A 72,089-nucleotide genomic window follows, 5' to 3' on the forward strand; every position below is an offset into this window, starting at 1 on the left:
CCCATAGGGCTTGACTGAGGAGGGAAAATTATTGTTCAGCTTTGTACTGACTGCTATTGGTAGGAGTCTGTTAAGTGTTCGGTGATGAGCTTGACTTGGGATTTTAAATCTTACGTACCATAGTATAGTGCTTTATTTCTTTTAGACTTGTTTATATTGTATTACATGTATTGTATTATAATGATGTACCTAAATGGCACTTTGCCGAATACATGTTGTACTATGATAAAGTACAACTAGTTTTCGGAACTGCATGCAACACCAGACTGTTCTATTGCCATGCCCTCTGTGGGGACATGCCCCTACCTTTCAGTAAAAACCTTCATAGGGTGGTGAATGCTGCTGCCCGTCTCATCTTAGGCCTATGCTGCCATGCTTTCATAATATTGCTTTTAGGTTCCTAATACAATCACTTGTTTAGCCTATTACTGTATCCTGGGGGCAAATTAACTTCTTCTGTGCTTTCTAACCGTTTGTCTTATTTAGATGGTAGGCCGATGGTTAGCAGTCCAAGCTGCCAAGATTTGGAACAAGCTTCCCCTTTCTCTCTGCTTAGTTAACTCCCTCCCTTTCTTCACATCGACATAAATAAAAACGATTCACCTAGGCAGTTTGTAGTTGAGTGCCTAGAGACCCCTGAGTATTAGTGCACTATACTCTAAACTAAGATGAACTTTGAAGAGCAGCAGAGTGAGATTTGAATAGAAAAACATGGCAAAAATGATGTGCATTTTAGTCTTAAAATGTACCTGTGGTTTGTATGTGTCAGTGGCCTGTGAAATGTACTGACAGAAGCAATATTTTATTTAAATATGTTTGTGACAATGGGTATAGGCTTCTTACATTCCGAATAATATATTTGAGAAAGAGTCCTTCTTTCCATCTCACTATTCCCACTTGTTCCTGACCCAAATGCCAACACGGTTATGTGAAATGCCATGAAGCACATTGATTACAGAGAACTAGCCTGTGCCAATGGAGGGACTAGAACAATGTCTCCCAATCTCTTGACTCCATATCTCTTGACTCCCTATCTTTGGACTCTCAATCTCTTGACTCCCTATCTTTGGACTCCCAATCTCTTCACTTTCAATCACTTGACTCCCTATCTCTTGACTCCCAATCACTTGTCTCCTGATCCCATTTCCATCGAGCAAAGAAGACAGAACTTAATCAGCTCCTATGTACTCGAAAATGCATTTCTCAATCCTCCCCAGGCAGCTTCTTGTTGCTTTGTCAGTGAAGGAATCCTTTTCAGGTGTCCACAGTGTAAGCCTAGGTCAGAGATTGCCCTCCTGTAAAACATACTGTGAACTAGTGACTTGGCTCTCTTTGCCAATTTTACACACAGGGAATGAAAACTAGTAGCATTAATTACTGAACATACCAGAAGTGGCTTGTCCTCCCTTGTGACTGAGTACCATTTATAGTCCCCAACATCGACCTCCAGTAGGCTCATTCTCTTCCTCAGTAACCCAACTAGACCTCTGACAAGTGCTTCACTGATCGACTTTCTGTACCAAACACAATGAAACCTAATTACCATGTTTTACTCTCACAGGAAAACATGTAGGTCATTGTTGGCATGCTATGTCATGTTCCTGGGTCTTGTTACAGACAACCTTTTCCCCTTTGCATGTTGTTTTGTGTTTTGAAAGTATGAAAGTGGCATTTTTGATGGGTTAAAGAGAGCTGAGGCATCATAACAGAGATTAGTAATGTACCAGCTGTGTGAGGCAATGTGGAAATAACCTCTACATGCGGGGAAAGTGTGAGGGGGATTTATGTGCAATAACCTTTAGAGATGTTGCTAGGTATTTGTGCTTGAGAGGCAGAACCTGTCACCGACATACGTGTTAGTGTAGCATATGTGCTTATGTCACCTGTCTGTCTTAGTGCAGGGTTATGGTGAGGTGGCAAGAGTTGATGATAGATGTAAGGGTATGTAGTCTGTGTTTGATTTGTGTGATGCGTGTTGACTGAATACAGGAAGACAGGTGGAGGTTGATAGTGTAGAGTTGTGTGGGTATCGGTTAGAGTAGGAGGTTGAAAGTTAGAAGTTTGTCACAAATCAATGTACCATATTTTCGACGTACAAGACGTAGGTCCCTGACAATGCACCAAGCAAGATCCTTTGGTCAGTGCTTTCACCATACCTCATAGCGTGCACGTGATATGCCAACTTCTATTAACATTGGATATGAATCACAATGTGGCAAAGATTGCATTATCAGAATTATTGTTATGAATTGAATAACCGGGGTTTATGGAAGACCTTGAAGCAGCATCACACAGGAGGAAGCAAAACAGTGTAGTAGATCAAAAAACACCTTATTATATTCTGATACAAATCCAGAAACGGCAGACTGGCTTTAGGAAATTCTTGGGCACTTTGCTCAATGGGTTTAAGTTGAAATCTATCTTGAGTCAGGTATGGTCTGGTAAATATGAGTCAGTGTTTGTGTCTACCATTGATCTTTCTGTTGCTTTCAATGCGGTAGATCGAGAGTTACAATGGACCCAATTGGGAAAATGGGGTATCCCCTAAGTTTTGTTACTTCTGCTAATGGGCTTGCATGAGGGTTTCAATGTTCAGATTAGATTGAATCAGGGAGGATTCCTTTTGTGTACTGTGCCTACATGTAGGGATATAAGGCAGGGGTGTGTGTTGGCTCCCTGCCTGTTTAATATCTATTTATCAGACATCAGTGATTGTCTCGAAGCTGCTGCATTTGCCATGCCAGCAATCCATAAGCTTAGACCAATATGGCTGGCTTATGCAGATAACCTGCTCCTGTTTGATTGCACACATATTGGCCTGCAACACCTGCTCACAGCCTTCACTGAGAATGCAGACGCCCACTCTCTCATGTTAAATCCTTCTAAAACAAAGGTCATGCAGTGCACACAAAAAAAGAAAATCACCTCTTTTACCTGGCAAATGGATACTGAATGATTAGAAAGAGTAGATAGCTTGATTTACCTCAGATTCCCAATTACATTGAAAGTGCAAAAGTAACCATTCTTTAATCTTATGAGGGTAAAATAGCCTCTAACATTTTATATGGAATAGAGAGCCATACAATTTGGATCCTAGATCTATTTCCCTACCTGGAGGGAATGATTTGGAGACACTCTCTTAGAATACCCAGTTTGTGTCCAGAAGCAGCAATAAGATATGAGATTGGATTATATTCATTCATATGTAGGGCTCAGTGGAACTTTCTTTCCCTCCTTTATAATATTTTAGTACTGGTGAAGAACACCATTTTTAGTGATTTAAAGAATATTTTAAATGTGAATGGGGATGCTTTTGTCTCTGAATTTTCCAGCCAATGTTCCACCGTACTCCAGAAAATAGGACTAACGCTTGATGACTTAATGAGAATCTGTTGCGAGTGGAGCGGGTTCTCTGTGAGATTGATTGGGCAACCACCAGGGATGAAATGCTTGCCTAGGAATCCTTGGAACATCTCACCTTTGCCTATAAAAAACCTGGGGGTTCTGGCCCCTTACCTGGCAATGTATCCCGACAAAAGAGTCAGGTGGAGTTTTCTAAGGTTCAAGTGGAATCTGTTGTTAACGAAGGAGGTTCAGGTGTGATACAGTCTTCTGCTTCAAGAACAAGATAACTATAGATTTTTTATGGAGAAAGGACAGCTAGAATCACTAAAACATCTTTTTACCTCCTGTCCGGCAATCCATGGTAAGAGAATAACCCACCGTAAAAAGGTGTACATTCACAAGATATGGATGAGAAAGAAATGGCCCGATCTTATTGCCTGGCAGGAAGGACTACGTCGACTGTTTTATCTGTAATCAGGTTTTTAGAATCATTACAGATAGAGCATACCATCATCGACGATGTACTCAAGGACTTATGTAATTTTATGTCTGTAATGAATTTCCTGGTAATTTTTAGGACTGTTATACATTTCTTGGTATAAATTGTGAGGTGGCTACAAAGTTAGGGGATGATATAATTACTGAGTAACAACTTTCATAGTGTTATATTGATTGCTTTAAAATGATCTATTTTCTCTCCTTTTTTGCCTTCCTTGCGCATATATGCGAGTAAGTCTATTTTTGCTCTGTGTGCTTGATAAAATGAAAAATGTTAAAGGTTATTTTATAACTGTATAACATAAAATAGAAAAACATAAAAAAGATATATAGTTCCTCTTTTCAAGACTGACACTGAAAAAAATAAATGTAAAGGGAGTAGTATAGGATGTTGTTTGGTCTGGAGGTATTGGCATGTCAGAGGATACTGTTGCCTGTGAGCGGAGCAGTGTGGTTTGTGACAGTAGTATGTTTGATGATATGTTGTGCTTAGGAGGTTTAGAGTGGTTGCTTGATTGAGGGTATCACTATGCTCATCATAAGGTGTGCATTTTTAGAGCCCATTGCCTTTGTGTGTGATAATTTAATCATTATAGTGAGGCAGACAGCATCGCTTGTTGGTGACGGGTGCTGCAATTGGTTGATTTTTGGGATGCATATGAGTGTGAGAGGGAAGGTGGAGTGCGCTGGTCTTCACTTATCTCTCCTTTAGTAAGATATAGCTCTGCCCCATTATTTGCCTTTCAAAGCACATACATCCAAGCTTCTGAATCTCCTAACAATTTTACTGGTACAGCACAAACAACCATTGATTGGATCTGAAGTACACTGATAACATATTGTTAGTATTTACTTATCGTAAAGTTCATGCTGAACAAATGAATGTAAATAAAGATGTAATAAATCAGTAAAACACCCTGGTGCTCATTTGTAGAAGGTGTAAATGCTATTAAAAAAACATTGTGTAAACACATTACGCATGTTTCGTCCACACATAAAATACGTACAGACGATGTGTGAGTGATTTAAGTTTAAAATGACTGTCAACACACAGATGGTACTATTGCACAGTTTACAGCCTCTAAACAGGCAGTCATGACATTTGCATTTTACCTGGGAAACAGCGACACAATGCAAGAACAATAGCCATTTTCTCGTGTTTTACCACAATAAACTGTTGGGGACTGCTCTACAGAGGGGCACATATGGGAGAGGAGTCAAATAGCAGGTACCTACCAGGTGTAGAAGGTATTTCTGGTGATATTTTTGGTTGGTGGTATTTTGGGTATTTTATCATATAGTAGTGAGCCTAACTTTACAGTACCGCCTGATAATTGTCCTTATACCGGGATCACTAATAGTAAGCACATCCTGGACTTAGTACACTCTAAACAATAAACGTATCTAATTTGCAGTATTTTATGTACAATACCAAATTATGCCCTTCTGGCTTACATCTCAGAATACATTTACCATATAAATGAAAAATGAACATTCATTTAGAGCCTCCCAGAAGAACACAATTTACAGTGACTAACTTTGCTTTGCAATTTTCCAAACGTTCTGCATCTATCTGTATGTCAACTCAAGAAAGCTGAGCACAGAATAGGTACACTAAGGCTAATTCACCTTTTTCCTTGGGTTCTTTACCAGAAGTTAAAACATATGCAAAATATTGACATGTGCAAAACCTAATATCTAGCTTACATTTCAAACTGAAACACAACTCATTTGCAGATATTTTCCCTGTGATGAATGATAGGCTTCAAAACGCTATGCTGCATAAAACTAAGCTTTTCCTGCAATGGTTTTCAAAACATTCTATTTGTGATAATGCCCATAGTTCTCTGCCAACATTGACCTTGAGCATCTCAACAAAACTTGGCAGAGCATGGGGTTCTGTCAAATGTGAGTTTTATTGCATTAATGGAGAAACATGAACAGAGTTAGGCACTTTTAAAATGTCACTGTGCAGCACCTAAAAATGAACCATCCAAATTTGATACGTTTATAATGATATACGCCATTCAACACTATCTAATATTAAGCATTCACTCATTAGCACACTCCTAAAATTAACTGAACTCTCCAAGGATAATTTTTAAGTGTCTGTGTGTTTCCCAAACTGTTCGCAACCCCAGTCTGGTTGTCGGACAGAAGAACTCTTTATCTGGTCTACACCTTTTGAGCCTGGAATAAACTACTGGATTCCTCTACCAGCCTTTCTGCCACACGCTTCTCCCGAATTCAGCCAAAGGATAAGAGTGCCTGAAACTGCAACCTCTTCTGAGACAGTTGCCAGCTCCCAGTGATTGAGAGAATATAGGCCCCCGCCCTTTTAAGCCTTTTTCTGAGACCTACCCACAATATTGTAATTGTAATAGGTTATTTATAGCGCACTTAAGATTTCTATGTGCGGACCCGGGGATCGAACCTGTGTTGCTATGCATCGTCTTGCTTCCAAGGTGAGCACGTTGCCCCATGAGCTACCCTCCCTCACAACTGTCCTACCTACATAAACTGTAGAAATGCTTACCCCTTTCTGTGACCTCATGTGCCATTCAAAACCACCTACCCTTTTGCCAATCAGCCAACACACTCGAAAGCCCTGACCGTGTTCATCCTGATTGCTTATAATGGTAGTAAAGAAAGTGAATAGCTACATCTCAGCACTGTTTTCCCACTCTGAAAGTCTTTTAAACAATACACAGTCTTTAGCAGAACGTATTTCACATTCAACACTTCTGACTTGTCGCATCTTTATTCAAACACAGCGCAGCCTTAATTTTGCACGTATTATTTATTGCATTTCCTGCACAGCCCTAATGTCTTGCACCCTGAATTTATCAATCTGCTTATAAAAGGCATGAACTGATTTGCATTGAGAGTTAGTATGGAATACGTTATAATGTTATATGTTAGATGGAGAGGTAAATTAGTATATGCTAGTCTCCTGGTTTTATTTTGGTGCAACTCAGCCCACAACTGATGTGTTGTGGTGCAAAGTGAAAACACCCTGTTAACACCGTTGTTATCCAATGCCCAATTCAAAATCTTTATATTTTAGCATGTTTTCTGTGCATTCCCAATATTGACATCTACTAGATTCAGCCTGAGTCTCATGAATGAGTCTGACCCGAACTGGGACCAATCTTTTACCCTTGATGAAATGCAGAGACCTAGTTGGAATTCAGACTACAATTCCATACACAGCCAAACAAGCCAACTCTTCAGCACATTGTAGCATTAAATGACTTTGCTCTAATACGCCCACCCTCCAACCCCACCCATATAGCAAGCTGCAGTGTGATCAGAAACGGAGCTATTACATGCGCGGTGCAACAACACTGTATATCTGCACACCAGGATGCTGTTCACTTCACCTGCCCCAACCTTACTATCCAAGCAAAAGTTTCTAATGGTGAAGCCCAAAATTAAAACTAAACCGAATCTGCTTGACAATCCTGACGTTCCTCCTGTACCGACGGGGAAGGTGACTACTATGATTAGGGAAATAAATCAGTTCATTGGATCAAATCCAGATCCAGACTCACAAGGTTTGATAAGGGGACCGATACAATAACTCATATATGTTCCTTTTTGCCTACACGAAGTATACCAAAACATAGGGTGGCTGCATCCCCCCCAGAAGTCCACTATGCTGGTAGGTTGTGTACCACACAGTAATCCTGGGGTAGGCAAGTTAGCTATGAAGGATGATCAGGTAAACCTCAATTGTTACCCCTTGGGACCCATTAGAGTAGCAGGACCACTGGCAGAGCATGGGCATTCTAGAAGAACCAGCAATAAGTCCAAGAGGCATACAGGGGTACCCTATTCTGACCATGGTTCCCAAACTGCTACCAAATTGCCTTGAATTTAGTGACACATTCACAAATAAATGCATTCATTTTTTCACAGTGCAAGGCCGTGGAACTGCAGTCTGTGAGGATATCATGAGGTGTACTAGAACTCACTGCCAGGGAGAAAGTGGTGTTGACATAATACAAATTGAAGGATTAGGCATTTAGGACCAGAACATCTACTTCTACAAACATGTGTTCTTTTCTTTCCAGGGAACATTAAAACACCCCTCTCAAATTATGCTCATTCCCACAGTGACAGTTATCTCTTTTGACAATGGAAGCAAGATTTGTGTTCACAGTATTCATTAACTAGAATGACAAATCTCATACATTTTATTTATTTATTTATTCATTAGAGATCTGTAAGGCTCCTATTCACGTGTTGTTTCAAGGTGCCACAAGACAAAAAAGCGGGGAAGGAAAAAGGGAGAAATATACAATAATGGTCCTACTAGGCCTTTTGACATTCGGATCTTACAAGTGCAAAATAAGAAGTGCGTGGGAGGAGGGGGAGAGTTCAGGTCTGCACAAAAGCAAAGTGCTAAGGTGGGAAGGGAAGGGTGAAGGGGTGAAGTGCAAGTGCTAAGGGGAGCCCAGAGGGCAAGTGCTATGGAATGCAGGTAAGCCCAGGGAGGGTGGGGGTTGGACTGGGCAGGGAGGATGGGGCCCTGTAGTACTCAGAGGGAACCAGCCAGCCAGTCACTGAGGCAATAGAAAGTGTTAGCACCAGAGGGATAGAGTGAAGGAGGAAGACAAAAGGAGGGACTTGAGGAGCTTCCGAAACATAAGGAGATCTGAGTGAAGCCTGAGAGGGGCAGGGAGAACATTCCAGAGGGAGGCTCCTGCGGAGGAGAGATATCTACCCCCCGCACTTAGAGAAGTGTCTGATTCGCAGAGAGTTGGAGATTGCAGACCGATGGGCTCTAGCAGTGAGGTATTTAGGGAGAGAGAGTTGGATGTAGCTGAGTCCAAGGCCCCAGAAAGACTTGTGGATGATGCAGAGGGTCCTGAATTTGATCCTAGCAGCAATCGGGAGCCAGTGGAGAGAAATTAGGGCTGGAGAGATGCAGTACCTGGCTTGAGGCCAAGAATAAGTCTTGCAGTCCTATTCTGGACTAGTTGAAGGGGACAATGGGAGGATGAAGGAAGATTGAGGAAGAGGTTTTTACAGTAGTCAAGCCTAGAGAGGACCAGAGCTCTGGAGACAATGGGCCTCATTCTAAGTTTGCCAGTCTGGAAACAAGGGTGCTGGTAAGCTCACCGGCACCCTTTCTTCCGGACAGGCAAACTACACGTTTCCCTGCGGTGGTCGCAGTGCCCGACAGGTGTGACCCAGTCGGGCACAGCGGTCACGGTAGGCAAAACCTTCACAGAAGCACTGGCACCATTAGCAACGGTGCCAATGCTTCTGTGGCCCCACTCCCATAGGACTGGGACTTAACATTTACCGGCGCCTGACTTCCCGTACTGCCAGACTCATAATGAGCCGGTGGCACCGGGAACTCAAGCGCCGGTACATTTTTACAGGTCTGGTGGCATCCTGCCGGTTGCACTGGCAGGGTTACAGCTGAACCCGTAATGAGGCCCATTGAGTTTCTGAGGGAAGAAAAGGAAAGAGAGAATCTTGGTAAGGTCTGCGATGTGAGGTGAGAAGGAGAGAGAGAAATCAGAGATGAGACCAAGGTTTTTTTGCCTCATAAGAGGGTAATGGGAGGGGTGCCATAGAGGGCGGCCAGGGGGAGGGAGGCAAGGTGGGAGCTGGGGTACAAATGAAAAGGATCTCTGTCTTACTGGCATTAAGGCAGTGATAATTGGCAGTGCACCATGGCTGAATGGCAGCCAGATTTTTATAATTGGGTACTCCCAATTGTTTGTTTTCGGGGGGTCGACTCTGCACATTGGGAGATTAATAAAGCAAAATTAAAAAAGAACAGGTCGACTACCCCTCTCTATAAGTCCCTAACTGTCTAACTGTCAGTCAAACCGAGCATCTATTCATTTAATAGATGATTCAGTGCATTGCCCATATAAAATCTTTTTCAAAATAGAAGAACATACAATTTTATCAGATTATAACATTCTAAAAAAAACTTTAAAAACCACTATAAAATAGTGCTTGGTTAGGGACGTTGAGAAAAGTCCAAACGGAATCCTTGTACAACTTAGATCCAGATTTCAGGTGCTGCACACTACCTTATTGGTTCATGTCTGCCATCAGACGGATCTTCACAGATGTTAGCCTGTTCATAGCAATGACCATTTTTACAGATGTTCAGTCTTTCCTCAGTGTTTTTACGACTTCTTAATTTAACTCCTGACTCACGTCATGAGTGGTACTTTTCCAAACGGAGTAAAGAGAAACTTAAATTCTTCTTCTTTGTTATATCTGAATTGTCCTTCCAGTCCACCCGTGGTCACCAGATGAAATATTCACCTGGCGGCGGTAGCATCTTGAGCTCACTTTTCAGTGTCTCCTCCCAATTCAGTTTTCAAACACAAGACTCCTCAGGGACTTATACAGAGGGGTAGTCGACCTACTCTTCTGTAACTTTGAATGGCAGTCAGACAGTCAGGGATGAGAGAGGAAGAATAGGAGCAAGGGGAGGGAAGCTTGAAAGAGCGCTGCATGTCATCTGCAGAACACTTGAAGTGCGGGGAGAAGGAAGAGATCAAGTGGGCCATGTGGGCAAGTGAGATGTTGAAAATCCATGGCGAGAGGATAGAGCCTTGAGGGACGTTGAAGGTGGAGAGCGTGATAGGTGAGAGGAAAGGGGCCAGTTGAACCTGGGATGGTCAATTTGAGAGGAAGAAGGTCACTTAGTCCAGTGCCAGGCCCGTGATGCCATCATCATGAAGAGTTGAGTTCGAAAATCAACCTTATAGTGGAACCATGCATGACATAAACATGTCTGGGTTGGACATTTTGTAGGAGCCAAGGGAAGAAAAAGTGAACTACAAGATCAGTTTTAATTATTCACAAGGTTTTAACTTATGACTGCTTCAAAACTTGGGATAATCTTCCTAAATCAACCGCTCCAATGAATCGGAGGCAGAGGTAAAACTCAGAAAAAAAAATCGTTCAGGCAGGAAGACCATATCATTAATGGATCTGTTAGTTTCATGTTGCTTTTTCTATTCTTAGATACCATGCAAGTAGTGTCCTCTAAACCCATACATTCCTGACAGCAGATCCTCCAGAAAATAAACTGGCATGAATAACTGCGCTCTTCCTGCATTGTCTCTGTCAACAGGCAAGACTCTGTCTCCATCTCTGTTCACTCCAATAACGAAGCCACACGTTTGTTGTTGCCTTGACTTTGATTACTAGACGTATCACATGCTTTTACAGTATAAATGTATATCTGGTTCTGTCTATAATTATGAATCACTGTACTTGGAGGCTCCAGGTAGGCTACGCTAGTGCATGCCCCCTTTGTCCTCCTAGACCCGGTGGACCATCAGCTCCACTGATATTCCAGGTACAGCAGAATATGCCCCTGCAATGATCCTCTGAGGGAGCCACCCACCCTCCCACCGCCCCATCCTGCTCTGCCTCCCTCCTGCCAGGCCCAGATTGTATCACAGAGCAGATCACAGGACCCATAAGCATAAACCCAGTGAAGGAACGGACCAGGCAGCCCTTTCCAACTCTGCACTCGGAGGCGCCAGGTAGGCTCTCGTGCGGGACCCCCTTTGTCCTCCTAGGGCCGGCTGCCCACAAGCTCCACCTATAGTTTGTGCACAGCAGAATAATCCTCTGCAATGCTCCTCGGAGTGAGCCTCCCACTCTGCCACCGGCCCGTCCTGCTCCACCTCCCTCCCCGGGTTGGATCACAGAGTGCAGCACGGGACCCGGAATCATAGTCTTAAGCAGTTACTCTAGGGCAGCCTTGCCCTGGCAGCGGCCTAAGGGCTCTGGCAAAGCGCACCTATTTAGGCACCTCCATCTTCTGTTTGCCTGTGATACCCAGCTCCAGTCAGGCCTCAACCCCTATCTGCTGCAAACATCAGGTAGGGAATGGTGATTTTGTACATCTAGTACTGTTGTAGAGTTGTATCTCAAACCTAGCTGCTTGTTGAATCTAACTACTGTTTTGTGATGCTACCTTGCACCTTTTTCCACAGAGATTGATATTGATATTTTATTTGTATTGCGCTCATACACAAGTGTTTCACAGCGTGACAAGGCAAGGGAGGGGAACAGGGGAGAACAGAAAACGATCTTTCTAGGCCCAGCGACATTGAGAACACGCAAGTGCATGGGATAGTGCCATAGGCCTGTATTTCGATGTTAGCTACTGTTTTGTGCCACTACCTTGCTTCTTTTCCACAGGAATAGTGCCGTAGGCCTGCATTCGGATCTAGCTACTTTTTTGTGCCACTACTCATTATCTTTTTCAACAGGGACAGTGCCGTAGGCCTGTAATCAAATCTAGCTGCTTGTTGAAATTAGCTAATACTGGCATGTTAATTTCACACTGATCAACTCATAATGAGGGCCAAAGTGTCAGACAAGTATATGGCTGGGCCCATCTACACTTGTCCCCCATTCAGTGCGCTAAGAATCCCAAACCCCTGCTAAATACATCTCCTAGGAAAAACGCTCCTTAACCTCGAATTTAAGATTATGCAATAATAAAGTCTTGAAAACAAACCTCTCAGACTTCAATAATCAAAGCCTTCAAAAGGTCAGGAATGCAGCCAGGCTATTAAGCTATGGCAGATGAAAACACGATTAGTCCTTCCTCAACTGAGAACCATACACTTGCTACTGGTGGTGTCCAAAATCCATTAGTGGAAGGAAGGAAACTCAACTATGTCGCTTCAAACCTTCAAGCGGCAAAAAGATTGCAGTGTGTGCTTTATAATGGTGAACGGTGAACACAAACAAGCCCTACAATCTAAGCTGTAAAAGCTAAGCAGGGTGTTCAAAGGTAAAATGTGAGGATGCATTTTTGGGAGCTGCACCATCCCATGCCCCGTGGACAATTGATTATGACCAACATGTGGACCAACTGGCAGCAAGCCAGAGGATACGCAAAACAACTAGTTTCTCATTCATTGAAATTATTGAATTATTGAAAAGGGCTGGACATACACCCAGCGAGACTTTGCTCTAACCTGCGGTTGACACCCAACAACAGAAACTGGTGTGTGCACTAACCGACACCGTCAGGAAGGCGCCCACCGCTGCCACATTCCTATCAATTATAGAAGCCAGATGGATGTTTAGGCTCAATACTTTAGAGCAAGAACTCAATGACATAATGCCAAGCTCATGAACCCCTTTATATAAACTACCATTTGGAGCAAATGTGTGTGCCCTGGCTCCCTTAAAGTCGTGCCTTTTTGGGTATTTTCCATCCTTTTGGTCCCCGTCCAAGTCTGGCTTATTATACGACTGTCTTCTCGCAAGCTGTTTTTGCTTTCTTGGCTTTTTTACTTTTCAAATGTCAGCCCATCAGTTGCTGATTTCTTGAATCACACTTGCTGGTTGGCATTGCTCACGTCCCTCTCTAACAGGGCTCCGTATTTTTTTAGTCATGGCCTGAGACCTGGAGACTAGGGGAGCAATCTGTTTACTATTTCTACGCACAAGCTTATTATCTAATTTCCTCTACGTCACTCGGCATACTGGCCCACATCAGTGTAGCCCTGCAGCACACAGCGTACGGTTTGTTTGTCCAAGCAACCTCAGATGTATACATGTCTCTTGTTCGGGTGAGTATATGCTTTCACCTCCATTTGTACATACTTTAATGACCATAACATGTCTGCTGAGATGATTTGAGCTACCTTCATTTCAGTCTCGAGTCGCTCATTGATAAACGCCCATTATCGCTGAGTGAGCTTCTTGCCTTACTCGCGGGTAGTCTGCAATATTTTGTCATTATACTCATCTCCCACCATACAGTCTCTTTAAGAGCAGGATGGTGGCTTTCAGAGAGTTTTGTACGGCCGGGCTATTGAGGTGCAATTTATTTTGTTTTTCACATTTCAGTGCAGCAGTTAATATATCACTCGTTGGTTTCAGCGCAATCTTTGGCGGGTGGATATCACTATTATTTCTGCAAGGTTGAAACCCTCTCCCCCGTACATGGCAGGCGCTTTGGCTCACAGATTTCCCTTCGTTAAGCCCAATTGTACGTCTTTAGTATGGGCTCTACAGAGCCCGCCTTCATTGCTAATGTCATTCAATGGATCCTTTGCTGTTGCAGGTTGAGACCATTACTTTTATTGGCCCCCTCGTCTTCATGATGTTCAGCAACTTTGGAGCCCAGTGTACCCAGCCGTGCTGCTTCCATTTTCTCACTTTCTACAATTAATTCCTTCCCACATGTTGGTGGTGCATGGAGTGTGCAGTAGGCTTTTGGAGGTGGTGGGCAGCCCTCTCCCTTGGTGAATGTGTTTCACCCTTCGTTTTCTTCTTTTAGCATTTGTTGTGCATTCTTGCACTTGTTAATATATTTCATTGGTAGTAACCTTTGATTCAGTCTTAAGGTATAATAAACATTCAGGGTAATTCATGGAATAATTGTGCGCCGAAATTTGTGGTGCAAGCAGGCCCTTCATGTGTTTTTCCCAGGATGTGTGCAAAATCCGCGCTTACCTTACATGTCACTGCAACTTGCCAAACGTGTGCCGGACAGGAACGGGGAAAGCGCACAACTTCTCGTGCACACACCTAAAAAGGGGGCCGAACATGGGGAATGGGGAACAACGTGTGAAAATGTAGGCATAACGTGGGAAGTACAGCTGGGAAACACATGCAACGACCACACGCTAGTGACCAACACGTATTCATGAAATCAAATAGGGAAAATCAGTGCACGTCAAAACACATGCACACGAACAAATACGTCCGCCACACGAAAGCAGGTGGAAGCGCCCCCACGCAGCATAAAAGTGCTCACAAACAACAAACAAGCATATACAGCTACGGTGAATGTCCCATTCCTCACAGCAGTGATTGTGGGACACCGCAGGAGGAGGACAATAGCCAGGCCCCACATTTTCTTGCCCAGGAGCAGCCTTTTTGGGATGCCTGATGACCAGGTCTATGGCAGGTATAGGTTTCCACCTCATATCATCCTAGACCTGGTTAATGAGTGGGAGGATGAACTCACATCACCCACCCTGTGCTCCCAAACATTGATCCCCTTGGAGAAGGTTCTCATTGTACTGCATTTTTTGGCCACTGGGTCATTTCAGAAGACAACTGTCATAGTGGGGGGTGTCTCACAGCCCACACAGTCACGTTGCCTACACCAGGTGCTGGCAATCATCACTGTGCGCCCCTCAGTCTGCAGGCACATATACATGCCCAGAACACCCACAGAAAGCCAGGCGGTGGTCCAGGACTTCTACAGGGTGGCACACTTCCCCAAAGTGCTTGGTGTCATAGATTGCCCCCATGTGGCCCTACGTCCACCTAGGGCCACTGAAAACATCTACCGCAACTGCAAGCACTGGCATTCCATCAACGTGCAGGTTCTATGCGATGCCAAGGGAATCATCACCTCTGTCTATGCAAACTATCCAGGGTCCACCCATGACCGTTTCATATACAGAATGTCTGCCCTGCGCCGGGCCCTGGAAGCTGGGCAGCATGGCAACACATGGCTCATAGTTGAGTACAAATGCCTGTGCACATCCATGCATGTCACATACAGACAAATACACAAGCCTAACTAATGACAACCATTATCGCACTACCAGGGGCCAGTGCCTACCATCTGAGCACCTACATGATGACGCCAATACGGAACCCCACCACACCACCCCATGTAAGATACAACGCAGCCCATATTGCAATAAGGGCCATAGTGGAGCTCACATTCGGAGTGCTCAAGTCACGCTTTCGCTCCCTCGACCGCTCTGGCGGACAGCTACTATATGCACCCACAGTAGTGTGCAGGATCATTGTGGCAGGATCATTGTGGCAGCATGTGTCCTGCACAACGTTGCAACACGGTGGGGCATACTGGTGGACATGGTGGTGCCCCCACATCCCCAACCACATGCACAGGCACTGTGCATGGGAGGGGAAAGGGCACGTGGTGAGGCAGCCTGTACCCAGCTTGTGGCCACATTTTTCACCTAAACTCCAACCCCTGTGGAGTGCACACAGGCCTGGCACATACCAGGTGACAATCGATGATGAGAAAGGGACAGTTAACATTGTGTGCATCCCTAGCTACTTAAACACACCCAATTCCATGTGACCAAAACGAACTCATGCAAGGTGCACATCCCACCCACTCCACAGCAAAACAGGGCATGAAAGTACTGGTATGCCACCCAAACCCTCCCAACCCCCATGACCCCTGTCTGCCACACCATGCCATGGTATGCAACAGCAAAACATCAAACCAAATGCCCAACACATGACACAATCGTCATGAAGTGCCACGTGAGAAATGTAAATAGGCACCAGACAATCACACCTGACATGGAATCTGAAGAAATGACTGACCAAAACCTCACACCCTGAAAACTGTGGCACAAATGCATGCCGCCAGTGGTACAAGCAACAAAAGTCAGAATACCTGTTGCCATGCACATTGGACAATAGCAAATTGGCATTACAAACACTGTGTGCTGCGTGTGTGTCCCCTGCAACACACCGCTCACCGGACAACACAGTAAGTGTGCATTGCGTTGGGGAAACCCCTTGAGCATCATGAAAAATAAGTACAATCAACCAAAAGTACCCTGTGATGCATGTACACGATCAATGAATTGGAAGTGAACATGGATTGTAGGGACACAGCATGCCTGAGAAGGCAATCTGGGTGCACGTGTGTGCATGTTGTCGTCGTAGTTGATGTGGGGATGCGTTGACTAAGTGTTTGTGTCAGTGGGGACATGCATTGAATACATGCATGTGAAATGAAGTTAGCCTCAGTGTCCTGTACATATCACATGTGAACATTGCCCTCAATGACCCCCCGTGTGTTAAACCACACCAGTCCCCTGACACCTCAAAATCAAACTCAACATAGGATCAGCCATTGACTAGCAGAACATATCATGTACAGAGTACCCCACATCGACAATGGCAGACAGTGAGCAATCACTGATTGATTGATTGTAAATCCGTATACAGCCTACACACAAAGTGCATCAAAGAGCCTCAAGAAGGGATGGAACAAGGGAGAATAACAGTACATTCCTACAAGTCCTTCAAACAGTCCAGAATGTGAAAAATAACAATCAAATCAAAGTAGATAGTACAAGTGCTTGTAACAATAAGGGAGAGTCTAGGGATGGAATGTGGGAAAACAAAACTAGCATCAACTTTGCTATGCCTGACGACAATAGTTGCAGTGCAAGAGTCACATAAGGAGGGGGGGTGAGGGAAGAGGAGGGAAGAGGAGAGTAACAAAACAAGTGACAAACAATGGAAGGTCGCTGAATAATCAAGATAGTGCTGGGGAGGGGGAGAAGAAACACAGAAGGAAAGGGGGAACAGACGAGCTGTAATCTGTTCTGGAGGGACTGATGATAAAAGTAAGTGCCAAAATAAAACTCAAAAAGGTGGAGGTGGGGGGTGGATGGACAGAGGCAGAGGGGGAAATGTCTGCAAAGAACAAGCGGCTATGTATCACCATGCCTGACGGCAATTGGGGTAGTGCCGGAAAAAGACAGACAGAGGACAAGGAGGAGGGAAAAGGGTGGTGGAGAGGGAGGGGGAGGAGAGAAGGGGGCCAAGGTGTAAAGGCAGGAAGGTGTAGAGGGGGAAAGAAAGCACACACAGGGGGCAGAAGGAAAGAAGCGGGTGCAGAAGGGGAGGGCGTGTGACGGTGAGGGGGAGACAGAGGGAGAGTGGGGGGGCAGGTGGAGACTGGCGGGGCAAGGTAGACAGGGGGAGACTGGCAGGGGGTAGGTGGGGACTGGCGGGGGCAAGTGAGACAGGGGGAGTCTGGCAGAGGGCAGTTGGAGACTGGTGGGGGCAAGGGAGACAGGGGGAGACTGGTGGGGGGTGCAGGGGGAGACTGATGGGGGCAGGTAGAGAGTGATGGGGGCAAGGGAGACAGGAGGAGACTGGCAGGGGCAGGGGGAGACAGGCAGGGGGCAAGGGAGATGGGAGACTGGCGGGGGCAGGTGGAAACAGACAGGGGCAGGAGAGACAGGGGGACAATCAAGGGTCCCAGAAGGGTGGGATACTGTGGTGGTCAAGGGTAGACAGGTCCTCCGTTGTTGGCCTTTGGTAGTGGTGGCTGGCTCCAGCCTCCTGGTTGCCTGGATTGTCTCAAGGGCCAATTGCAACCAATGGGAGGGGGGAGCAGGGCCAGGCCACAAACAGGACAGTCAAGTCAAAAGCAATGCGCCCATATTTCAAATGGCACAACAAACCACCAGGCAGGGCAGCAAGATGGCCAAAGCAGGGGAAGCAAGGAATTGGGGGTCGATGAAACATGTGGTCACAAGGATAAATCAGCATGCTGCGTTGATGTGGCATATCAAAATCACTGTAAGCCAAGTGTCCCAATGCAACATTGTCAGCACACAGACCCCTCCCACCATCAGTGTGTGTTACACAGCCAAAGGGTGCATGGTACCACCTACAGCAGGAAGTGCATGAACATAGACAGTCAAGTCATAAAATAATCACAAGCAACATGATGAAATGCACAGTCAACAGAATACTCACCAAAAGCAAGTGCAGACATGCATTGGTGAAGCCATCCGGAATACCCACTAGGTGTGTACACACAAGTAGGACTGCAGGCTGGCCACAGATATGACTGAAGCCCAATGCCCCTGTGTAACATGCTGTCACACCAAGCCATCCTTGCGAGCCCATGGAAAGGGGAAGCAGGAGTAGCATATGTGTCAGGACCGCAAGCAAAACACATACACGAGACAAGCCTGAATGGGCCCTGCTGGAACACACAGTGGATGCCTTCAAATGCCACAAAGCACCACACTGTCACAAGAATGCACAATAGACAAAAACATTTTTTTTTAAATAATTGCAGGAAAAAAATTATAAAAAAGAAAATGGCCACATATGAACTGGGGGTGGGGAGGGCACTGAGGAGGGGGGAGCTACAGGGTGCACCTCAACACCCACATGTGTAGATGTTGAGATTTAAAAAAAAAAAAAAACTCAAAGGGCTCAGCGCCTGCATGGCCCGACCTATGTGGGAGATAGGTTGTCATCCTCACCCTCTGGATGGAAATCAGAAGGTGGACGCGGCATAGTTGCCTGACGATGCCTATCTGCAGCTTGCCCCTCAGGGGCAGCAAGCATGTGGGTCTGGTTAGCCAGGTCCTGCATGGAAATGACAAGTAGGTCTGCAGGCATTACCTCACATGTCACACGTGCTTCCTCCTGCAAGGACTCACGTGTAAGACTGAGTTCTGCATGCATGGTCTTACATGACAAACAGAGCACCTCCCGGCTTGCATGGAGTTCAGGTGAGATGGTTCTTTCAAGCCGCTCCATCCTGTCTTCTGCCCTCCTACTCTCGCCCATCATGAGCGCACCCAGAGTAGATCGGAGGGTTCGGTGTTCATCCCTCAGGGCCTCACGGTGTGCCTCTCCCTGAGAAGCAAATGCTTCACCTAGAGCCACCATTTCAGCCCAGTGCACCCTGTCAGAGGCCGCCATGCCCAGCCTGAGTGAATGGCACGTGGACTGCGTAGCCTGCTGCTGGAGCTCCACCTGCCTTCCAGGGGGAGGATGGAACGGGCCACACTTTCCATAGATTGAGCCATCATCTCAACTGCTCACCCCTGTTGCTGTGCTATGGCATACATGGCATGCTCCCACTCAGTTGACCCTGGTGGCGCACGGCCACCGCGTTGCCGGACACTACACCTGACGGGCCCAAAGAGCCATGGTCCTTGCTGGGTTGGTGCTGCCTGCGGCTGCAGGACTGCATCCCTCCGTCGACCTGATGCCCCAGGAACATAGCCAACTGGTGTGGAGTGTTACCCTGCACCCGTAACCACCACAGGCGGACATTCCAACCCAGCCTGGCGCCCTAATGCAGGTGTCATGGACAGAAGATCATCTAACGCAGGATCACTTACCAGCGACGGCACGTCATGATGCAGATCCGGCTCAACATAGTGTTCAGAGGATCCATCAGAGCCTGACTCAGAGTCAGCTCTGGACACAATGGCCTGGAGCACCAGTGGGTTCTCGTGAATCGCCACCCCACGACCACCACTGGTGCCTGGTTGGTGATATGAACTGCCCACCCTGTCTGGGATGACATCTTCATCCTCTGCCTCCAGTGCGTCATCACCTGCAACATAAACAAAAGAAACATGAACACGCATGTCAGTAGCACATACCACAAACATACAGAACACAACATTGACAGCCAACACATGAAGCAGACATGTCAACACAACGCAAACCCCAACATGCATCCAGGGGCATTGCAATGCAAGGGTATCCCGAAAGCAGAAAAGGATGTGTGCAAAATGTGAAGTCAACACATGTATTGCATGTTGCACATCACCTGCATCACACACAATCTCTAGCAGGCACATGTGTACCCCCTCAACTTCCAACATCAACATGTACGTAGTGATGTCAATCTCCAAACATGACGGCATTGTAAAGGCAATTGCAGCCATCATGTGCAAATGGCATGCACTATGTAGCATAGATACCGTGAAACCCCCACCCTCTGGCAAATAGCAAGGAGGCACTGCATGGCAATGAAAGGTTCACCACAGAACTGTGCATTGGCAGACAGTGTTGGCATGCGTCTATTGCATTTCGTCAGTCAAATGTCACTAGAGCCGATGAGAAGTGGACATGATGCAGGACAGATGTGGAACCATCAGTAGTACACCCATGCATGCAGAAGACACAACACAAGTTGAACAGAGGCAGGGGGCCTGTAACAGGGGGAGCAATGTGTACGACACAGATGTGGACACCCTAAAGTCGTGCGTGATGACACATAGACCCACAGTGAGCATGAAATGGTTGTCCAAATAACATGACACTTGGATCATCCTGGAGACATACTACAATGAGCAGGCGGTCAAGGACACCTAGGGGCATACATGAAATGCATATGGAGCATGATTGTGCACACATGTGCACGGCACGGGGAGCCACTGTCATCAGCACAGTCAGAGTGAGACACACTGCACCAAGGACAAAGGATGTATATGACATGATATAACATCTCATCAAGTACACAAGTGGCTCAGAGCTCAACCAAGCAAAGGGAGGGGAACAAGGGAGAAAAGAAAATGAAAACAATGATCTTACTGGGCACAGTGACATTGAGAATGTGCAAGTGCATGGAGAAGGGAAAAAGGGGTAAAGTCCCTGGAAGGGGGAGAAGTGGAAAGTGCCAAACAGAGGAGACTAAAGAATGGAAATTAAGTCTTATGATAGAATAGGCATTCAAAAGGTGGTAGTGCAGCCAGCAATTGGCAAGTGCAAGATCATTTGGATAGGGCACATCTGATAAGTGCAGAAGAAGAGTGTGGGACCGTATGGGTACATGTACAGGACCCATTGCAATGGGAGGCCTGGAGGAAGTGCAGCTGTAAGGCAGGGTGAGCAGGTACCTGGGCTCGAAGGACAGAGGGTGTCCAGGGCACAGTGCAAAGAGAGAAAACAGTTCAGCTGGGGAGAAGAGAGGCTAATGCAGGAGCAAATAGGAAGGTATTGTGGTGCTTCCGGAAGCAGAGATGTTTCTCCACAAGTTTCAACGTGGCAGGTAGGCTGATCCAAAGGGAGATCCCAACTGTAGACACAGATCTGCCCCAGCTTGTTTCTTTGATAAACGACTGACCCGGAGGGAGTGTGAGGTAGAGGAGCAAAGGACTCGAGAGGGGAGGTATTGGCAGAGGGAAAGTTGAAGGTATTTTGGAACCAGGCCCCAGAAATCCTTGTGCACAATGCATAGGGTCTAACATTGAATCCTTGCATCCACTGGTAGCCAATGACAGGATTTCAGAGCTGGAGAGATAGGATCACCAGGGCTTGAGGCTAAGGACAAATCTCGCAGTTCTGTACTGGATTATTGATAGAGGGCGGAGAGTGGAGGCAGGTAGAATATTGAAAGAGGCTGTCACAGTAGTCCAACCTTGAGACAACCAGAGCTTGAGAGACAGTGACCTTGTAGGTGAATGAGAGGAAAGGCAGAGTACCCCTGAGGAGTTGAAGCAAGAAGTTAAAATCTCAAGAGACATCAGAAATGTGTGCGGAGAAGGAATGTGTGCAGGTGGGGGTAGGAGGAGGGCCAGGGGAGGCCGGCCAGAGAGTGAGGGGAAAGGATGGTGAAGGTGTACCGATAAGGAGGATGTCCGTCTTGCTGGCATTTAGACAGAGATCGTTGGCAGTACACCATTATGCAATCAGAAATGAGGGAGGGAGAGGAGGTAGCCGAGGGCAGCCTGAAAATGAGTTGAGTGTCATCAGCATAGCACTGGAAGTTGTAGCAGAAAATTGAAATGCAGGAGGCGCAGTGGTCGAAGTGAGCGGGAGCAGTCAGGAGCGGTGCTCCTCTACTTTTTTTAATTACCTTTTACAGCTCCTATACTTTTGTTTTAAAAAGAAACCGTTCCGGAATGGTTTCATTTTAAAATAAAAGTGTAGAAAGAAGTTGAAACTTGCCCTATCAGTGCACTGCACTGAACATTCCCTTTAACAGCAGGTGCAAGTGTTTGGTGGTGTGTATTGTGTGTGGGAGGAGACGTGATGATAGGGTTTGTGGGAAGTGGCTGCAGGCCAGCAGGAAACCTAGTTCTACTAATTCTTTTCGTACACTTCGACCACTGAGTAGGCGAGAGCTGCCAGATAATGTTTTAAAAGCCAAACCGAGAGGTCAGACCCCTGGTGAACATCACAGGTAGAGAGGGAGATTGATGAAAGGAAGGACCCAAGTTGTAGCTGGGAGGGCCACTAATGCCAAACACACATGCAATTGAGTAACACGCATCAGTACTCAGCGGATGATGCATCATAATCCATCCTCTCTCCCACTCCACGGATTAGTCCTGCCGGATGAACTCTGCAGCGATCTCCTCCTGCTAAGTGAGTTCATCCTCCTCTGGTGCTGGCCCACCACCAGTCACCTGAGACATGGCATAATTGGAGTCAGGATTTTGTTTTGAACAGCATCAGAGGTCATTCCAATGCTTGCAGCAGTCCTGAGCCGTGCGCACCTGGCATCCCATGGCTGCCACATGATCCGCAACATGCTGCCAGTGGACCCAATGCTGGGCAGGCGTTGTATGGCACTGTGGGCCCACAAGCATATCACGTTTGTGGGCCAACACGTAGTACACATGGAAGTCCAGTTCCTGCTTGCCGAAAGGCTTCTTCCTCGATGTGCCGGAGGCCGGAGCCATGTCTGGGGCCCCAGCCTCTTGCCCAGGAGCATGCTTCCTCCTTTTGGGCGGTGGTACTGACCATGAGTGGCCAATGCGGCCCTGATCAGTGGGGCAGTGGCGCTGGTGGACTGGACCAAGGGAGTGGGTGTTGGAATGAGGATGGAAGGTCTGGCTTGGGTCAGACTCACTGCCGGGGTGGTGTTGGCTGCATCTGCCCATGCAGTTACCACCACCCGGCTGCTTGGGGCAGCAGATGTCATAACTTCCCCAGATACGTGTGCCCCGGTCACAGCTACACTGGACACATGTGATCCACACCTCCTGACAAGATGGAAATCATCCTGGGAGTCCTCATCATGCAATGCAACATGCGCTGCCCGACCCCGAGCCTGGGTGGTGGTCCCCATAGCTGCACCTGCAGCTACCACCACCGGTGGGCCCGTGACAGCAGATGAAAGTTTCTGTTGGGTCATATGGGTGCCAGGTTGCGATGCAACAGCTGCATCTCCAGGAGCCACAGAGTGTGGTGGCATGGCTGCACCAGCACGTGGCTGGGCATCCTGCCCCAGTGGGGCACCCATTCCTCTTCCCCCTCTGTAGCCACCCTGGCCACCCTGGACTCCCTGTCCCCCTGGTCTCTTTGCCCACGTGCCTGACCACGCACACCCCTGGGAGGATGCCCAACTTTGCCACCCTTACCCTTTGGAGGCCTCCCAACCGTGGCACAGATGGTAAATAGCCGATGGGAGGTGCGCTCAACAATTGTCCTGGGCAATTGGGCTGAAGGGGGCAGGGTACTGGATGGAATAGGTATCCCTGTGCTTCTGCAAGGCTGTCTATGAGCCCTGGGGAAAAATTACAGGTCATGCAACTCTCCTGCACCCCTAAAAAAATTTGAACTAAATAATAAAAATAAATAAAAAATGTCAAAGAAAAACCAGTAGCCCACGCACGTGGAATAAACCTCCTGCAGTACTTTGTGGCACCCAGGGAAACAAAAAACACATACGCGTGGAACACACAGGCTACTATGACCTCGAAAATTGTACGCGATGCACAGGGAGAACCACAGTGGGAAAAATAGCATGCACGACTCACCGTCTGCCTTGCGTGGAAAGAAAAAGAAAAACACATGCGCTTGTGCGCATAGGCAACATCCCGCCAAAACAAGAGGTACGAACTTCAAACGCTGTGAGGAAATCATGTGTGAATCCAGAAGAGTAAACAGTTGTGTCGGTCTCCACGAAAAGCTGGACCTTTAACCCATGCTGAAGAGAACACCCGCGTACTTAACATCACTGGCGCGCGTATGCGCTAAGGCCCTTTCCTCGAATTACACGCTATTGTGCTGTTTTTTGACGTGCGGATTCACTCTGCATCAAGCTGTCCGCGCGACCCCACAGGGAAGACCACGCTCTGGCCCAGAAGGCCATTTTCCTGCCCCCCAGACCCCCGAGCCGCTTCCCACGAGCCCTCTGCTGCTGCCTTCCTGCTGGCCACATGCCCTGCTATTTGGTCCCTGCACATCAGCCATCTGCAGGGGTCCAGTTGCTGCGACCACCCCTGCTGGAACAGAAGACGCCCGACTTTTGTTCCATCACTCCACAGGGCAGCCCCAGGACCCAGTTGCCCACCCACACCTGCCTCGGGGGTTGCCATGTCGGGGCAAACACCATTGGAGACCACTGGCAACCCCCAGCCAGAGAGGCAGAGGGATGTCAGCTTCTCAGCCAGAATAGTTGTCATCCTGGTGGAGCAAGTCCTGGGGTATTATGATGCCCTCTTCAGACATCCATGTGCCGACAAGGATAGATGGAAGAGGACCTGGTTGGACATCGTGGCCATCAACGCGGAGGCGATGGCAACCCGTGACTTAAAACACGTTCAGAAGAGCTGGGAGGACTTCAGATCCAGGACCCTCAGGAAGGCCCGGCGCCTCTTGCATGCAGCGGATGCAGGGGGGCTCCGGGTCTAACTTTCCATCAACCTTATGAGGGTCCTGGAACGTATCGACCCAGTGCTTCACCACCAGGTCCTGGAGAGGCAGACCCATCTGGAGTCGAGCGGTGCGTGTCTGGGCTATCCCATTCGACATAGTGCATGTTGAGGTGTGGCAGGAGTGTGCAGCTTGGACATATATCTGACATGGCCCATGCATGGATGTGTATGTGTGCAGGGACATGCCCGTGCTGCATGTGCGTACAGTCATGTGTGATGCACATCAATGATGTATGTGTTCCAATGCATGATGGCCAACTGCATGTGGAGATGCACGCATGTTTGCATTTCTGTGTATGAGCTATGCCATGGTTGGGGTGTGACAAATGGATGTTGGTTCCTCTTTCATGTATGTGCACGACGTACATGTGCGTGTGTGTGTTTGACATGTGTGCGACTGTGATATGCCATGGATGCATGTGACCCGGACATGTGGGTCCCTGATTGGCAGATGTGACTTAGTTGCCGATGATTGCACTGTGACAGGTGTTGGAGATGTACATATGCATGTCTGTCAGGTGGCGTGTGCGCATGTGATCGGCACTCCCCAGGTTGCTTGTGATTTTATGCCAACCTTTGGTTGTTCATGCAGTTATGTGTGTATGGATGCTGATGCCTGCTGCATGATATCAGTTTATTTGTGCATGTGTGTGGGTTCAAATAATATGAGTGAGGGGGAGTGTGATGCCATCTGTGAAGTTTGACACTGCCACTCATGTTCAACTGTCATGTGTCTATCAGACCATTGTACAGTGCCCTGATGCCTGTGTTCTATCCCTCCCTATCTGCAGCCTCGACTGATGAAGAGGGCAGAGATGGTGCTGTGAAGCACAGCAGCAGGGATCTCGCCAGCCGGAGACGAAAGGCCCAGCTCCCCTCCCAGGTACTGATATCTTCTGGGAGAGAGGAGTCTGGTGCTGCGTCCATGGCCACAGCTGCTGAGGGAAGGACCAAGAGGCGGAGGCTGGAGGTGGACTCCTCGGCAGCAGACCGGGCAGCTGAGCCCCCACAGGGGCCTACGGAGGAAGATGGCACAGAGTCATCCAGGTTGGTGGGAGGTTTAGTTGAGGAAGAGGCCGTGGAAGTCCCATGCACGGGGCCTGGAAGGGGTGATTCCACTGGTGCTAGTGGTGCAGTCTGTGGGCAGCGACAGGAGGCAGCACAGGCTGCCGTGGAGGTGCCTGTGTGTGATCCTGTCCCTGATCCTGTGACTGCATCATCCGGCACCAGTGGGATGCCTCCGTCCAGACGGTTTTCAGGGAGGGGATGCACAAACAGCAATTGGCCTTCCTCTCCCTATGGATGTGGCAATCCGTGATCGGATTGAGCCTGTCCTAGCTAGTGTGGTGTTGCACCAACGTGGTATTTGGGATGACATGCAGGGTTCTCGTCAGGACAATGCACATCATTTAGAATACTTGTTTGGCCGTGTCGCACTACTAGGACAGGTCGTCAGCACTGGGTTCCTCCGTGTGCTGGATCTTCTTGCGACCCCCTCCTCAACTGAACCCCCTATGTGCCAGTCATCCTCTGTGCCATCTTCCTGTCCAAGTGTCACCTGGGCCCCCTGTGGAGCTGCCCCTGAGCTAGCAGCCAGGCTGGTGGAGGAAACATCCACCATCCACCCTCCCCATGCCCCACAGGCAGAACATCCACCCTCCCCATACCCCGCAGGCAGCCCATCCATCCTCCCCATGCCCCACAGGCAGCCAATCCACACTGACCATGCCCCACAAGCAGCCCATCACCCCTGGACATGCCCTGCAGCCAGCCAACACCACAGGAGGGACTTATTCCATGCAATTTTCCTGGCGCGAGCGGGGTACGCATATTCCGAGGGCTGCGCAGGGAGTTTTACACGCGATTGCCCTGGTGCGAGCGGGGTATGCGTATTCTGAGGGGTGCACAGGGAGTTTAACACGCGATTGCCCTGGTGCGGGCCGGGTAAGCGTATTCAGAGGGTTGCGCGGGGAGTTTTACATGCGATTGGCCTGGCACGAGCGGGGTACGTGTATTCCGAGGGGTGCGTAGGGAGTTTTACGCGTGATTTTTGCTGGCGCGAGCAGAGTATGCGTATTCCGAGGGGTGCGCAGGGAGTTTTACATGCAATTGGCCTGGCGCGAGCGGGGTATGCATATTCCAAGGGGTACGTGGGGAGTTTTAAACGCAATTGGGCTGGCACGAGTGGGGTACGTGTATTCCAAGGGGTACGTGGGGAGTTTTACACACGATTGTCCTGGCGCGAGCGGGGTACGCATATTCTGAGGGATGCGCAGGGAGTTTTACATGCGATTGGCCTGGCACAATCGGGGTACGCGTATTCTGAGGGGTCCGAAGGGGGGTTTTACATGCGATTGTGCTGGCGCGAGCGGGGTACGCATATTCCGAGGGGTGCGCAAAGAGTTTTACACATGATTGGGTGGTCGCGTGAGGGCTGAGTGGCATTTTTAGCACATTTTCGTTGTTGGGGGGCTCTATGCTGGGCCACTGGCCTTTGCGCAATGTAGGGGATAGGTGCGGATGTTTTTGGCGCATGGGGCGAGGTTGGGGGCGTAACTGCCGCTGCTGCAGGTTCGCGGCGCCACGCTGCACCACGGCTGGTTATGGATATTTAAATCCATGAATACGCTGTGCGTCAAAATGGGTTTTGGCGCACGCGGCTGCTGCAAGCTGGCACATGCTCCCTCTGTGCGCCAGCCGCATGCACCACTTCTGCGCTTGATTCCATGAATTACCCCAATTTTGTTTTACATCCATAGGGTCCAAAATGGGTTGGTCCTGATGAAGGCAGTCTAGATTATTACATACCGCCGAAATGCCTTTGTGAACTTCTTCTTGGCATCAACCTTGGATGTTTATCAATGTATTCACATGTATTTTGTCACAAAACCTTGTATTCATTTAAATTTATTTACATGTGTTTTGGCATACCTTAAAGGCAGATTTGGTATGAATTTGAATGTATGTACATGAATTTTGTAAAACTTGCATGGCATCTTGGGTGTAGATTAGGCCTACACTACGATAGGTTTTGGTTTCTTGTTTTTTTCATCACTTCCGTTAGGTGATGAGTGTATTGTGTATTTTGTATTTTTGATTCTTTATTTTTCAAAATAATTTTTTTCACAAATGTATTTTTTATCTCATTTAGTTTTGTTTGTCAGAGACATAATACAGGTATATGTTTTATTCCAATAGTCTTTTAGTTTGTTTCACTCATTGAATGACCAGTGAACCATTCTGTTTCTGTCAAGTATTCATACACTAGCAAAGTGATCAATGACTTAGGTTAAGATTCATATCTGCAAGAAATCAGAGTATTTGAATTGAATAATTATTGCCTCGGGGAACATTCTTTTGTGTCACACATTCTCGGCAGCTTACTGGAGAAATGTCCTGGCACTACACCTGATTGCAGTATCAGGATTCTGTGAACTCCCAAGATCCAAATAGTGCATGTGAAATGTGATCGCCAGCCTGATGGAGAACACTGGAGTGCAAAGGGAATGCTGTACAAAGTCAGATGTGGGGATTTTCGAAGATCACAGGTTGAGTATTGTTGTGAGTCGATTACATTGGAAGCCATCACCAACTATTTTCTTATAGAAATGTATTTTCTCACTGTGACTAAGGCTAAATTTTCTGACAAGTGATCATTTGAATGAGATTTGGGTAGGTTTGCTTTCTTATCTATTCAATCTGCCCAGATCTCCATTAACAACAATACATCTTCAGGAAAGTTGGGGAGATGTTCAGGCCAGATTGGTCTGATTCTTGGAAGAAAAACATACAAAATATAACTTCAAAGACTGCACAAGGGGAGAGAAAGGATAGTGGAAAGAGAGGGGTGGGATCCCTGCTGGAGAGAGGTTTTACAAGAGAAAATAAATATTTTGCATCTATGAATGGTATGAAAATAGAGCATCATTTTAATCCCTGCAGTGATATATCTCAGTAGGTTTGTGCAATCACTGCTCAGATCTGTGTGTAGCATGCAGGTCCTAGGTTTAAATCGGCAGAACAATTCAGACTTTCATCCATATGATGTTAATAAAATTAGTAAAGTTGACATGGACAATTTGAAGATTTTTTTGTCAGACCAAAAAGGCAGGATCTGTTTTTTATCATTCTGAGGTCGAAGCGTTGAGGATTATTGAGTTTTATGATAATAGAATAGAGGAAATCCATAACAGACATTGAATTCTGAAAAGCCGATAAGTTTGGAGAAGCGTCAGTCAGGCATTAATGCATCAAGTTTGATCTTGCTGCGTTTACTTCTTGAGGACCACCAACCCTATTTATTTTTACAATGGGGAAGGTCTTTGGCTGCACTTGCATAACCTCAGAAAGTCCAATATTATTGAGGAAGGGCCAGCCATAAACCAAGCATTAATTATGCAGACTTGTATGCCTCTGACATTGTTTAAATGAACATCCTTGAGCCCAGAACGTGTGAAAAAACACATAATATCATCTAGTTTTATGGGGCAAGTGAAGAGATATGCTATTCACAGAGAGCATTTCAATGTACACATTCAAAAGTCCTGTTCACCCTTTTTGCAGAATTGAGCAAATAGGAAGTTGTTTCTGCACATGTTAATGCTTATGCATCAATCACAAAATGGATGCACATTAAATTGCATTGAAAACAAAGCTATTCCACTAAGTCTTCTTGGAACAGGCACAGGGGATTAGCAATGTATTACTGCGTCATTTGAACCCCTTCCATGCATTTCTTTTCATGAAATAGTAGAAGTATGTCCCACTTGCAACCCCTCAGACATGAATAGAAATGTTTTGTTTCTTTGTTACACATTTGACCATAATGAGCGGCATTATGACTCATCATGGTGAAATGCTCTCCCGGCATCCAAGTGGGAGCTGGGAACCTATCATACATTAGTGTCAGTACCAAGCTTCCAACGCCCCCAGCGCATGCAAGGGGGCCGGACAGTGCATCATTTGTGCTGAAGCATAGCTCCCTGGAAAAGCACAGGTCACCTCTGTGAAAAAGGTGACCTGTGCATGTGTCAAAGTACTGCAAATAAAAAGAAATCTCTCCGCTGCCCATTTTTTCTATTTGCATTGCTTTTTGTGAATTTGTTTTTTCAAGACTATTTTTCTCACCTAAAAACAAAGATGTGCTTTAGTTTTCTATATTAAAGAAGCAGCCAGGTCCAAACCATTAGTCGAGAAAGCATTTAATTTTCTTTGGATGTGCCTGAAAATCTTCTCTACTTTTTGACTAGGATTATACTTTTTTTGATGTGAATGTGTACTGTCAGGAAATGTCCTGGACTTTTCTACCCAGTTCATGGCAACATAGTATCGGAATTAAACATTCTTGAGTTCTACCTGAATCTGTCACCCAAATCTCTTCAAAGTGCATGCAAACCTAAACCACACAAATACAGTGAATATTGTGGATGATTTGGCTGACTTTATTTATCCAGACTTAACTGCGATGTCATGCCACAGGATTATGGAATTCATAAACAACTGCTGCGATGTCACACTATTTTCTCTGCTTACCTCTGGTCTCTTACGACTCAAAACACCCAAGGGACTCATAGAACGTCCAGTGCCCTGCCCACCTCCATCTATTATTCCCTCATAAAGCAAGTCTGACAGTTTATGAGAGCTCTAACTCCCAAGCAGTCAAGGCCTGTTTTTGACTTTGCCTTTGACAGTGTGGGAGCAGCACCTCTCACACACGGGCAGGTGCATTGCTGCTGCACTGCTGGGCAGTCATATCTGGAGGCAGACAATGAGAAGAAGGTGAGGAAGAAGGTGAGGATCGTGTCGGTATATCAGGTCTATGTGTGGGAAACAGGGGTCACATGAGGATGGTGGGCAAGCATATCTTTTCCTGTTGGTTGCAGGGCGGGGGACAGGCCATTGTTGGATGTTGTGTGGTCAGGGAAGAAGAATACATAGTATTTCCTATGGTGTGACTATTTTCCTCAAGTATCCCTTCTCCAGCTCCTGCAATGCTGGTTCATGGAGACAGCACAAGGGTTGAAAAGGGGATACAGGGAATCATACACAGCATACAATTATATACGGACTGCTTTCAACAATAGGTGTATTCTGCTTCGGCTTTCAACTGACATCATAGACAATGTAGGCTTCTTTCTTGTTGTCTATTAAATATCACTTCACACGACTTGATGGCTATATCTCTACAATTGATAAATACCCATCTATAATTATATATTGTGTACATGTTCTGCTAAAACCTATATAAGTTTTATCTCGTTAAGTTTATTTCAGGGTTACTTAGGTGTTTACATGCTTTACAAAATTAAGATTAAGGTGGTGGTATGAAGTGGTGTTTAAGGAGGTGTTTCTAACTTTCTAAAATTACATGTGTAACAGTTGTTTTGAGGCTTATTGGTTGGTTATAAAATGTGCTATAAATGGAATGAAAAAGGTTAGGGGATCCTCAAGCACCACAAAAGGGGCATGGTCTATGAAATGAGAGGGCATGGCCTAACTGAAATCTAATGAGTTTGGCAATAACAGTGAAACAGGTGGTATTTGACTAATACCACTGTTTTCTACGCAGTTATAGGTTGGATACTGCCTCTAGAAAATCAGATTGCAGAAAATATGGACATTCTGGATTTCAGAAATACCACCATAGAAGTTGTTTAGGGTGGCCAATTGACTGTATTAGCATAAAAACAATACTCAATAATAGAGTACTCAAAGTGCAAGGTAAAACATTGCTTTTTTCAAAACACAGAATAAGGTGCCGGGACAACATACACAAAGCTCTTAGATTACAAAAGATGTGAGCAGGTTTAATTAAAAAAAATGTCATTAATGACCTCACACTACAACATTGATTACAAAACATATGGGTGCTTTTGATTGGTTAGTATCCCAAGCTACACAAAGAAAACATAGGGGTTACTGCTATGATTGGTTTATATATATCAGATGGCTCTACCTGGACTCTTCCCCTTAGAGGTACTAGTTTCACTACATCAATACATTGGTCACTAACTGGCTGACGTGGGTAAGAGGGGGTCCTATTGTTTGGACATTTGCCCACCAACCTTGGACACTTTGACAAGTCGTCAAGATATAATGGAGACATGTGGTGGGAGGCGAGACGTCCATTTTCTGCAATAATTCCAATTAAAGTACACTCATCTTTCCCAGGGCATGTGGCCTATCTTCTTCCTTTGTGTGTTTGCCTTGTGTATCATCTTGTGTCTATGTGTTTGCTAGGGAGTTTTGCAGGTGTCTTATCTGTGCTTGGCTTGTAATGAATAACTAGCGTTCTTCATATCCTAATCATGTGTGAGTGGACTGTGTTGGAAAATGTTTTTCTTCTTATTGAGTTTAGCTAACTCCAACGTGCTTGTTATATTTCTTGTAGCCTTTTGGACATACTTATTATCTGTAGAGGGTTTGACATGCTATTCTCGTGCAGCTGGACATCAATGGCTGTCTGTGTTCCTATTAATTCAATTAACTTGGGAAGCAACTGCATCATCTCCTGGAAACCTTTATCTTGTGTCTGCATCATACATGCCCACTAATCCGTATTTGCTCGACCTTGCCAAATGCTACAACTGCTGTCTTGGGCACCTTCACAGCTCCTAAAATGAATGTGTTTTTGTAAATTTGGCATCTCATTTGAGGCCTTGCTAACTTCTAACTTTTGGGCCAGCTGTGGGTTTTATGCTAAAAAAATGGCTGTACTCCTGCACTCCTGTCGCCTCCATTTTGGCGGCTTAAATCTGCATGTGTTAATGTTTACATTTGTTTTATATGTCTACCATATGTTGGGTTCCCATTCCATGTATTCAAGATCTAATACCTTATATTTCTGCCTGCCCAATTGGTGTAGTGAGTCCCTCTTTGCTATTCTGAAATCCTCCTCCCTCCGGTGTGGTACATAGCACACTACTTGTGCTTTGGCATTACTTAACTACTAGCTGATATAAACAGCATTACCCGGGCTTTAATTCCCTCATAGGTACAGGTAACTGTGCAAACTTTGGTGCAGATTGGTGAAACTATACAGAATTGTAGAGGAACAATGCTTCACCAAGCAACAAACCCACAAAATGTTTTTTACTTTTGCTAAAATCTGGGGAACGAGGTGGGGTGTCCAAATGTCCAAATGTCATGTAGCCAGTAATGTCTTGAGTGTTCTAACAGGAGACTGTGCAAACTTTGGTGCAGATTGGTGAAACAGTATGGAATTTTATAGGGAACATAAGGGAAGCCACAAATCCAGCAACACATTTTCACTTTTGATGAAATTTGGGGAAAGGGGTGGTGTGGCCAAATGTCATGAAGCCAGTAATGCCCAGAGGGTGACTGTGCACAAATTGGTGCAGATTGGTGAAACAGTGTGGAATTTTTAAGGAAACATGCACGAACCCATACGCAAAGCCACACACCCATTATCTTTTTGATGAAAGTCAGGTAAAGGGGTAGGGTGTTCAAATGTCATGTTGCCAGTAATGCCTGGACGGTCCTAACAGGTGACTGTGCAAAATTTGGTGCAGATTGGTGAGACGGTGCAGAATTGTATATGGAACATATGCAAAACCACAATCCAGCAAACCCAGAGACTTTTGCTGAAATCCGCAGAAAGTTATGCGTGTCAAAATGTCATATAGCCAGTAATGTCCAGATGGTTCTAACAGGTGGCTGTGCACTATTTGGTGCAGATTCAGGAAGCGGTGGGGAATTGCATAGGGAACATATGCAAAGCCACAAAACCACACATTTTCACTTTTATATACAAATAGATAGAAGCTCCCTACATACTGTTCCATGGCCTAAACTAGTTCTTTATTGCATATGTATATGTACATTGATTGTTTAAGGCATTGTTTATTGGAGTATATTTCAGTTTGTCTCATCTTTCTCGCCTACAGTCATGGGGCAGTAAGGCTGTCTCAGCTGGTATCTTTTCTCACTTGGACGGTACTGGCAGGGAGCAGGGATCTGAAACAATAGTTGCATTTTCATCTCAGTAGGGGCAGTAGGTGTGACCTGCATATTCAACTGTCTCATTATCCTCCACCTCTGGTCGAATCATCGACAGCTCACTCACTTTTGCCTATCTCATTGTAGCCATCGTTTGGTAGCCAGATTTTCATTACCCCCTCAGGTTACCTCCAGCACTACATACTCTTCTGGATCACATGTCATCACAGCAATCTCCATCCTCTTCATAATCCGCCCAGTGTTCTGTGTAATTTTGGGTGGTTAAAAAGACATTTGAACATTGTTCCGGGGGGGGGGGGATCCAATGGAATGGTCCATTGGGTATATCCAGGGTGATTCATCTGTTTGTGTATATATGTTTATTTGATCAACCACGTTTACTATTATTGTCATTGCACTTGCTTTCTTACTGTCCTTTTTACATTGGCTGCGTGCTATTTCATGACACAAATATCTGCCAAGGGTAGTACTGGCCCAGCCTCATCATCTACCCAGATAAGTAATCTGGAATCTTTAGTCCACTTTTTGAGGCACACCTTGTTGGCATTCTGCACAACCTCTGTTGGTGCTGTGCTGTTATGATTGTGTGTGCCTTGAAACCCATAATTCAATGAATCCATCTTCCAGCAGTGTATACATCCCCTATTATGCTTTGTTGTAGCAGTTATCATCAGGAGTGTTTGCTTTATGAAACTACCCACAGTATAGTGGCCCATCTACCATGAAACTGTCCCTTTGTGCATACAACTAGATGTGTCAACTAGATGTATCAAGCAATGTGCTCTGTGTGCCTGTATTTCTGTTCCTGTAAACACTCTAGAGGCACCCATGGCGTACAGAATGAGACTACAAACCAATCAACTCGCTTTGTACTTCTCCCTTCCCACCTTTCTCATTCTGTTGTACCACATATTATTATTGATATAGAGAATCGCCAAAATACTGCATCATGGCCTTTGGGTCATTTTGCACATTTCTTTTTGATCTTTTACTTTGTGTGTTTCCTTTAAGGGATATTTCAGGTGTCGTCTCAACTGATGTCATTTCAAGAACTATGCTTGTGTTATCATCACTAAATACTACCCTTGTCATAGCATTATTAAATAAAAATCTTATCGCCATAGAATAATGAAAATACATAGAAAAACATTAAAAAAAAGAATGACACACTTATAATAGCAAAATAATCCACCTTATGTGGACAGCTAGGTCCATAAGCCTGTCTGGGCAACAAAAGAAAATCTTTAATATTATTTGAAAAATGCAAATTTCTCTCTTCTTTTTTGTTGAAAGGATAGATAGACGTTCATGAGAAAAATCTATATAAAATTAGGAGGATATTTCTTTCCAAAACAATGTATGTTTTCAGGTTGAGCAGTGCTACTGTTAACCAAATGTTCAGGGCTCCTAGGAAAGGATGAGCGTTCAAGAAAAAAGAAAGAATCCAAAAAAACAAAATGTCTATTGGGAACATTTGATGTCCTTCTTGGATGGAAAAAACTTTCACTGTCTATATTTTTCTCCTTCTTCTTGCTGGCTATTCATGCTTGTCATTGCTCTCGTCTGAGGTGCCCACACATTTGCTTCTTCAGGTGCCTCTGTATCATATGACACCACAGCATTTCTTAATGTCACTTAAATGGAGCCACCTTCCTACCTTTCTCATTCTGTTGTACCACATATTATTAGTGATATGGAGGGAATCACCAAAATTCTGCATCATGGTGTTTAGGTCATTCTGCGCATTTCTTTTGATCTTTTACTTCGTATGCTTCCTTCAAGGGATATTTCAGGTGTTATCTCAACTGTTGTAATTTCAAGACCTATGCTTGTGTTATCGTCACTAAATACTATCGTTGTCATAGCATTATTAAGTAAAAATTGTATCGCTAAACAATAAAGGAAATAGGTACAACAAAATGCAAAAAAGAATGCCAAAATCATAATAGCAAAGTGATCTACCTTATGTGGATAGCGAGGTCTATAAGCCTTTCTGGGCAACAAAATAAGTCTTTGATATCTGAAAAATGCACAGTTCTCTGTTCTTTTTTTGTTGAAAAGATAGATGTTCACGAGAAAAATCTCTATACAAATAGGAGGATTTTTCTTTCCAAAACAATGTATGTTTTGAGGTTGAGCAGTGCTACTGTTAACCAAATTTCCGGGGTTCCTAGGAAAGGATGAGTGTTCAAGAAAAAATAAATTATTAGAAAAAACAAAATGTCCATGGGGAACATTTGATGTCCTTTTTGGGGTGGAAGAAACTCGCAATGTCTATATTTTTCTCCTTCTTCTCGCTGTCTATTCACTCTTGGTATTGCTCTCATCTGAGGTCCTTGCACCTCTGCTTCTTCTGGTGCCTCTGTATCATCTGACAGGGGGGGCTCACCACAGCATTTCTTAATGTCACTTAAATAGAGCCACTCCCTCCTACCCCTAATTTTAAATGTGCTGCTATCTTCTGTACCTGTTTGGAGATACTTTTCAGAGATTCACTCATAGACATCAAATAAAAATGCATGTCTTTTCCAAACACCATTTCTGAATTCTCAACATCTATTCGAACACGTGTGGGAGGAACAACTGGGATGCTCCTTCTACATCCTGTCACCAGCGCATTAGTAATCAGGTTCTGGTCAGATCCTGACTGATTGAGTAAAGCAAAAAGCCCCAGGGAAAGGCACTGCAAACAATTATTTATTAATATGTCCTTTAGTTTGGCAATGTGTTCCTTCAAAAGGGCATTTAGGTGTTCACATATATGTTGTCTAGTGGATAATAGGCAGAGGAGAATGATTGTCTTATTCCCAATAGGGCTGTAATGTGTTTAAACACTTCATGGAAAAAATGGGGTCTGTTGTCAGAACAGAGCACTTCACACACTCAGCAACTAGGGAATAGCTCTCAACCAAGGAATTTTCCTGGCAATATGGCATCTGGATAAGTCAAGGGACCTGTTTCTATACATCAATAACATGGCCATATGACCACATATATTGGCAGCCATTACAATTTTGGAGCATATCCACATAATTGATATGAAAATGCCGAAATGGTCCAGCAGGACAGGGTATTGTTCCTCTCACCATTCTCAATGAATGACCAGCAGTACGTTTTTGACATGTTATACAATTAATTATAAAATTGGTCACATGCTCATGTAAATTTGGGATGAATCAGACATCTGAAATTGATACTGCAACACACTTCCTCGTGGTATGTGCTGGATAATGCAATTGTTCCAGTGCTAGTGTAAGCAACTCTACAGGCATAACATCATAACATGCTTCCATGTACTACCCTGTTGCCAATTAACTCTGTAAGGGATAATGAGCATCCCCTTGTCTTCCACAATTCATGCTCTTCTTGTCGTGTGTGTCCCTGAAATTCTATTATTTGTGTTCTTGGCAGTGTATTAAAACTCCCTTTCATTAACATGTTCCATGAATGTGTGTGTTTGTTTGGGGAAGTTATAATGTCTAATATCTCAGGGAAATACACTGTCGTTTGGCTTCCTCTTATGCAGCCTCATTGAATGTGCTGCACACTTCCATGGTGACTGCTGAGGGGTATTCAAATGCTTCTATCAGTCTCTCTATCTAACAATGTTGCATGCTCCACGATGTGCTGTCTGTGCGCTGGAAGCCCCTCCTTCTTCAACGCGACAGATCTGAGTTTACTGTTGTTGTCACGCAGGTGGAGTCAGAGTACACTATTAGCACCTCATCCAGATGTGCTTCAAGCACCAAAATCATGGCGACCAATTCTGCCGCTTGTGCTGAAAAATGTGCTGGCAATCTTGCACTTTCTACCACTTCAAACTTTCCGTAGCCTTCACTGTGGCTATCGCACTATACCTCTGTCCAGAGCTTTCATCGATCGTCAATGAACCTTCAGCAAAGAGACTTAAGCCCCCTCCTAGGGCATTCTCTTTAACATGGAGCATGTCATCATAATAGTCAGTGTATGTGGCGTAGTCATGCACATTGTCTCTCTCCTGCACTGCTTCTGCTATGAATGTTGCAGGATTCCCTATATGGCACCTAACAATTTTGATCAATGGATTAGATATTAAGACTGCATAACCAGATGCTCTCTGGGTAGTCAGCCTGCATTTGGGCTTTTCAAGAATAGCAAAAAGAGCATGTTCAACATATAATGTTACTCGGCACCCCATCGTTATAATGGATGATTTATCAATTTCAAACACGCCTGCAGCCAATGCTTGTACACGTGGGTAGTGGCCTCTCATTACTGAGTATAAGATCCTGCTGTAAAATGCAAGTGGTTTGTTCCCCATTGAAGTCTTTTGTGTGAGGACAGACCTCATCACAATTCCATTTTAATGGGAGAACAAGACAAAATCTTCTCTATAATTTGGGATCCCTAACACTTATTGCTCTTTTCAGTTTTTCAAAGGCATCTGTCATCTCATCTGTCCACAAAATATCACTTTTGTCTTTCTGTGCTTGTTTGAGCCCCTCTAAGAGAGGCTGAACATATCTGCTGGGTCAAAAACCCATGCACGACAATAATCGCAGAGTTCCAAAAACCGCTGTAACTCTTTCATTGTATTTGGCCTGGGCATTCTGGTAATAGCGTCTGCCCTTTTAGGTGTCAACTTTCTTCCTTCTTTTGATATTATCTGCCCTAATTACAACACATCTTCCGCGCAATATTGCAGTTTCTCCTTGTCCACTTTGTATCATTTCTCAGCCAGTACTGTTAATAGTTTCACTGAGTCCTTTCTGCACTCTTCCTTTGTTGTACTACAAACTAGTAAGTCATCCACATGCTGTATGATTGTCCTGACTGGCTCTACATTTCCCAAGTCCATCTGTAGCACCATGTTGAAAACACTAGGGGATTCATGGTACCCCTGTGGGAGGCGATTGTGCTGTAATCAGATTCTGTGATAAGGAACACCGGTCAAATGTTGGAATCTTTAAGCAGGGGAATACAGAGAAAGCATGTTTCAAGTCGTTCATTGTAAAACATTGGGCTTTAGGTGGTATGTTACATAATATTGTGGCTGGATTTGACACCAATGAGATTTCTGTGTCGACAACATTATTCAAAGGGTGTAGATTCTGTATAAATCTCCAAGGCCCTCCTGTTGCCTTTTCTAATGGGCACACCACCATATTGCATGGTGATTCAGAAGGCACTAATATAACCTGTCGCACCAGGCTGGCAATAGTTTTATAGATACCCTCATCAGCTTCTTTTGACATGGGATACTGTTTTACTCATGATAACATGGCACCCTTTTTCAGTTTTATCTTTACTGCTCCTACTCCTTTTAATAGGTCGACATCATATGAACTGCTAGTCCACAATGAACTCGGTACCTCTGCCAAATCTTCCTGCAAAAATGATGGTACTTTTCTCACCAATAATATTGTTTGGGGAACCTTGCTGTATTGTATTTTCAACTGGTAGGTAATAAAAATGGTAAACATCACCTCATCATCTGAAAAATCATCTTCAAACAGTTTGTCGTCCATTAATACAGTGAGTCGATGTGTTCTTGTTGTGTGGTGTTATATGGCAGTGGATATGCAGACCAAATTTGTTGCATTCCTACCCTGCTACTACAAACCCTTGCAATGTGTCAGGGCTTTGCAGAAGTCCAGCACTGTGGCCCTACTCCCCCAAATAGTGGTAGTCTTCCTGGCTTTGCTGTTTGGAATCCAAACCCTATCCCTCATGGTACAAACCATCATCCCTGGGGATAATAATTATATTCTCCTCTTCCCATAAAATTGCCATTCTACCCTTGCTGTATTTGCTGTGCTTCTGGCACATTCCTATCTACCCCCATACTCATTAGCACTGCTCCTTCTACTGCTAATTTTGACAATTTACTTTGTACCAGCTTCACTTCTTCTACTAATCTTTCCCCCACTTTCTTTCTGTCCTTCTCTTGTTTCAATTAACAGTGATGAACAATGCTCAATTGTATCTCTGGCCATAGTTTTGCCTCAATTCCCACAACTTTCTTTAATTTCCTCTGTTCTTCTTTGGGAAGCCACTGACTTAAAATATGGTTATAATTTTGTCCCATGATTCCCTTGTTTCCAATCACCATTTCTCGTGTATGTCTTGTATGTTAGCAGTGGGGTCCTCATCCAGCCCCATCTTCCATATCATAATCACGCTCATGTCTGATGTGTCTGGGTATTGTATTGTGAGTGCCCTCCACACTTCTGCTCGACAATTATTAAAAGGTGCCCCATCATGTCTGGTGTTCTGCAGTGTCTTCTTCCAAATGTCCTTGGACAGTTCACCTAATATTGCAGCAAACTTTTCATTTCACCTACCACCAAAGTCATGCCAGCCGTTTCACTTTCTAACTCATAGATCCACTTCCCTGCACCCGCTGTAATTGTCTGTTGCCAGGGTATATATTGTTTTAATCCTCTACCCTTTTGTAATAACGGGAATTGCGTCAGCCCGCTTTTGCACTTGGGTGCAGCTACACCCGTTGTTCACCTTGGTGCTGTTGCCATACAGACCTGTTTACGAGCTATTAACATATGGTATGCTCTTCTTTGGACTCACTGAACGTGTTTCGGGGCAATGGATATCTAGAGGGCTCTATCCTTTAGCCCTCTAAGGTCCTCATCATGAGTTGGGCTGTATCCTGGCGTTAATTGAGCTGAGATACCACCCAACGCTATTCGCGTTACTTCGACTCGGTCCTGCGCAATTTGCACTGGATATTGAATTGTGGTGGGGAGGTAAATCCCCATTCCCATTCTTGGCTCTATTAGCACTGGCACAATTTGCGCTGCACTGATAGAACCGAAAACAGGTGAAAAATTGTGATTTTTACCTCCAGCAAAAAGCTAGAGGTTAAATTCCCATTTTGCGCCCAACTCGAGATTGGGTGGAGCGGTAAATGTGGCAGTAATAGTCATTACTGCTGCATTTTACAGCTCCTCCCAACTTGCGATAAGGCCCTGAGTCTATTAAGTCTATCTCTCTTCTCACGAAAGCGCTTGTTGAAGTTGCTGGTGTAGCTTCCTTGCCTCTGCTCTCATCTTCATCTTTCCATTCTGACTGTCTTTCCTCTTCCTTCCCTTCTTCATCTTCCTCTGCTTCTTCAAAATCTAACCTTCTAATGGGCTCTCTTGTGTACATGCCACTCATTATTTCCTCCAATACGTCCCTTCCCATACCTTGAAGATGGTTTCCACAATTCTCCCTTCTCCTCATGTCGTTTCATCTGCTCCTCATTTTCCATCAATCTTAAGTATGATGTGCCCTCCTATTGATTTGTGTGACAAAACTCCTTCTCTTCTCTGTCTCCCTGCACATTTCTTGCTCCTTGGCATTCTTCCTCTGCTTCTGTTAATCTTGCTTATAAACTATGCTGCGCATCATGTTCTATCTCCCATGACAATGCTCTTTATTGATTCGCCCTCACTACCCTTATGTTGTTGTCAACACTATATGCTGGGGCAAATATTTGGGGTTAGTATACCCCGGTTCAGCATTTAATGCATATAGTCCATGTGCAGTTGAGGGTGGGACACTTGTTAGAAGAGGAGGAGGTGGGGAGCTGTGTGCAACGTATGTCCTTCATCATTCTAATTAAGCATCCATTCTTTCTTACTTGGCTCTTCCACTTCCTCTTCGAACATTTTACACCGTTCGATAATACTTAATCTGTTCTGTGATTGTTTCTCCTTATGTGTGGCATGTAAATATGTGCACATGTATTGCAGCACCTCTTTCGAATGAGTACTGTCTTGAGACCACGCCATAAAATACTTGCCGGCTGTATCTTTAACCCTTTGAACATGGTACTTAAGTATCTTGTCTGTGTATTTGGGAAGCGATTTACACAAATGAATAATGGGAGGGTCGTCCATAATGATAACCGTATGAAAACACAACTTACAAATGATTCAATGAACGCTGCTCACCTTTGTCTCTCCCTTTTCTTATCCCTTCCCTAACATGTTTTACGACAGCGATAACGCACCAACATTTCTCTCTGAGACCACATGCTCCAATAAAACCTTCACCTGAGCAGCACCAACCAAATGCCACTCACACTTCGAACTGATACTCCTTATTAACAATGCAAATTAACCCTTCTACTGGCAACAATGAAGCACCTCTATTTGCCCTATGCTATACTACAGCAAAAAACAAAGTGGCACCAACATCCATTAACACAATTAGGATTACAGCTGACTTCCCATTTATATGCAGTGATCCGTTGCTTATTTCTCTGCCCCTAAAAGGAGTTTACCACGTTGTCTTTTCCGACCCGTGTCAAAATATTCCTCATTTTTTATAACTCAGATTTCAACAATACAAAAAACATACACATTTTCAGTTTTGCCATGCACAGTTCATACTCACATCTAAGGATCCTCTGAGGGTCTTTGGCATTGGACTTCCTCTATCTGCCTTGCTCCACCCTCCAGGCCCAGCGGGCTAGCCAGCGAGAATGGGTAGGACCTATCATCATTGAGGGTACCTGCCAACATCCCTTCTTTGATGATCATTACTCCTCTCTCCACAATCAGCCCTCGCCGTCTGAGGGGGGCATGGAGCGGAATCCTAGACAGTATGCAAACCTCCTAGAAAAACATCCTCTGCTATCAAGTGTTGAGGAGGGCCCAATTGACCACAATAGCATAAAATACAATGCTTGAAATACATGGTAAAACCCAACCTTATTCAAAACAGAGAATAAGTAGCCGAGACAGCATACAAAAAGCTTTCAGGTTACAATAGGTGTGAGTGGGTTTTATAAAAAATGTTGTCATCAATAATGTCACACTGCAATATTGATTACAAAACGTATGAGTGTTTTTGATTGGTTAGTTCTGTGATTGTTTTAAACATATCTGATGGCTCCACCTGGACTCCGCCCCTTACAGAAACTAGTTTCACTACATCATTACATTGGCCACTGATTAGCTGCGATCCTACATCGTGGGCAGTGTGGCAAGAGGGGGTTCTATTGGTTGGCCATTTGCTCACCAACCTTGGACACTTTGACAAGGCGACAAGCCATAATGGAGACATATGATGGGAGGCCCTATCTTCTTTCTACGTATTTTGCCCTTGTGTATCATCTTGTTTCTGTCTATGTGCTAGGGAGTTCTGCAGGTGTCTTATCTGAATACTTGGCTAGTAATGAATAACTAGCGTTCTTCATATGCTGATCACATGTGAAGTGACCATGTTGGTAAAAGATGCCCTTCTTAGTGATTAAGTTTTAGCTAATTCTAATGTGTATGTTACATTTCTTGTGGCCTCTTGGGACATCGTTTACCTATTCTCGATAGAGGTTTTGGCATGCTATTCTCATGCAGCTGGACATCAATGGTTGTCTGTGTTCCTATTAATTCAATGAACTTGGGAAGCAACTGCATCATCTCTTGGGAAATGCTATATTATCTCTGCATCCTGCATACTCCCTTCTGTGCTTAACCTTGGCACATGCTACAACCACTGTATGGGGCATCTTCACAGCTCCTAAAATGAATGTGTTTTTGTAAATTCAGCATCTCATTTATGGCCTTGCTAACTTCTTACTTCTATGCCTGCTGCAGATGATATGCTAAGAAAATGTCTGTACTCCTGCACTCCTGTTGCGTCCATGTTGGCGACCTAAATTTTCAGGCGTTAATGTTTACACTCGTTTTATAAGTTTGCCATAGGTTGGGTTCCCCGCCCGTGTATTCAGCATCTAACCTACCTATATTTTACCTGCTCTATCGTTCTAGTGAGTCCCTTTCTTGGTTTTCTAGAATCCTCCTCCCTTCTATGTGATATGCAGCACACTACTTATGCTTTCGTATTATTTAACTATGGTCCCTATTGCATGTCTTAAACTAGCTCTTGATGGCAGAAGCCTATACATTGATTGTTTAAGGCATTGTTTCTTGGAGTCTGTCATAGTTTGTCTTGTCTTTCTCCCCTAGACCCATTGGGCAGTAAGGCTGTCTTATTTGGTATTGTTTCTCACCTGGACAGTGCTGGCGGGGAGCAAGGCTAGGAAGCAGTACTTGCATACTCATCTGAGATGGGGCAGTAGGCATTACCTGCATATTCAACTTCCCCATTACAAAGATGTATGTCTGACATACTGTCTTTGGCTACATACACCCTAGACCAAGTTGAAAATATTCCTGAAACAACCCAGAAGTCCTGCAACAATGCCTCCAGCCAAAAGGGGGTGGTACTGAAGGCCAGAGCAAAATCAAGGGACACATGTGGCTGTCAATTGTCCACAGAGATGTTCAAAACATATACCAGACAAGGAAGAAGTGACACAGCCACACAGTATGCTTAGGACCTCCAGGTTCCCAGCACCCTCACCTCAACATGCTCCATACAAACAGAATGTGGCCATAGGCAATACCAAATAAGAATCCCTTCCCAAATGTCAACATCAGGCCAGCACCAGGAAAATTCATGCATCTGAGAAATTCCCCCATGAACAGCCATAGGTGCGGTGCAGCCCATCCCCTGCACATGAATAGAAAAGGCGCAGATGAGGTTGAATTAAACCACATGCTAAACTTCTGGGTTTCCAAGTGATGAAGCTCAATATACCTATGTGGCAGTGGAGACACTAAGAATGTGCAGAGGGATGACCCATTTGCCTCAGACAACACCCTCATCCTGTGCCCCATAGAATAGCTACTAAGCACACTGGACACTATGACTGGGAAAGCTTAGTGTAACCACTGAAGTATACAGTGGAAATGGCAGCCCCTAATAACAAGCCCCCAAACACATATGATATGATATTTTATTTGTATCGCGCTCATACACAAGTGTTTCAGAGCGCGATGAGGCAAGAGAGGGGAACAAGGGAGGACAAAACAACAATCTTACTAGGCCCAGTGACATTGAGAATACGCAAGTGCAGGGGAGAGGGAAGGCGGAAGTGCAAGGGAGAGGGGAGAGGTGGAAGTGCTGAGCAAGGGTTAAAAACAAAAACAATTGGCAGTGCAGCCAACAAGGTGGCAAGTGCAAGGTTTAAAGCACAGACAAGGGGTGTCTATAAGAGCAGGTTAGGGGTCCTTAGGGTTAAAGATACAGACCCAAGAGCGAAGGTTGCCTGGAGGCAGTGTGGGTGTGTGGCTGAGTGGGCAGGGACCTGGGCCCAAAATTAGAGGGTAGCCAGGTGCACAGAGCTGAAGCAGACAGATCAGCAGGGGAGAGGAAGAGTGAAGGCAGAAGCAAAGGGGAAGGTCTTGAGGTGCTTCCGGAATCTGAGATGATTCTCCTCAACTTTCAGAGGGAGGGCCCAGTTTAGGAAAGAGATCTACCCCCATCTTGTTGCTTGGAGTAGCGACTGACCCTGAGGTGGAGGATCGAAGAGCTGGAGTGGGAAGGTATTTACGGAGAGAGAGTTGAAGGTATTTTGGACACAGACCCCAGAAAGCCTTGTGGACAATGCAAACAGTCGGGAATTTAATCATTGCAGCCACTGGGAGCCAATGAAGAGATTTCAGGATTGGAGAGATACGATCCCAGGGCTTGAGGCCAAGAAAAAGTCTTGCATTCCTGTTCTGGATGAGTTGCAGCAGGCAGAGCATAGAAGCAGGCAGATTTAGAAAGAGGCTGTTGCAGTAGTCTAGCCTAGAGAGAACCAGAGCTCTATAGACAGTAGGCTTCTGGGGGAAAGAGAGGAAAAGAAGAATACCAATGAGGAGGTGCAGTTGGTAGTTTGTCTCCTTAGAGACATCAGCAATGTGAGGAGAAAAGGAGTGTGTGGAGTGAAATATGACCCGAGGTTCTTAGCCTCAAAGGTGGGAGCAGGAAGACAGCCCAGGGATGTCAACCAGAGAGTGTCAGGGAAGGAGGGTACAGGTGTGCTGATGAGGAGAAGCTCCATCTTACTGGCATTAAGGTAGAGATCATTGGCAGCACACCACTCCTGGATTACTGACAAGCAGTCTGAGATGAGAGAGGAAGAAGAGGTGGTGGAGTGAAGCCTGAAAATTAGCTGAGTGTCATCCACATAGCACTGAAAGTTTGAGTAGAGCGTGGCAATGCGGTGGGCAAGGGGTGCCGGGTATTGGATAAACAGCCAGGGAGAGAGGTTAGACATCTGGGGAACACCACAAGTAGAGAGTGAGATATAGGAAAGGAAGGACCCGAGTTGGACCTGGGATGGTCGATCAGAGAACAAAGATGTCAGCCGTGCCAAGGCCTGATCGGTGATACCCAGGTTATCACAGAGACGGTTGAGCAGGATGGCATGGTTGACCATGTCAAAGGCAGAAGAGAGATCAAGTAGGATGAGGACAGTAGGGATGTTATAGTCAAGGTTGGAGAGCAGGTCTTTACAGATTTTCAGGAGAGCAATTTCCGTGCTTCTGGCAGCACTGAAGCCAGACTGATGGCCATGGAGACAACCAACAGAGTCGGTATGAAGATTAATCTTGGAGATGGCCAGCTTTTCTAAGAGTTTGCCCAGGAGAGGAGTGATAGAAATGGGGCAATAGTTAGCCAGGCAAGAGTGGTCAGCTTTGCGTTCATTGAGAAGTGTGTGCACAAGAGAGTGCTTCAGAGGGCAGGGTAAGGATCCAGAGGCAAAGGAGTGGTTACAGAAGTCAGCCAGAGCCGGATTAAGGGTTTGAATGTGGTCCTTGATGGTTTTGGATGAACAGGGAAGAACCTGTTTCGACGAGACTTTCATAGATCGGACTTGTCCGAAAATCTAATTGGGGAGAACAGAGGAAAAGATGAGAAGGAGGGAGGAGAAGCGGCTGCAGGGGAGCCAGATGTATCTGAGAGTGAAGGGGTACGAGGAGGAGAGGATGAGAGGCTGGGCAGGATATCCTGTTTTGTTTTTTTTTTAGATGAAATGAAAGACCAGGACTGTGCAGGGGGCATGGGAGGCGACAGGATATGTAGAGACTGCAGCAGGGTTGGCCAGCTCCTTGCAGATTTTAAAGAGTTTGGCTGTGTAGTTAGATGCCTCAGAGACACAGGCTTGGATATGGGCTCTCTTCTTTGTGCAGATAAGGATCCGATATTGCCTTTGGACCAGGTGGCATACCTACCTTGGAATGATCACATAATACACATATGGCCATAAGGACGGGGCACATAGTTCAATTCACATCCTCAACATAATGTTACCTGTTCTCAGAACTCCATTTCTCAGCCAAACAGAATATAAACGCAACACCTATGTCGCCCTCACATCCTGAAGTCACATTGCCATTGCCCCATCATATGTCTGAGCATTTGAGTCCATGGCATAAGAGAAACTAGAGCACAGATTGTAGATTTGCCAGTCCCTCGTCCACATTTGACTTGACATGTTCATTCACAATAAAGGGATACAATGGAATCAAATAAATGATGCATGTCAAAATATGCAATCACTACATTTGAGTGTTACATTGAGATATGTGTAGACAGCAGCCAATATTCCTTGTATTCCTCCTGTGGGCACCATGTCAGATGTTTGATAAGATGACATAGGGTGTGAAACATGACACCTCAAAGAACGTATCATCTGCAGCAAAGTACAGTAACATATGTGCTGCCATGCCAATATTTATATGCCATCCAGCACATGTCCCAGGGGTTTATTATGGATGTCAGCAAAAAAAGAACACAAATCCTAAACATGAGGATGAGAATGATATTTTCTAGCATGTACCTGTCTTGCTTGATGAATGTCCAGGACACGTTACCTGCATTGAATTTGTGTAGCTAGACCTCTCAGAGCAAAATTAGTATTTGCCAACCTATGCATAACTCATACCCCCGTGTCTCACGTGCATATTGAGGAGAACAACAAGAAGGTACACAGGCTATATTCATAATGAAAACATAGATTTGTAATGGACTATACAAAAAGAAATACCCTCTGTGCACCACCCTAGCTCTATACCCAAGAAAACACGCCCTGGTATTAGTGGCACATGTTTGTTTGTGTGTTTATTTATTTATTTATTGTGCGCGCCGGACCCTGAGGTATCATGGCGCATGAGAACAAGTAGGTTTGCAGCTTGGTTACAGAAGTTACAAGTATACAGAACATGGGAAAACAACATTTTCTTAGCACCACAGGGTGAGGCAAGAACAAGTACAGAAGATGCACAGCCAAACAGTCATCATATAGCTTGCGTTAACATAATATCAAGTCAGTCTATATCAGTAGCAGAGGTAGGTGCGTGGAGAGTGTGCAGGTTACATAGTATTCTCAGTGAGCCATTTTATTGTGTTATTTCTGAATTTGTTGAAAGTTTGGTCAGATCTAAGTGCATGAGGTAGGGAGTTCCACAATTGAGCTGCCTTGACAGGGAAGCTGGATCCTCCAATGGTGATTAGTTTAAATCTAGGCACTAAGAGCCAATTAGGGCTGACTGTTCTTGTGAGTCTAGTAGGATTTTTTTTATTAAATCGTTCTGTTAGGTAGCAGGGGGCTTTATTATTTAAGCATTTGTGGATGAGGGATGCAGCTTTAAGATTGATGTTTTCTTGGGTAGATAGCCATTTGTATTCCCGTCTTATTTCAGAGATATGTGCTCTTCTGGGAATACTTAGGGCCGCTCTAAGTGCATTATTTTGGAGCACCTGTATTCTGTTGATTATTTGTTTGGTTGTACCTATGTATAGGGAGTTACAATAATCTAATTTTGATAAGATAAGGGCTCTGGCTAGGATAAGACAACTATCATCTGATAAGAAAGGTTTCCCCGCTCGTATTAATTTACATGTATAGGCCGAGGATGAAGCCAATGAGTTCACCCGTTTGGTAAGGGATAAGGTCGAGTCAAGGTAAAAACCTACGGCGACCTTAATAGTGTTCCCATCGATGATAAATGCTGAGTAGTTTCGGTTGAGTTTCGAGATGCGAGCTGTGGTGCCCATGATGATGAGCTCTGTTTTGTCATCGTTTAAGCATAGGCAGTGGTTGGCCATCCATGCCTGAACGATGCTATAGACTCTGTTCACCAAAGCCAAATCTTCTTCGTAATCCCCGATAAGTGGTAGGAGAATCTGGGTATCGTCTGCGTAGTTAGTGTAGGTGATACCCAGATTGTCAAGATCGTCAAAGAGTGGCTTGGTGAAGATATTGTAGAGTGTTGGCGAGACACAGGATCCCTGGGGCACTCCACAGGTGATGGGTATTGAGTCTGCTGCCGCTGAGGAGGAGAACACCCTCATGGTTCTGTCACTAAGGAATGACTGAATCCAGACTATGGCCTCCTCAGAGAAGTGGGCCGCAGAGTCCAGGTGATTGCACAGGACTCTTTGGTCCACCAGGTCAAAGGCAGCTGAGAGGTCTAGTAGGAGGAGGAGAGCCAATTTACCCTAATCTCTGAGTGAGTCTATTTGGGCCTTTAAGTCGATAAGGGTAGTCTCTGTGCCATGTTGCGGTTGGAAACCGGATTGGCAGACGCCGAGGAGCTGGTTCACCTCAAGGAAGTTCTGAATTTGGGTGTAGGCTACCTTATCTAGTATTTTAAGTAGGAAAGGTACGTAGTGATGGGCCTGTAATTAGTGGGAATGTTGGGGTCCAAAGTGTGTTTTTTTCAGAAGGGGGAGTACCCAGGATTCCTTTAAGTTGCGCGGAATGGTGCCGGTAGTAAAGGAGGCATTGATAAGTTTGGTGATAAAGGGAGCTAGGTCTCTAGCAGCATCCTTGATCAGTTGTGCTGGGCATTGGTCACCTTTGCAATTAGATGGTTTAAGAGTCAGAATAGTTTTCTCTACCTCGATCACTGAGACCCTGGAGAAACTGAATTGGGTAGATTCTTCAGGTTTAGGTATGGGAGTTTTGATTAGGGGAGTTTGGGTTTGGGCAGATAGTGAAGCTTTCTTTAGAGCAATTTTGGTTTGGAGGTTGGACACTTTGTTGGTTAGTGCCAGCTGTATGTCTGTGCACCAGGTTTTATCTTTAATGGAGTCATCCTGTACTGCGATAGGAGCTTCCAGTTCTTTTAGGATGGAAAAGAGCTCCTTCATGCTGGAGTTGGCTTGGGTGATCCTGTTATTATACATTTCTTGTTTGGCCAGGATGATATCCTTTTTGTATTGCGTTGAGATGTTTATTAGATTGGTTTTATTTTCAGCAGTGGGGTGTAGGTTCCAAGCTGTTACTCATTTTCTTTTCTGTAATCTTAGGTTTTTTAGGGAAGGTGTAAACCAGGAGTTCAGGTGCTTTTTTGGTTTACTGGTCTTAAGTTTAAGCGGGGCAATGCTATCGAGAGCGATGGTCATAGCATTATTGAATTCCTCCACTAGAAGACCTGGGTCAGTATGGTCAAGTAAAAGGTTAAGTTTAGGTAGGATATGTGGCAGGATATTGTCCGCCGTGATATTTTTCTTATTTCTGGTTAGTGTAGGTGTGGCGAGGGGGGTGTTAGAGCTGTGGGTCTTTTAGTGTTGATAGTAAAAGAGATTAAGTGGTGGTCCGTCCATATTTGGGGGGCAATGGTTATTATGGAGAGATTGCAGTTGTGACTGGCAATCCAGTCGAGAGTTCTCCCTTTGGTATGGGTGGATATATTTACTTTCTGCGTGAAACCTAGTTCTGTCATGGTATTGGCTACGGCAGTGGCCTGGTGATCATTAATGTCATTGCACCCTAGGTTCAAGTCTCCTAGCACTAGGGTTTGTGAGGAGTTTTTTTAGCTTCTCAGAGATAACAGTATTAAGATCTTCATTGAAGGTGCTGATAGGGCCTGGGGGTCTATAGAGGAGATGAATGATTAAAGTTTGAGAGTTGGCAGTGGGTAGTTTGATGGAAAGAAACTCACAGGATTTAAGGTTTCGTGTGGAAGCGATTCTCATGGAGAGATTGGTTTTGGCGATAATCGCTATTCCTCCACCTCGTGCATCCGGTCTATCAACTCTAAGGATAGTGTAATTGTCTGGGACTGCTAATTTTAGTGCGGGACCTGCTGCCTCGATGAGCCATGATTCAGTAATGGCGAGGAAGTCTAGGTCATTTTCCAGGATAACGTCTGCTATGTCTGTAGCATGAGCGATTAAAGATCTAGCATTGATTAAAGCAGCTTTTAGGTCAGGTTCTGGCTGTATCGTGGAAGGCAGGTTAGCAGAGGGCTTATTTCTTTTAGGATGAGGTTTGTGGGTGGGAGGAACGGTGGTTTCCAAAGGTGGAAGAAGTTTTGGTCGAAGGTGGCTCAGATTAATGTTATATTTATTGATGAGTTTGAATATTTTGGGTAGTCGTGCCCAGAGTCTGTGGTTTCTCTGTGCTATGTTGCAAGGGGATTTGGAAATAAATTGTATGTGGGCACCTGGGCCCTCTAGGGGCAAAGTTGTTAGCATGGTGAGGTAGATAGTAGTGATGAATATAACTAACAGGTTAGTGAAAGATGTTTGAAGGACTAGGATTGTCAAGTAGGAGTACATAATGTTGTTACTAGTCAAACTCAGGCTAGTTATTTTCTGCATTGAACAAATATTAGCCAGCATACGGCTAAATGTACAGCAGTGTGAGCTAGGAATTAGGGAAAATGGGTTGAATACAGCCGTCAGATATTGGGCAGAGTAGGCTAAGTGCAGCAATCAAATACTAGGCAAAATAGGCTAGAAGCAGTGACCAAATTATTGGGCGGAATGGGCTAAATGCAGCAATCAAAATACTAGATGAAATAGGCTAAATGCAGTGACCAGAGTGTTAGACGAAGTAGGCTAAATGCAGCAATCAAAATACTAGACGAAATAGGCTAAAAGCAGCAATAGAGTACTAGGCTACATGGGCTAAATGCAGTGACCACGGCATTGGGTGAAATAGGCTGAGTGCAGCAATCAAATACTAGGCAAAATAGGCTAGAAGCAGTGAGCTATGTAATAAGGCGAAATGGGCTAAATGCGATAATCAAATACTGGGCAAGATAGGCTAAGTGCAGCAGTAAAATACAAGGCAACATGGGCTAAATGCAGTGACCAAAGTATTGGACGGGGTAGGATAAATGCAGCCATCAAAATACTAGGCAAAATAGGCTAAATACATTGAACTAGATATTAGGCGAAGTATGCTAAATGCAATAGTCAGGGAGTAGGGAGTGTAATGATAGGTGGTAGCTTGGGTCTTTCAGCACCATAGGTCAATCAGCTTCGGCAGTTGGAAGAGAGGAACGTATGGAAGCATATAGTGCCGCCTCGTACAGCGTTATAATATGGCATAACATTGAAGCTATTCAAGCATACAGTGTAGGCAGAGCATAAGGAGCAGGGCATCATGATTAGGGCACAGTGCAGGAAGGTGGGGCACAACAGGCTAGGTATTGCACAGCGCACATGATCCATTGCAGAGTAACATGCAAGCATTAAACACATTTAATAGTCTAGCTGCAGTGAGGGAGTGCCAGGTGTAGGCGCGGCTAGAATCGAAAAGCGGTCCGGCAGGCAGAAACTAGGCACATTTAGAGATAGATTGCAGCGTGAGAATATCAGATGCAGGCATAAATAAGATTGAGGTAAGGCCATGCAGGGTCAATTAGGGCATTTAGTATGGTTAATACAAATCTGCTTACGGTACGGCAACGGTAGCTAGTAGCACTGTTTGTTGAAGGATGGGCGGATCAGGCAGGAGTAGTCGGAGTATGTCGGTGACAAGGCTCTACGTTGCCAGTGCAACGGTAGGGTAATAGTTAATGGATCGAGCTGGGTAACAAATAGTATATGGATAGCTGTAGCAAGTTTACTTTGCAAGAGTGCCTTGGGGCCGTTAGTGCGGTGTTGCGGGTGGCGATCAGATACTCTTGAGTGGTCGTTCGTTGTGCACTACAGGTCGGTGAACGCCACGGGCAATTACAGTATAGACGCTAAGTGAGCTAATATGTTACCTTGGTGCTGGGCCAGGGGGACTAGCAGACGGCAGCCTCGGCAGAAACAGGCTGCAAACAGGCGACACCCTTATTCTCATGGGCCTTGTACGAGATGGGCCGGCTGTGCCTGCCGGCAACCAATCCGGCTGAAGAAGATGCAGGCAGCCAATAAGGAGGAGGGAGGGTGCTGTTGTGGGCCTGGCTAGGCTGGGGAGGCCTCCAGATTTCGTCGGGCGGCCTTCTTTAAGTAACTAGGTCCCTTGTGTACCTTAATGGCATGCACACCGATCCGGGGCATCAGGGTCAGCTGTGATGGGCATCCGCAGGGATATTCGTCCCACCGTATCAGCAATAAAATATGATAGCTTCTTGGGGCTGCGGGCGCAGATTCGTTGGCGGTCGAGGCGCTTACCGGCTTAGCTCGAAATTCATGCAGGGCTCAGCTGTGCTTCGGGTCAGCCGCCAGCTGCTCCTGCAGTGGCGGAACCCGTCTGGGAGCTCCTGCTCCTAGGTGACTGGCTGTAAGAAGGATCACAGGCTGCAAACAGGCGACAGCCTTATTCACATGGGCCTTGTACGAGATGGGCCGGCTGTGCCTGCCGGCAACCAATCCGGCTGAAGAATATGCAGGCAGCCAATGAGGAGGAGGGAGGGTGCTGTTGTGGGCCTGGCTAGGCTCGGGAGGCCTCCAGATTTCGTCGGGCGGCCATCTTTAAGTAACTAGGTACCTCGTGTACCTTAATGGCGTGAACACCGATCCGGGGCACCAGGGTCAGCTGTGATGGGCATCCGCGGGGATATTCGTCCCACCGTATCAGCAATAAAATATGATAGCTTCTTGGGGCTGCGGGCGCAGATTCGGCGGCAGTCGAGGTGCTTACCGCGTTAGTTCGAAATTCATGCAGGGATCAGCTGTGCTTCGGGTCAGCCATCAGCTGCTCCTGCAGTGGCAGAACCCGTCTGGGAGCTCCTGCTCCTAGGCGACTGTCTGTAAGAAGGATCACAGGCTGCAAAAACCTGTACCTGCTGTATAACCCAACAACCTTGAAAACACATCCTTAGCCATAGTTACACATCCTAACTAGCCCAACACCCTTGAAAACAAATCCCTGCACCTACAAGCACATCCCACCCCTTCCTTTGCCCAACATCCTGGAAACATACAACATGCGAGCTCCCTGAGAGCCTAATTTCTTCTGGATCGTCTTTTAATGATCCCTGGAATGTGGGGTTGAAAGGTAGCCAGCCCAGGCTGAGTGGTGCCATTGCCTCTGTGATGCAGAGATGAAATGCATAGTCTTAGTGATGAAAGCAGACAGCCCTTTATACCTCAGCCTCTGCCCCAATTCCAAAACACACTCAAGCCAGTCTAGGATGGTGGAGAGCTGACCAACGCCCTGTGCTGTAGGGTTCTCATTTTGGGTTTGGCTGCCTTTCCAGCGAAAAAGCTGCCAAACTCAAACACTGTTAGCACAAGCATAACTTTGCGTGTTTTGAATCCATGTGGTCTTCCTGGACCACATCTCCAGTGCTGGACCCCTTGGATGATTCCATTATTGGTGCTGTTTGGAGGTGCCGGTGAACTTGCCATACCGGTTTGAGGATATCTACATGATCCTGTTCATCATCAGTTAAAGTGTTATTGTCTCCCTCAAGCTGACCAGGAAGCAGTTCACAAGGGTTGGCACTCATCATAGTCATGTTTTCCTCCTCCTCTTCCAGCATCTTACACAGAACGATCTCACCTGGCAGAAGAAGGCCCAGAATCGTATTGCTGTCCTTGATGACTCCCTGTGCAGCGACAGTAGGTTGTGGTTGAGAGAAGAGTGATAGGACAACCTTCTTTGGGGCAGATGTTTGGCCGGTCAGGTGCTGTATTTGCTCGTCTGCATTGATGAAAGGTCTGCTGCTGCCATTTGGTGGTGGCAAGCAGGCAGTGCCACTGTTCTGGACCATGACTGGAATTTTGTTCTAGAGGCCCCCACTCTTCAGATTCAGTTATTGGATCTTCTGTTGAGCAAGCATCCAATATACAGTTAGGCACTGTATAGACTGAATAGAACATCTGCAAGGAAATCATGCCAATCAGGGTCTAAGTAAACATCCACCTGTGGTGATGTCAGTCTGTTCTACCACTGCTGCATGAGGGATGCTGGCCTGGGTACCACCAGCCTTTTTACTGATGGCAATGTTTCAGAGACCTATGTGTGCAGCCAATTTTATTGCATTTCACACCTGCGCACACTGATCCTGGTCATCAAAGATTTGCACAAGAGAAAATTATGGGCATCTCTCCTTTAGAGGTATGATGGTCTAGACGAGAGGAAGAAATATCAGAGATTCTTTAATTAAAACTGAAAGACGGAAGAAACCAGCTCAGGAACTTGCATAAACCAAAAGCAGGGACTTTTCCCGGCTTGAATTCTCAACATTGCTCTAATATCCTCAAAGGTGACCACATCAGTCATCCCAATATAGGTAAAAAGATTCCACTTAATGACGTTGCAACATGCAATAGCAAAAATGTGATGTATTCCCTGATATGCCATCATGGAAAATACTACATGGGACAGGCCATCAGGAATTTGAAGGATCGATGGACAGAACATAAATCAAAAATAAGGACTGAGAATACTAGAATACTCATATACAGACAGTGTCATGAAAAAAGAGATACAATTGCACAGATGAAATGCATAGTACTAGAAATTGTACACTGCCCACCCAGGGGAGGAGATGTTGGCAAGATGTTAGCCCAAAGGGAGCTCTATTGGATCCATCGATAAGATACAATATCCCCACTGGGGATGAATGAAGATTACTATCTGGGTCCCTTTTTTGTAAATAAGGACTTATGCTCCTAAACTACCAGGCACTAATAGGAGCAGACAGAGTTAGATTATCTCCCAAGGTCAATTATAATAGGTTTCTAAACGTTCCAATATAGGGACAAAAGATTGTGCACTGCAAGGAGGTAGTATGTATATCGAAAACTGCACCATTGTGCTACAACAACAGAGACTAGAAGATAGTAGATATCAAAATGATTATAGTGACAAGAGACTGTACAGTTCAAGGATATATATCAAAATCTTCACCATTGAGTTACAATAGCTACTGGATTTTGGGAAACATGTGACTGCACATAGGTAAATATGTGTTGTAATGAGATGAGCATCCTGATATTAAGTTTGGTGGTTTGTCATTTACAGGAAGAATATCCATGTTAGAAGTAGTAACAATGACTATGGACAGAAGCAGTATCCCTCTGCGATTCAAATATGCAATCCTGCTTATACATTTGATGGTTTGCATGGATGGAAAGAGGATCCATGTTAGAAATTATAACAATGACTATGGACTGAAGGAGTTTCCTTCTGAGACACTATTATACAAATAGGATATTTCTCTCTATTTTGTTTGTACACCCAGTGAGGATAGTCTATTTCCCCGTAACATACAACTTACTTGTCTCCACTCTACTATACTGGAATATACATGATAGAATGTGTTTGGCCTCCAAGCTAACACACTAGATTTCTCATAAATAAGAAATACAATGCAGCTTTTCCCTCAGGGACTTTAGGATTTACTATACCAATAGATATGGATTCCACATCATTACCGCTTAGTGAGTGGCTCAATAACACAAAAAAAATGGTTTAGTTAAGTGATGTCATCAGCGTTATTTTGTGATGATGTCACCACGTATAGGCACACAAGTTTAAAGAGCGTCCATCTTGAGGGATACGTATTATGTCTCTGAGACTAACACGCTTCTGAAAGGCCCAGAACATCCATCCTATGCACAGGTAGAACTATTTTCTATTAATACTGGGACATGTACTTGCTTTTTGTGAATAGTAAGGCTCCATCTGACTGGCTTAACCAACTCCTGACTCAGATGTATGTCTTTTTTACAATTTGGCAGAACGAGCGGAGAGCCTCTTAAGCAAATACCTCTACTTACGTTACATCTTGTATTTTCCTGAGAAATTTCCATCAAGTGGGTGAGTCCAAGAATCATGTGGTGGATTTAAACTAGAGACCCTAGCATGTTTCCACAAATGCAAAACAGCTGTGATTAAACTTACACTGTTGGGGTATCATAACTCGAAGGACAAGAAGTATTGAGGAACATAAGGATCTTTGGGAGTTCCCCCAACACAGCCAACAGACCCATTAAACCTTTCAGGAAGGTGAGTGATTACTGATTCCCTATAGAATTTGGGACAGGATAAACTGATAGAGTGACAGAAGAAGACAGTTTTCAACCTTTAGTGAGGCTCTTTTTTACTTTTTGAATTTTTTACAGAAATACAAGGGACATAGTTGGACACACATATATGACATATTGAGACCTATGGCAGAGCTACAGGTTAAGAAGATTATATTATAAAATGACCAGTATTTCTTGGGAGTGTAATACACTAGAAACAGCAGAGTCACTTAAAACTGTTTTTCTGATCAATAGGCCTTTTTAAAAAAAAGTCACCATGTGAACAGCCAGATTATCTGGTCCTTGCAGAAAGCACCACAACATTGAAGGTATTTACTGCTTTAAACTTGTAAATGGCATTTGTCAACAATGTTTGTTACATTGGGAATTGGGATTATTCATTAAATTGACAATGTTTTTTTAATAATCTGTAGAGGATACGAAAGAAAAATCCCCTGATCAAGAGAGACACTCTCGAAACGCATTGGGACATTTCCCCTTTTTTAAGTTTTGTTATAATTAAAGTGATAACAACATCTCAAATTTTGACTTTCGATATTTGATATCTGGATAACAGAAACTGTCTCTAAAACGCATACTAAGGTTTACTGAATATTTTCTCTTAACTTTTGTTTAGATACATATCCTAAGTATTTGCCAACTAGTCCAAGATAGTGTGTTTAGGGGATGGCAGTTTCCCATCTTGTTAACTCATTTGTTTTCATGTATATATGTCTGTCCATGTGCCAAGATCGTCCATTCTCCTCTGCACCTTTATTAACCATAAACTAACTAAGATCAGGTACTTCACAGTTGTTTTTTCATACCATAGGGTCTGCTAGGTGCCACAACATAGATATCATAGTCTTCGAAGGAAAAAGTTCTCCTGATTCTCAAGCATTGTGAGTAGGGCAAAGGCATAAGCAGTGTAGGAGGATGAAAAGAGGAATAATGAATGAAAGCAATTTTACTGATATTTCAAGACATTTCAGTTTGTTTCCTTGACAAAACCTGAGGATATTTAGGTAAGTTATTGTGCTAAAACAGGACTTGTATATTTGATGTCTTTATGCAATATATTGGCTTTTTCGGATGGTTACACTTAAATTCTTCATAATGTCCTACCATATTTAAATACATGATCTATATAATGACCACAGAATAGCACCTGCTGTTTTACTTGCAAGTAATCTAATATCAATTTGCACTAAAGTCATGCAAAATATTTTCTAAAATTGGTACAACATGTGTCCACATTGAAATGTCTTCAAAGGTGTTTAATGAATGTAGCTTCAAGTAAAAAAAAAAGTATGTTTCAGTGCAGTGCTCAATAATGTGATTAACAATTTATGGATGATAATCAATTATAAATGGGAGTTAAACGCACACCGGACATCAGTCATCGCTTTGATTACCTATCCATCATCCAGTCCTGGATATCAATTTACTACATTAAAGCTAACCCTCCAAGACTTAATTCAAACTAACCAGTCCTACGTTAAACAATGGCTCAATGATATGTGCCTAGAAGTGATTGATCTGCAAAATCGGATTTGGCAAAATACTTCGGCTTCACGATCAACTGAAGAAGGTCCTTCCAGAAACACATAGCCAAGAAGGCCCAACAGCATGGTTCCCAATCTCCACATTTATCAAAATCAAACCCTTCATCCCGCCACAAGACTTCTGGACTGTGAGCAGGCCCTCATGGTCTTGCACATCAATTGGGAAAACACACTCCTGACAGGGCTCCATGCCTCATTACGGGTGTTTGGAAATGTGCCCAAATCACTCCCACCCTACACAAACTATACTGGATTACTCTTGAGGGCAAGATACTGTCCAAGATTGCTTCTATCAACAACAAAACAGTCATGAGTATCACAATAGTGTACCTGGCAGTTAAGCTCCACGTACCCCACATACTCCATGCACAGCAAATTGACCAACTGGCTCCAATCACAACTCTCTCGCAAACAATCCTTCTCTTATCACCCAGTCACCCTCTGGAATTCGATCCATGTATCGGCTCGTTATGCCCCCAGGATGCTCCAATTCTGCAAAGCTCCCAAAACAAGACTTTTCCAATAACACCTGACCAAGGATTAATGTGGAGGACGCACAGAATGACAAATAGACCGCACTCACAGTACTGTGCTGCTGTGAAAGGATGATAGCCCAAATACTGGCTCCCACACCGCGTACTCTGCTGCTCTCTAGCTAGATCTGTGCATTAAACAATAAAATAAGCAAAAGCAAAAGAAATTCCATATGAGTTGGAAGCATGCAGACATATGCTGAAATCATTGAAAGCTCGTAATTCCAACTAGTAATAATTACTCTTAATGCGGATCCCGAATATAATTGAAAAGGGCTGTATTCCAAAGTCAGTAATGTTCCAATGCTGCTGTTCATTCACTGCAACAATGGTATTTGACAGTCTCATCTCCAAATATGGTACATTACTGAACATGGAATATAGCCTTCTGAAATGTTATTCTTTATAGACTTTAATAGTATATTTTTAAATCTTACTAAAGCAGCAAAATGCCAACAGTTTTATTTCCAGACCAGGAGATTGTCAATTTGAACCTTAAAATAAAATTGATGATGCATTTCTAAAACAATTAAACAAGGGTCTTGCGATGCACCACAGCACTGCCATAAGCCACAAATGTAATGTTCTCGCTTTAGGCTCAGAAATATTTTGGTTTCCTCTTGTTGCAGCTGCATGCAAGCAAACGATATTTCGGTTTCAGGAATGGTAAGACACAATGGTCCAACATTACAAATGAATTTAACTATAACAAAGTCCTCCAGCTGTCAACATGCTGGTTCCTCATTTTATTATTGGGTCATGAGATAACCCGCCAAGAGACACACACCATTTCAGGAGGGCTGGAGTGCCTGCATCATGCTGTCTGTAAGATTAAGAATATCGAACTGCGCCATAATATTTTTTATTGCAATCTGTGAAAGCAGATGGAACCGAGTGATTGATTCATATCTTTCTGAAATGGGGTTAGCAGAATGTGTTAGATAGAAAAGGACTTCTTTGAAAATGCTTGTGAAGTCTTGTCAGGTTTAAAATGTTAATAAACATATGTTTATTTTAGTTGATAATTAGACGTTGGGTCCCATTCACAAAGGGGGCTCATTCTCGTAACGTGAATGCAAGAAGTAAAAGCCTTGGGCAAGCCTTCAACGCCTTAAATTCCCGGCACGGCTAATTTTCAATCATTTGGATGGGCGAGAGGAGGGGTGGAATGCAGCTTGCCTTTCTGCCACTCCCTTCCTCTACGCCATACAAATGCTCCTTCATTGATGCCGGCATGGGTTTTCATGCCGACGCAAATATGGGTGATCCCTATGGGCCCCACCTGCTTTATACACTAGTATAAAGCAGGCGGACCCCACAGGAATCCATTTTACACACTCCCTGCCGAACGTGCACCATTACAATTAAACCCTCCCTGACATGCTCCCGTGTCAGGCAGGGTTTAATTGTAATTGTGAGCGATGCTTTCCATGCGAGCATGGCAGGCAGCACTCAAAATGAAATGTAAATGCGGGCAGCATTTACTCATTTTGCACTGTGGAGTGCAAATGTGAAAGGCAAGAGGCGGCGTGCCCTTTACATTTGCACCCCGCAGTGCAAATTATGAAAATTTGGCAGTAGGGAGCCATTTACATTGCTGTGTAAATGTAACGGCTCTCTGGCGCCAAATTACTCATTTTTTAAAAATGTGTTTTTGCCTCCAATTAAGAGTTTGCGCTGCTGCATCGCCTTCAATGGCTGCAGGAAGTGTTTAGCAGAATCGTAAATTACATCTAATATGTGTTAACAACATATTTGCAAATCACTTTGCCTTACACCCACGTGTGCGCAAAAGTGTATTATAAATTCACTAAAGGGATGTGCTTCAATATGAGAGAAAAAACGTCAGCATCCCTCTGCAACTTTTTGAAACAAGCATTGGAAGATGCCCTTGTCGCTTTGCAAATGTTTTCAAACATGGCCCCAATGTTTTTGCACCGGAACAAAATTGCCCAAGTGCAAATTACATACACTTTCAATGCATTTTTGGAACATGGCAACATTTGCCCGAGTGCTAATACCATTCTGTTTTAGCACTAGAGCAAACGTTTCCATGTTCCAAAAATGCATTGAAAGTGCATGTTTAGTGCTTATCCCGTGCAAAGTTGCGCTTGTCGTGGTGCAAAGGTTTTCTAATATGTCTAAAGACTAATATGTGCAACGTTACTTTAATCTGGCAGAGGGGGCTTTTTTTTAACTCATCCCACCGACACAGGATAAGTGAGCCATCCTCAGCAAATCTATTTGTTTTTCCTCTCTCGGGTTGGGTACCTATGTAGGTTCCCAGGGAATGTAGGTTCTACCGGCAAAATGTATTGTTTTTACTTCACAATTCACTATAGAAACAGATCTGAAGTCTGTAAGTAAGCATAGTTCCTTCACTGGAAATATATGATGCCGCCTTAAACACCCCATTGTGGGTGCAGAGATTGGTCCAGTATGTTGCCTGTCACCTGAGATGTGCTTCCTCCTCCAATTAGACAGTCGCGAACCATAGGTCTCCCAGAGCTAAACCGTAAGTCGGGCTACACTGGAAATATGGGAGTTCGAATCTGAGACAGCAGAGGCACCTCTAGAAATGAGTGACGAGGAACTCATGAAGATGTCCGGGTCATTGATTCTGTGACTTTTTTTTAAATTGAACGATGGGTTAATGGGTCGCTTGGCGGGCAGAACATCTTGCTCCTGCTACAGGTCTCTAGCGAGGCACAAGAAACAGAAGCGGAAGCACAGGTCCCGAAGCAGGGATCACCCACTTGTGGCTGCTGTATGGGTGGGGGAGTTATCTGAAGGGACACCCCAAGATCTGACAAGGTCTGGTTAGCCACTAATGTGAAAGGGTTAAATAGGTCGTTGGAAACCATCAGGAGGTGGAGGGGGTGAAGCACAGTGTCTGGTGAGTGAACATTAGGAGGGGGTAGTAGTAGGAAGAGCCTTAAATGCTTAAGACTTTCCAGCAAGGGGGTTATGGGTGATGCCCTGATCCGAAGGTGTGAGAAGGAATGAGCACATGGCATGGTGTGGATGAAGAGAAGGTGCACTGCTGGAAAAGTAAATGTTTTGAGGTGGGAAAGATCCTGATCTGAAAAGAAGATAAGACTCTCTACCCCCTAGGGAGAAGTGGGGAAGGCAACACTCCTAGCCCCCGAGTTCTGCAGGGAAACTGGAACTATGTCTACAACTGTTGGAGGAGATGGAGCAACATCTAAAGATGACCAAAATAAGCCAAGGACCTGTTAAGTCTGAGGTTTAAACATTTACAAAAATTAAAAAAAACGTTGCTCCTGAAGGCACAACATTGGGAAACAGTATGTGAAAAGCCATTAAGCGCAAAACTAAGGATACACATTAGGACATGAGGGGAGGGGCTCATGGTCTTACGCCATAGAGCATTTAACACCAAGGGAATTCCCTGGATCTACTGTTTGTTGGTTGTTCTTCTTTTCTTTCACTTTAATTGTTTTCAACCACTACAATAAAAGCCCTTCTGCATATGTGTGTATGCCTGTGATAGCATTTTCAGCTTTAGTAAGCAGCTCAGTAAATGATTCATGTTTCCATTTGGTAGTAGTGTTTATTGAATGTTTTGCAATTCTAGGTTTACAGTACAGGTTGTCCTTAGAGCATCACTTATGTATATGCTTATGCTTACAATACCTGTCTACGACAGCTGTGATCTCATCCAACACAAAAATCCCCCCTTCTCCTGTTGCAGGACCATCTATCTTATTAAGGAAATTCTCTTTGATCTATTGTATTCCCATCACCGATATCCCTAGAGAGTAAGTTCCACACCTCTGCTCCCTCTCCATGGTGTGGTAATAGACAACATCTGTGCTGCTCATTCCCAGGGTTTTGTGCATGGTGATATATGGGGGGAAACTTTTCTACTCCTCTGCACTTCTGCAGACCCCACTCACATGTTGTTGGATTGGAATACTGGAATTGATCTAAGTCTCCAATTGAGCATTCGTGAGAGCAGTGCTTGAATAACCACTACCAGATGTAGACTTACTAACCCCACCACACCTTGTTGTCCTCATGGCAGACATTACAACACTTATCAATGTGGAGTTCTTCTCTTTCCATGATGACCCTACCACAGATTTGTTCTCAGCAATCAATCACTCTTTTTGTGTGCCTTAATCAACTCCTCCCTGAGCTCTATAATGTTTCATTCCAATTACATAGGTGGCCAGTTCTTCCCCTCCACAGTAATACCTCCTTGGATCACTCTAACATAGAGAACGTTTGGCCCATGACAGGGCTTTTGTTCCCTAGAAACAAACTTCAAACGTACATAGCAGTAGAGACAACACAGAGTTTTTGCCTTATGTTAGCGCCCATCCAACCTCTTAAAAAAACTGCACGCTCCACTTGGTGACAACTGGGAGGGTGCCCAATGAGGGGTGAGGGTTGGTTGTGATGTGAGGAAGGCCTGCCTCGTGGTGTGTTTCTTGTTTGGATGGGTCACCCCTAGATTTTTCCTTGGTTTATCTGTAAAGAGAGAGAGCAAGGTTCCATATCACCATATCTGATGCTCCTCCCTTTACCTCCCTGACACCCACATCCTTGGAAATGAATGGTACTGTTGGAAGCTGGGAGATGCTCCAGGGGAATGCAGATGCATCGCAAGTCTCGGCCTTGACAGGCAACTGCTAAACATGTTCCCACTTGTAGAGAATTTAGGTAGTTACCCTTACTCCCCAGCTTTGGAGAGGATACGTCTCTGTTGTGGCTGTCTTCACCCCACAATGCTTGTCCTCATTAAAGTTACTTGGTTTGAAAGTCTGTAACTTAATCCCCTCTGGGATTTTGACACTGAGGGGAACAATAGGTGGTACTGATTCAGACCGGTGACAACACCTGTTATAATCTTGTCTTCCCTTTTTTCATAGGAGTGAAGCAATGCCCAACTTGCAGCTGCTTAGGATGAATGTTCCTTGAAGAAGCAGAAAAGATCACTGTGTGTGTAAATATGCCCAGATGTCATTGAGTTATTTTATGTTGTTTTTCCTGTTTCTTTCTTTCTTATTGATTTGTGTCTACTTTCCCTCTTTACAGGGCTGAGAGGATTCAGTGGGTCCTTAAGAAATATGGGGTGCTGAACCTTGCATGTAGGTATCCTAGAATGACTGCCACCTGAAATCACATGAGATCTCTCCTTTTGTCAGATGATATCTCAGCGGATCTTGTTGCTGGACTGTTACAGCTCCCACAGGCCTGCCCTAAGGTTTCTTCTTAATGGGACTGAGGAAGTGCAGTCCTTGGAGCATGGCAATAAACGAATAAGCCATAGAATATTTTAGGTAGAAGTGCAGATCTAAACACACAGACAGAGCTTGCCTGTCCTGACGCTCGCTATGCTCGTATGATATGATATGATATGGCATTTGTAACGCGCCTATACACATGTGTTTCAACTGATCAACTGATCAGTAGTGCAGCTCCCCATTTGCAGATGTGGGAATGTGTCCTCTGTTAATTGATACACCAATGTTGGGGCATTAGGAACCTGCTATTATATGGAAGAGACCCCAGAAGGCAAATGAGGATGCCAGTCCAAAGCCAAGAAAACTGGGGGCCTAAAGTAATCTTCAATGCTTTTTCACCATCCTCAGTGAGATTCTGTACTTTCCTGTCTCTTTCCCTATTATAAACTATTATATTTTCCATTTGTATTTCAGCTGAACATAGTTGAAACTACAGTGGCATATCGATGTCTATTATGTGCTTATTTTTACAACCCATTACAGCCTTCTCCTTTATGAGTGCTTCATTCATTTAGTATTAGCATCAGTAGGGCTTACTATGTATTGGTAGAACGCTGTCTGTTTTGCGTGCGCTTCCCATTTCAGCCCATTACACCCATTGCCATTAGAAGCGTCTCATTCCTTCACTACTGAATTCCGAACTGTTTGATAGTATATGGAGGTACAGTAATGTCTGCTGTATTATTCCATTTGTGAGAGCCCCCGTTATTAATATGCTGTATGTTTTGCTTTGTTAGCAGTATCACCTCTTCAAGTGATGGATGTTGCCTTGGATGAGCCATTATCACTGGGCAGCAGCTTTTAGTGGGAGAGGCGTCAGATGCCAGACCAACCTTCCCAATATTTTGGCGATTGAGCAGAAGTGCAAGTAGTGTATCTTGATGATGAGGCTACTTGGGCTGCCACAAGATCTGGCACCTGCAGCGCTGGCCATGCACCCTCCACTTCAAGATGCAAATGACGTAATCAGAACTGTGCAACAAGAATGTCATTAGCACTCCTTAAGAAACATTGTGGGCCTACTAAGAAGGACTGTGTAAAAGGAACAATAGGTGACTGGCTATCACAGATTAGACACATTGCTGAGTAACAGTCCTAATGTGACTCTGGAGAACTAATGACCATGATACAGGCATCGAATGGCTTGTGTTCCTGTGGTTCAGGTCCCTCAAATGCAACCATCAGCTATATTGTAACAGCCCCATCTTCCTTTCCTTTACAATCATATCAGTACCACCAATCTTCTCATCACCACTCTGGCCACTTGGTCCGAGTGCTGCCCCGTCACAACACCTCTCATTCAGGCTTCATGACACCCATCCCATTGACAACATTGCCCATTGCAACTTCACTCAAAGGATCACAAAAAGTCTTCTGGGCTTCAGCACCCCAGGAGCCTTCATCTCTTCTTCCAATTCCTTCTCACTGGTCCTCTCCATATTAACATAGATGCCACACCCCTGCCCATAGTTGCAAGGAGGACGTGAACAAATGCTCCGTTGACAAACTACCAGATATAATACATTAGACTGGAGAATGAGCATGTCTTTATTAGTAATCAAAATTTTACTGGCAGAGGTGGTATGTGTTTGGTTCAAACACCTGGTTTCGTTTGAACAGTATCAAGAATGGTATAAAAAAAGTAATATTCAATGAATGGGATAAGAGGTATCCCTGCCTCTCAATCTGAAAACCATGATAGTGTCTTTTGTGACTTCTTTGGGGATCATACACAGCATCTTACTATGTAATAAAAGGCAAAATGTTTGTTTGTTTTTTCTGATGCCGTCATGCACAGTAGAGGCTGCCTGAAAGCACAGAATGCTCTGCTAGAGGGAGCTGTTGCCTATAGATATACAGTGGTCCAATGTGCATAGCTTTGCATGTTGTCACCGCTAGAGGGAGCTGTAGGCTTAGGATCTATAGGGATCTTAATGTGCTAATGAAAAACTGGACTTTGGCCTCTGCACAGGGGCCTGTACACTAGTATTAAATAAATCCGTTCTTGTGGATGCTCTGCCAACTTGCTTTATGTCCCCACCCACCTGCTTCTCAACCACATCCCTTCCTTTAGTCAGGCAAGTGTCTCGAACATTCAACTGGGACCAACACATAACAGCTCTCTCAGACATACCACAAACCACTGCTCAGATGGGACCTACTGGATGAAGACAGAGCGAATGAAGACAGACTCATTTCTTCATTTATATCTGTATGTGTATGTACATTTATTCATGCATTGGTGTTTGAATCAATATTTGTAAATAAAGAAGACAAATACTAAGCATTAACTTCTTGGCATTCTGCACTACTGGGGTGGGTCTGGAGCACTCTTTGGGAAATGACAAAAGAGTTATGTCATTTGACATTATTCCATATTATTGACTTCTTTAAGAAATGATTATGTCTCCCAAGATCTGCCTGTAACTATGCAGCACACATCAATTAGGTCAAAATGACTTGCAGGATGACTAATCTCTAGAACCTGTTTATCAGTGGCTACAAGCTTGGTCCAACCCGATGACAATTTTAACGCAGTCTATTATTGTTAATATTTGATCAAAATGTGGTTCTTTAACTATTCCCTGGCTCCAGTAGATTTGTCAATTTGTTTCGCAAAAATGAATGCACAATCTCACTTTATTTCAACAGGCATTCAAGATCGTTTACATGCACGGATCTCAAAACAGGTCTACATTGTTTTGTGAAAGATTGAAGGGAGACAAAGGAGCTCTGAATTCTTTTCAATCATAGACACATCTTATTTGCCACAAATTCCATTCAGGACTATCTTTCATGAAGTAATTCATTTTATGATATGTATTATTCTAATTACGAGGGCACGTTTAATTGTTTAGCTCAAAGAGCAGTCACTTCAGTGTGCTTTTGCCTGGTTTACCAGCATGTCAGGAACAAAACAATTTTGTTGGTGTTAAGAGAAGCTGACTTTTTACAGTGTCGCCCGGCTCTATTCTACCTATTAAAAGCGGACATGCCTGTTACTGTTTGGATTCTATTATCATATCTTTGACATGCTCTAAAAATCAGCAAGGCTCACTTGGAACTAAAATATGTTTATTGTATATAGATGTTTTGGTTTTTTACCATTTTGTATCATTTGTCTGTATGCTAGTGTAATCATCATTTATTGGATTGGAGGTGTGTTTTGTTACCTTGTAGAATGTATTATCTGTTTTCATGAAGTGTTTTAATGTTTTATAGAATATTCTTTCTGCAATAAACGTATTGATAATGATGATTATTAAACATTACTAAATACATTTCTACCTTATGGTGCTGGGGGCATAACAAAGCTGGCAAAGAAGGTTTGCAAATGCAAACTACCACTCACATGATGTTTCAAACTATGACTCTCAGCAACCTTCCCCATTGAGTTTCTGGGTAGAGCTGAAGTGAGTTGTGGGAATCGCGGTGCTGTGATCCCAAAAAGAGACTTACCTGAGACTTCCTGGTGCGGGATGGCGGCAGTGGTGGCGCAGTCCACAACACATGAAGGACCGGCAGGACATCCACCCATTAGCATGCCTGTGCTGAAGACACGGGAGGCGCAGTAGCAGCGTGCTTCATTCCGAGGGATGGAGGTGGATGAGAGCTGATGGCAGAGAGACACTATAGGACCTCAGTGGAAAGGACGTGGCACTTATCTTCGACAGTGCCAGGACAGTCCCAGATGTTTGAAACACCATAGAAAGTATGGGAAGACCCTGGTTCAAATCCCCTTAGAGCAACCTGGGAAAAGGTAGAGGGTACTTAAATTAAATCAATAAAAAACTGAGCTTCAAGTATCATATAAATAACATTTTGTATTTTTTTATTCGCCTTTGGTTTAAAAAGAAAACCTTAAGCTTTTTAAGAAATTTAAAAAACAGAGCAATCCTATTCAGAAACATTAAATAACAGAAAGCAAGAAATTAATAAAATGAAAAAACACAAGATATTGTGAAATGCTGCATCTGATGCTGCATGGGTCTAGTTTACTGGATATTTAAACTCAAACACACAGGAAGCAAGGTGGGTTTTGTGAGAAAAAAACAGAGGAACAAAAGAACTTGTCAGAAAGGAAAGTAGCAGAATTGAAGTCCAATTGGATGTAATGATGTGGAAAGCTGCTTAAGGCAGGCTTTTTGGCCACTTTGAATTGAATGCAGCAGCAGTATTTCCCAAGGCAGAACCAGATTACCTAAGAGGTGGACAGACCAAAAAGAAGAACGTATCTGATGAAGCTGCCTGAAGCCAGTCAGTGTCCCTACAAATCCAGGGCCTTTGAAAGTGATTACTATGACCCCAGATTATTTATGCAATTTTTCCAAGAATTACTGACATACAAGATACAAATTGAAAGCATTTTGAGGAATAATGTTTAAATGCTATATCAATGAAAGGGGGAATATAGTGCAAGGCATGTATGCATCGCAATCTATAGTTAAAATGTAAACCCTTGGTGGAATCTTCATTATAGGTATTACTCCTGCAATTTGGGATCTCTGGTTGCCATAGGCATCTCAAATTGAAAATGGCAAAACAAGTCTTTCAATTTGTTTTTGCCACAGTTGATAAAGTAATTGAAATGCATTCCTTTACAAACACATTTTACAGGGGTGCTATGAAGTTGAACCTGATTCCTTTAGACTAAGGAAAGAGTTAGGCTATGATGTCTCAGAATTGAAAAAGAAATAGAATTCCAGGGAAATACAAGCATTAACAACTATTTGCAACCAATCCAAGATTACAACAGATGTCAAACAGCAGTGATGTCCGACCTAGGAAACGATAGTTGTTCACAGATAGTGTTAAACATTTTAGATGTAAATCAGTCCAAGAGATGGTGAACTACAGCAAAACAGTTTATTTGCCTGGTTCCAACAGGTGTTACTGGTTTGAGAGAAAAATAAGTAGATTGTTTTGTTTCCAAAAGTATTCTGAGAACTCCTTCACCTTTTGATTTCAAGGGAAGGAGGGTGTGCGAAACCTGAAGGTGTCTCACTTACTAGTCCCCAAGGATTTGTCATCCAGGTGGCTAGGACATGACCATTGCTATTGGATCCAGTTCTTGGTGGTTGTCTAGTGAGGGAAGATCACATGGAGCGGGGGTTCTCCACGAGTGAAAGTGGGACACAGATGGGTGAGATGTGATATCCCTATTATGCTGACACCTTTTCCCCATCCTGCCACCTAGGATACTCAAAAACTCTAGCCCCCCCCTTTGCCGACATGAACACTTTTGCACACCACGAAAGACAACAGACTTACACCAGAGCTGTTTACCTACATGTACCAACACAAGGGTCAGGCAAAGTCAGGCAATTGACCAGAATCACACACACCTCACAGCCCTTTCCCGTCACCACTACCAATACCAGAAGGCCCTAGGAGAGCCACAAGGAAAAGGTCAAAGTGGTCAAACAGAGGTCTAGAAAAAGCCCCTGTACAGTCTAAAGTATTTGACCTGCACAGAAGCTAAGGGAGATGAATCCTGCATAGTTAGAAAAGAGAAAGAACTGTTTGATTGACAAGAGTTGGCAAGAGTGAACCCGACGGAGGGATGCCTACTGCAAAAGGGGCAAAGTCTGAAGTCCCAATGAACTGTGTGTTGACAGGAGCGAACCCGACAGAGGGATGTCTACTTTGAAATTGTTTTGAGAAAAAGCCGTAGTGAACCCAATGGAGGGAGGTAAACATTTGAGAAGGGTCTGAACCCAGAAGAGGGGGATCCAGGGGTGAAAAACCATCAACCAACATCATGTGTACTTAGCAGATAAAATCTTTTGAACGCAAACCATAGTGAACCCGACAGAGGGAGGCTGACATTTGAGAGGGGTTTGATCCCAGAAGAGGAGGACCCAGTGGTGAAGAATCATCACCCTAACATCAATCAGAAAATAACTTTTCTTTTGTATTTTGAACCCATCAGGAATTCGGAAGCAAGAAACTTAACCACCAAAGGGCCTGATATCAAAAGAAACCTTTTGGTGGATCTGAGCCCAGAAGAGGGGGATTCAGGCGTGAAAAAGCATCACCCAACATGCATATGGAAGGGAACTTTTGTTTAATATTTTGAATGCCTCTGGTCCTTGAAGGAACAAGACTTTTTGAGGAAAAGAGACTTAACCACCGGATGGCCTGATACCTGAGAATGTAAGTGTAGTCTCATGCTGTAGGCTCATGCTGGGAAAGCTCGAGCTTGTTCTGTGCTCCGTAGTCCCACCTTGTCCCATGCTCAAAACATGGGGAAGGGGGCACCCCAGCTACCACATCCTAACATTCTAGTGAACCCTATCCCACACTCTTTTTTGTATTTAGTTGTAAGGATTGGCAATATTTTTATTTTTTTAGTAGAGGCCCTTTTATTTGACAAGAGCCTACTAGGACTGCTTGATTATTATTTGATCGTCATAGCTTGCTCCCATCTTTGATTTAGGTTTAGATTAGGTGTTTTTTCAACCTACCTATACAGTTTAATAAACACCCTTGAACTGTGATCACTTGTGTCTGTCTGTTCTTGATACCATGCCTTTCTTACAAGGGTTAGAGTCAAATATATTTCTATATTATAAATTGGCAGTTACATAAAAATGAAGTCAAACAATGTCAGTTTGTGTGTATGTATTGTGAAGTATTAGTCCTTATTGCCTAGAATAGTCATTTATTTTCTATGTATGGTTTTGTGTGTGAATTTGAATGAAAACATTTGTGAGATAAGATCAAGCAGGTTACACTTTCCTTTCTGTAGAAAAGCTGTCTGTATTATTTTGAAGTTTTGCGAGTTTCCTACACAGCATTGCAAACTTGGTCTGTTATATTAAATAAAACAAAGTATCCATATCATATTAAAACAGCCTATATCGTGTTACAGAATGTGGGGAGGGATTATTGCAGTGAGGGTATTACATCATGGATATTTATTTGTAAGAAAGAACGAAGCAAGGAAATCTTCAATATATTCCAAACATAGATCTCATAGTACCAAAGAATGTTAAGAAACAGACTTTAGTTCCATCTTCTAGGTGCTCTGAGACAGTACCGAGATACCCCTATTCCAGAATTCCTCAACTCATACATGGTTCTTGATAGCTAGATGATAAGAAGCACATGGTGGCCCATCGCTGTTGGGTATGGCACATGCAGCATTGTTAGCAAAATAGGCGACCAGCTCTGCAGGTTCTTATCACCATGAGTGAAAGATACATGCTATCCCATTTTCCGTAAAACAAAATGAAATAACATTTACCTAGTGAGTAAAGTAGTGAGTGATTCTCTGTCCCTGCATTCAAAAGCAAATAAATTATGAAAATGTATTACCTGAAAAAGGACCAAGCAATTAGGAAGCAGACATGGTGGCAAGTTATTTGAGCACCTGCGTTTGATCTGCATGATTTTTATTTGTTATGGTGGTTTGGAGAAAGCAGAGCGCGAGATATGGAGGTGGCAGCGTAGAGGCGTGTGCAGCTCTCAAGCGGATACGAATGCCAGAGTTGTACCAGTCAATTGTATCCACGTTTATCAGTTTAGCAGCCCAGGCACCAGTCTGTTAAGTCTGCATACAGAGAAGCATCTGTAAAAAATAACAGAGAGTAGAGTCATGAAAACTGTAGTGTCCACTATCCCTCACTGTCACCCTGAAGATCTCTCGAGCCCACCCTAGTCACACACTCTGTACCC

Source organism: Ambystoma mexicanum, chromosome 6q (genome assembly GCF_040938575.1).
Source record: "Ambystoma mexicanum isolate Mex_15411 chromosome 6q, UKY_AmexF1_1, whole genome shotgun sequence".
In the NCBI taxonomy this organism is placed as follows: domain Eukaryota; kingdom Metazoa; phylum Chordata; class Amphibia; order Caudata; family Ambystomatidae; genus Ambystoma; species Ambystoma mexicanum.